General features: G+C 55.4%; 3 protein-coding genes across 5 annotated transcripts; 2 read left to right on the top strand and 1 right to left on the bottom strand.

Annotated features, from left to right (window-relative positions):
* Positions 1-18,600: 18,600 nt before the first annotated feature.
* Positions 18,601-38,579, bottom strand: TACC3 (transforming acidic coiled-coil containing protein 3). 3 transcript variants are annotated; one of them, XM_049886578.1, is made up of 16 exons: positions 38,411-38,579; positions 33,233-33,395; positions 32,934-33,076; positions 28,937-29,989; positions 27,934-28,012; positions 27,599-27,728; positions 26,761-26,813; positions 25,308-25,411; positions 24,038-24,170; positions 23,606-23,710; positions 23,197-23,273; positions 23,065-23,108; positions 21,917-22,077; positions 19,441-19,547; positions 19,118-19,238; positions 18,601-18,838 (listed from the first exon to the last, which is right to left on the bottom strand). In XM_049886578.1, the coding sequence occupies exons 2-16, from the start codon at positions 33,392-33,394 to the stop codon at positions 18,773-18,775; spliced, it is 2,538 nt and encodes an 845-aa protein (XP_049742535.1). In that variant the 5' UTR covers position 33,395; positions 38,411-38,579; the 3' UTR covers positions 18,601-18,772. The 3 variants fall into 3 exon arrangements, with proteins under 3 accessions (XP_049742535.1, XP_049742534.1, XP_049742536.1); XM_049886577.1 differs by lacking the exon at positions 38,411-38,579 and adding an exon at positions 36,986-37,695; XM_049886579.1 differs by lacking the exons at positions 26,761-26,813; positions 27,599-27,728; positions 38,411-38,579 and adding an exon at positions 36,986-37,695.
* On the top strand, positions 37,942-45,152 carry TMEM129 (transmembrane protein 129, E3 ubiquitin ligase). The gene is made up of 4 exons (XM_049886590.1): positions 37,942-38,206; positions 41,908-42,382; positions 43,074-43,233; positions 43,312-45,152. The coding sequence occupies exons 1-4, from the start codon at positions 38,002-38,004 to the stop codon at positions 43,558-43,560; spliced, it is 1,089 nt and encodes a 362-aa protein (XP_049742547.1). The 5' UTR covers positions 37,942-38,001; the 3' UTR covers positions 43,561-45,152.
* A 7,767-nt stretch (positions 45,153-52,919) lies between these two features.
* SLBP (stem-loop binding protein) lies at positions 52,920-67,525 on the top strand. The gene is made up of 8 exons (XM_049886591.1): positions 52,920-53,094; positions 53,256-53,390; positions 56,335-56,439; positions 59,220-59,279; positions 59,570-59,707; positions 60,578-60,727; positions 62,281-62,362; positions 64,857-67,525. The coding sequence occupies exons 1-8, from the start codon at positions 53,051-53,053 to the stop codon at positions 64,965-64,967; spliced, it is 825 nt and encodes a 274-aa protein (XP_049742548.1). The 5' UTR covers positions 52,920-53,050; the 3' UTR covers positions 64,968-67,525.
* Positions 67,526-68,323: the final 798 nt, after the last annotated feature.

The raw sequence follows: 68,323 nt of genomic DNA, 5'->3' as shown, positions 1-68,323 counted from the left end.
GGTGGGAGTGGAGATCCAAGGCTCTGGAAGCCTGGGAGCCACCACTGATGATGCATGTGGTTATCTGAGCGGCCGGGGAAGGTGGTGGACATTCTGGGGAGGCTGGCTTGGCCTGTAGGATACTGTGTGTTAGAGTGTGACCTGTTGGGCCCACCGTGTGAAGCAGGCCTGAGGTGAGAGGCAGCTACAGGCATGAGTTGTGGGGCCCGGGGAAGCTCCAGGGCCAGAGTTGGACCAGGGCCGGGGGAAGCGCTGGCCAGGGGTCCTCACTGCCGAGACCAGTGTCTGCCCCACCGCAACCCAGAGCGGAGCTGGGGGGCTGGTGGTGGATGGGAGGGGTGAGTCATCAGCCTGGGGAGCCTGGTGTTAACAAGCACCCACGCTGCTTCGGTGGGCCCAGCTAGCACCCCCTCCTGCTCTCAGCAGGCGGGATGACGTTACGTCTGCTTCAGGTGCCCCAGGCCTATCAGCCAGGCACGGAGCCCAGGGTCAGCGCAGCCTGGTGCCCTGCCGAGGCTGGGCCATGGTCCCCACCTCACAGCTCACTCAGGATCAGCTTGGAGTTGCTGGGTCATGAGGAGGAAGGAGGAGGACATAACGGTGCCCAGTGGCCATTGCCGCCCTGGCAGGCTCTGGGCCCCACCCTCTTGGATAGGCTTGGGAGTGGGCTTCTGCTCTCTGACCCCAGGGAAGCAGCGGCTGGTGCGACTCTTGAGCCCTGGGGTCCTATCCTGACCCCTGTGACTCCTGAGGATAAGCACACGGTCTCCCCACGGGGTCTCCCTCCCCCAGGGCCCCAACAACTGCTACCCCTTGCCCCTTGCTGACCCCTGGCTGGAGCAGCTGGCTGGCCTCTGTCTCCCCCTCCCTGCAGACACCTTCTGAGAGGCAGGGAGGGGACAATGAAGCATGGCCAGGCACACCCCGGGCCCTGCCAGCTCTTTCTCATCTGCTCTGAGTGTCGGGGTATAGGTACAGGAGGTGTTTTGGGGGGATGCACCCAGGCTGAGCTAGAGAAGCTGTTACTTCCTTCCCATGGCTGGTCAGACAGGGGCCCTCATTAGGCCACCCCCACACCAAAGGAAGGATCTCTCTTCCATGAGCCCAGAGCCTCCTGTGGCCTCTTAAGTGGTCCAGGAGGGCAGACAAAGGGGGGCCTGGGCCAAGACAGCTCCAGACCTGAGGTCCCACCATCTCCCTGCAGCCTGCCCTCCTCACCCTGCCTGGGTAACATCAGGGGGCTTCATGCCCCCCACCACACTCCTGCCTGCGTGTGCTGTGCCGGACCTGACCCGGGAGGCCTTCTCCATTTGCACATTGGCCAATCTGACAAGTGACCTTTAGGCCCGGGTCAGATGCCCCTCCTTGGGGCAGCCTCCCTAAGCCTTCGGGTGGCCCTGGGTGGCCTGCACCTGGGCTATCGCAGCCGGCACTGGTGCCATGTTGTTGTTGTTAGGTGCCATGAAGTCGATTCTGATTCACAGGGACCCCATGTGACAGAGTAGACCTGCCCCACAGATTTCCTAGGCTGTCACCTTTACGGAGGAGTCTTGGCTGCTAGCCGGAAGATTGGCAGTTCGAACCGACCAGCTGCTCTTCGGTAGAAAGACGTGGCAATCTGCTTCTGTAAAGATGACAGCCTTGAACATCCTGTGGGGCAGCTCTACTCTGTCTTATAAAGTCGCTACATGTCAGGATCGCCTTGGCAGCCACGGAGTCCTAATCTTCACCGGTGCACATCCCCAGGTCCTTCTTCCGAGGAGCTGCTGGGCTGGTTCAAACTGCCAACCGTTCAGTTAGTAGCCAAGTGCCACCAGGGCTCCTTAGTGGCATAGTAGGTTGAATAGTGTCCTCCCAAAATTCATGTTCACCCGGAACCTCAGAATGTGATTTATTTGGAAATAGGGACTTGCAGATATAATTAGTTAAATTAAGATGAGCTCACCCTGGATTAAGAGGACCAAAGAAGAGGAGAAGGCTCAGAGACACAGACACACGGGAGAAGGCCTTGAGACGACCGAGGCAGACTGGAGTGATGTGGCCACGAGCCTAGGAACGCTTGAGGCCACCAGGAGCTGGGAGAGGCAAGGGAGGATCCTACCCGAGCCTCAGGAGGGAGCACAGCCCTGCCGACACTTTGATTTTAGACTCCTGGCCTCTGGAACTGCGAGAGAGTGCATTCTGCTGTTTTAAGCCAGTCTGTGGCACCTTGTTGTGGCAGCCCAGGACACACACTGATGCCAAGGGTGTCTCTCTCCTCCAGTCCTCTAGCAGGGGCTCACAAAGACTCAGGCCAGGACTGGGCCATTTCTGAGGTCACTGGCTGCTGTAGAAGGTGGGGGCTGCATCGGAGCCTCTGCCAAGGTGGAGTCAGGAAGAGGCAGCCTGGGTAGGAACTGACTGAGTAACTCTGGGTACGTCATTCGGCTCGCCCGCGTTGTCCTCGATGCTCTGGGAGGTAGTCTGTTCTGTGTCCACTTTACAGATGGGGCACCAAGGCCAGGCAGCAGTGGGACTGGGGCTGCCCAACTCCAGAGCCCGATGTGATGTGCCGGGGCCCTCCATCCTGGGTCAGCGACAGCAGGGGACAGTGCCGGGCTCCTGGAGGAGAGGACCGTTCCCCTTCCACACCTTCCCAGCTGCCATTCCACCACGCTCTTCTCTGCCACCTGTGTCCCTCCGAGCCAGCCTACCCTGACCAAGTGCAAATGGCCTGGGGGGCAGGGTGGGGGGTCCCAGGCTGGTGCAGAGACAGAAATGGACTGTCAACTGCTGGTGGCCTGTCCCACCCTGCCCATCACCCATCGTTGTGCTGGGACCTGGGTCCTGTGGCCATCCCGCCTCCCCGGGGGTCTGTCTGTGTACCAGCCAGACCCCCCTGCTCACTCAGGCCGGCCAAGCTGGGGCCAGGCAGGAGGAAGGGAGGGGTCCCGGCAGACGCCAGGCTGCCATTGCCACAGGAAGAGCCAGGAGGAGAGAGCGGACAAATCTGATTAGCTAGTAGACTTCCGAGTACCCATCACTGACCGCTCAGCGACCTTCCTCCACTGCCCAGCTGGGTGGGAGCCAGAGGCCGCACACCCAGAGTGTGCGCTCCGCCCCCGGACCCCGCCTCACTCCCTGGAGCAGGTAGTGCTAGGGCCTTTTGTCCCCATCAGTGCCCTGGGGGCCAGGGTGAGAGCCGCCCTGGTCCTCGCTGGCCCACTGCCTGAGAAGATTCCTGGGCCTCTGGGTACTTTCCTTGCTGGGAGGGGGCCAAAGTAGGATGGGAGAGGCTGGTCCCTGCTCCACAGTCCCATTCAGCAGCCTGAGTGAGACCCCGGGGGCCTGGTTCTGCTCACCTAGAGCCAAGATGGAGTCACTGACCAACAGCCAGTTGCTCTCTGTGGCCGGTTCTGTTTTGGGGCACGGCAGGCTGGCAAACTGGGCCCCTGTTTGTGAACATGCAGTTTCCTGAGCAGTGTGGTCCACGGAAGGAGCTACAGGCACAGGCCCCCTGGACATGGGTCCCTGACCACTGGGCTCCTTCTGGTCCCGGCTCCAGGGTCAAGGCCCAGCCCACCCTGGGGAGCTCCCAACCTGGAAGGGTCAGGGCAGTGCTGTGCATTTTGTGACCAAACCCCTCCGGACAGGGCTTAGCTCTTCCAAGCCTCTCTCTCTGAGCCTCCGTTTCCAAACCAAAAACCAAAACCCACTGCCGTCGAGTCAATTCTGACTCATAGCGACCCCATAGGGCAGAGCAGAACTGCCCTGACCCATAGCGACCCTATAGGGCAGAGCAGAACTGCCCCATAGAGTTTCCAAGGAGCACCTGGTGGATTTGAACTGCTGACCTTTTGTTTGGCAGCCATAGCACTTAACTACTATGTCGCCAGGGTTTCCTCAGTTTACCCGTCTGTAAAATGGGAAGCATGACCTGTAACAGCCTCTCCTGTCCAGCCTGACTCCAAGGTCCCGGGTATCAGCACCAAAGCACGGCCCTGTGCTATGGGGCCTCATCACCCAGAGTGGGCCTGTGGCCACCCTCCCTCCCCCTGCCCAAGCCCAGCGGGCAGAGAGGCCTCAGCGGGTCCCCATCTGGAAACGATTGTGCTCGTGGCCCTCAGAGATATAATTAAAATATATTGGGTTTTTATGCTCCTTCCTCAGCTGGGGTGGAATCCAGGCTGGTTATGAAACCGAATCGCGCTGACGTTGAACACTGGGCGGGGGGGGGGGGGGTGAGGGGGCACGTGGGTACGGGGGGCCACGCATCTGACGCCAGCGCAGACTCTGCCTTCGTGGCCATCATAAAAGCATGCAGTGAGGGAAACCTCTGAGGCTGGCTGGGTGGGAGGGGGCAGGGGGCTAAACGCCCAGGGCTTCACTGTGCCCACTCCCTCCTTGTCCCTGGGCGACGTTGTCATGGCTGGGGTATGGGGAGGAGAGTGGCAACTTCTGGTCCAGCTGCTCCCAGGCCACAGGCAATGATTCCTGCCGATCCTGGACACAGCTCACCTTCCTTCCGACCTAGAGGACCCCTGGGTTGGGTCGCTGGGCTGAGTGGCTGAGCAACCTGCAGGCAGACCACATTCTCCATCCTGCCCCTACCTTTTGCTGGCTTGTTCTCCCTGGAGCGCCCTTCTTCTCCCGGTTCTTGGTGTTGCAGGCCTGCCTCCCCCGGGGAGCCTTCCTGGCTGATGACCCCAGGGCTAGATCAAGGGCCCCTTCTCCTTACTGCCCCGTCTGGGAGATCTGAGGATCCCCCTGACCCCCAAAGTGTGTGCAGGCCCAGGGCTTGTTTGTGGCCAGCCCCTTCCCCCAGCCCAGGTGTCTGCACCAAACCACGGGCTCCAGGGCTGATGGGAATCTCCCTCAGAAGCCTTGAGAACTGGCAAATCTGGACAGGGAGCCCCAGAGGCAGGTATGGGGAGGGAGCAGGAAAGGTGATGGGGGCAGGGAGGGTGAAGAAGGGATGAGGAGGGTGGGGGGGGCAGGGAGGGTGGAGGGGCTCAGTCAGGCTTGGCCCCACAGTTAACACGGGGGCAGGGAATACTCTTCCTCCAGGGAGCCTCCCCCGAAAAGCCGCACCTTGTATCGCCCCGCCCCTCATCCCATCCTAAGTTCTGATTTCACTGAGGGGAGGACCCAGTGGGGGCTCCCTAGTGCCCAAGGTAGCCACAGACCATCACCTTCATTAACCTCAAGGAGCGGTGCCCATCCTGCCACTCCCACCACCCCCCCGCCTCCGCCCCACGTTGTCTGGTGGCCTCTATCTGGCCTAGGGCCGGCATCAGTGGCTCCCAGGTGTGGGTGGCCCTGACCCCTGTGCAAAGCAGCTCACTGTACACTGTCACTGTGCCCAAGGTGTTACCAAACAGCGCCTTCTTCCTCCCTCCCCTCAGGGAGGGCACAATCAGCCACTCCCTGAGGGCTTTGAGCAGCCCCTGCCACTGGCACAGGAGACGCTGCCCAGGTCCCTGAAAGACCCCAAGGAAGCCGCGGGGGCTCCTGCTGAGCGCCTGCTGTGTGCTGAGGTGCCTGCTATGTGCCTAGTTGATTGCCTGCTGTGTGCCAGGTGCCTACTGGGTGTCCAGGTGCCTGCCGTGTGCCCAGGCACCTGCTATGTATCCAGGTGTCTGCTGGGTGCCCAGGTGCCTGCTCTGTAAAGGGCTGGGAAGACCTCCATAGTCATCTGTCATTGCCCTCCTTCCCACACCTAGCGCCCCTCCCCCAGTGACTGACTCCTCAGAGGGGACAGCCAAGCCAAGGTGTCCCCATGGAGCAGGGCTAGTGATTTCTCTGCCCTTGCCTCGTCGCCCCCCAGGGTGCCAAGGACACCTCTGACCCTGCTGGGCCTCATGGGCCCCTTATGACCGTCCCCCTCAGCTGTCTGTTCCTCCCCTAGCCCTCCTCCCCAGCAACCTGGCCTGGAAAGCCCTTAGCACAGGCCCCGGAATGGGCAGCTCACTCCTTCCCAGCCGCACATCCAACCTCAGAATCAGGGACAGACTGTTGCCTGGCCTTGTGCCCCCACAGCAGCAGACCTGAGTTCAGGAGGACTCCTGGTGTCAGGCTCTCCCTGGGCGAGGGGGTGGAGTGTTGGCTGGTTGTCACCCAGGGAGGGGCAAGCTGGATACGGCTGAGACTTGAACAAGCCACCTCCCCGTGGGTGTCAGGCTGGGAGCAGCATGCCCAGCCTCCATGTGGCTCAGGTGCCAGCTCAGTGCAGCCAGGGCTGAGCTCAGCACTCTGGCCACATCACCCTCCCGCACCCCTCTTCCCAGTGCTTGGTGATGGCTCAGGGACAGCTACCGCCACCCCCAGGACCCAAAATGCTACTGCCCCTCAGATCCCCAGCATGTCTCCTCCTATACCTTAGCCTTCCTCCCAGCATCTCCCACAGCCCCGGGGCCCAGAGGTCACTGTTGACAGGCCATCCCCAGAAAGTCCCCAGTCCTCTGCCCTCTGAGGAGCCACGTGGGCCCCAGGCTTATCCTTGCCCCTGGCCCAGGCCCTCCCTGAGAACTGCCCCTTTTCTGGACTTGGCTCCCAGGCCTCAGAGCCGAAGGTCTGAGCTGTAGGGCCGTCTTCAAGCTTCAGTCTCTTGGTCTGTAAAATGGGGCCCCAGGGGCCTGTGAGGTTATGTGAGCTTTCCTGGGGAGGGGGTCCCAACACAGCCACACCAGGTGAAGACCCTGGTCAAGCCACTCCTCACAGGGCTTGACCCTGGCGGGGGTGGGGGGTCCTTTTACCCTTTCTGATCTCCCTGGTCACAGTCACTGTGGAGGTGGTGTGATGGCTATCCTTCCCAGGGGCACCTCCCACCCCGGATTCATGTCTAGAGGGGCTGACTGCCTCCTCCCTGTCCTGGTTTTGGGGTTTGGGGCTTCGTTGGGAAGAGGGGGATGGGTTCCAGAGTCTGGGCCAGTGGGAGGGGACAGCCAGAGAGAGAGAACAAGGGGCTGCCCTGGCCCAGGGCCCCAGAGCCCCCACCTAATCCCTGTCCCCTCTGCCTTCCCACCCTGCCTGAGGTGTGTCCCTGCCCTCCCTGGTTCTGGGGTCCTCCTCCAGGAAGCCCTCCCAAGGTCTGGGTCCCTGTCCCAACTGTCTGAGACAGCTCAGGCCTTATCTAACTGACCCTGGGAAGGGGAAGGGGAGTGCCAGGCTGGGCCCGTGGGGCACCCGGGGCCAGGCAAGCCTGGGCTCGGGGCGAAGGTACATGCCTGCTTCTGGGCGTGTGGGGAGGGGGATTCCCAGAACCGCCGTGGAGACCTGGCTGGCATCCCGCGGGGACAGCCCCCGGCACTTCCTGCTTGGCAAGAAGACGCCAGTAGCCCGCCCAGAGTTCAAGAGAAACATATCAACAACAGTAACTGCCCACCTTCATGAAGCCCTCCTGTTGCCCTGGGCCCATGGTGGCCACGCTAGTAGCCAGGAAAGTTGATTGGGTGAGGTCCCGCCCTTGCTGTGGTCTTCAAGGCCCTCCACCCCCGGCACACCCCTGCCCTGTGTACAGCAGGCATCTGGTCTCTGCGTCCATTCACGCTTCTACAGCTTGTGCCCGCCCCGCCGCCCTGCAGGACCCTGGGGCTGTCCTCCAGCTCGGCTCCCATCACAGCCCGCTCTAGGTTGTCACGTCTCTCTGTGCGGGGGCATGCTGGGGCTCAGAACCGCTGCCGTGCTCCGGGAAGCAGAGGGGTGGCGGATGACCCAGGGCAGGGCAGGGAGCCGCAGAGGGGGGCTGTGTGACCTCAGGGAGTCACGTCGCAGTGGGGTGGGGAGCCGCTATGCCCCGCCCTGCCCGTGGGGCCAGTCAAATGAGCTCATGCTCCTGGCAGGCCAACCGGCACCTGGCAGAGCGGGCTCCTGGGGGAGCAAGCAGCACACGGGCAGGTCGGGGCGCGTGGAGCCGCCTGCACCCGCCCTGGCTGCACAGCTCCACAGGTGTGCCCACCACCCCGTGATGCTGCGGTGTCTCAGCAGCCAGGGGTCCAGCACAAGGGCACCAGCAAGCAGAGGCCCAGGCCTGGCCCCACCCAGCTCGGCACCCCCTCCTTTGGAAGTCCCCCAGGCTGCTGGCTGGCCCAGTCTGGCCCACTAGGTCTGTGCTTCAACTGCAAGGAGAATGGGGGTTGGGAGGTGTGAGGAGAAGCTCCAAGCCCTGGAGTCCTGGCACAAATGGCACAAATGACCCTTCGGAGGTGACTCCTGGATGCTGAGCCCACCCTCCTGGGGGAAGCTGGGGGGCTTGTGCTGTTTGCCACTTGCAGCTGGGTGTCTCTGGGCCCGTCTGCACCCTCCTCGCTGGGTGTCTGTGGGCCAGTCTTCCTCACTCCCCCAAAGAGAAGACAAATCCCAGGGCCTAGCTCCTGGGTGCCCGTGTTGAAGTCAAGGGGCATTGTAGAGCTCCAGGAGGTGCTGGGGCATAGGAGCTGGGGTAGGGGCCTTCCTTGATGCCTCGGAGATGAAGGTTCTTCTTCAGACCCTAGCATTACTACCCTCACAGGGCCCCCAACCTTTCAGCTAGAAGGCAAATGTGTGAGCCTCCAGGCTGTGGGGGCAAGCAAGCTGAGCTGGGGGGTGGAAGGGCTGGGATGGGTTGGCTTGGCCCGGCCTGATCCCCACCATCTGGGCCCGCCCTGGCATGGCTCTGAGGATGAGCCGCCTGGGGGCTGGACGCTGGGCTGGCCTGGCCATGTGTTTCTGATTCCTCGAGGCCTCCGCAGCGTGGAGCTTATGCAAGAGGCGCCCCCCACCTCGGGCCCGCCCAGTGCCCAGCTTCTCAGCTGCCTGGCCTGGTACAGGGCGACCCACCGAGGGGCCCCAGCCTGTGAGGGCCATGGGGGTGGTCCTGGCAGGGAGGCAGCCTTCCAGGCCCAGAGGAGCTCAGGCCCAGGACCTCCGTGCAGAACAGAGAGGCAAGGGATGTGGTGTCCCAGAGCAGGGGGAGAGCAACCCCCCTACCTGGCCACCAGACAGGGCCATCTGGGGATGGGGCTGCCTGTATCCTATGGAAACTGAGGCCATGTCAGGGTACAGGGCTGGCCCCTCCCAAGGCAGGGTAGGGGGTTCTGCTAACATAGGTCCCTCTCCCACGTTGGGTTCCCTGGAGCCTCCCAGGCTGGCATGGTTGTAGGGTGAATGTCCCAGCTGAGGAAGCAGGACAGAGGGGAACGGGGGAGTAGGGGATGTCGTGAAGGAAGCAATGGGACCTTACTGTCCACAGCAGGGGCATCTGGGTCCCACCCAAGATGCACCTACACCCCTTCCTCCCATCGTCTGTCCCCCCTCAAGGCACTGTCACTCCGGATATATTCCACATTTGCTTGTTTATCGGTTCACTCCGTTCTCCCGGCCCCCACCCTCAGCGGGAAGGTTTGCTCCAGCGCCCCCAGTGCCTGGAACAGAGCCTGGAACAGAGAAGGAGCTCAGTACATGTCTGTCACTCAGACGAATGACCAAGTATGCAAAGCCCTTCATTGGCTGATGGGACACTTGGCTGCAAGGCAGGTGGGGGGTTCCTGTGAGGGTCTACCCAGATATGACTTTTCAGCCCCATCCTGCCCTAAGGAGTAGCAAGCACTGCCCCTCCTGGAGCCAGCCTCGTCAGCCTCAGGGAGGCCGACTGTCAGGAGCCCCAGCCCTGGGCCCTGGGAAGGGGGCAGGCATAGCCTGGGCAGCTGGGCATGGGCCAGGGCGTGGGTTGTGGGGGGTGGACAAGAGAGATGCACAGGGTCTGGGCAGGGGCTGGCTCTGTCCAGCTCCCTTGGGCCTCTCTACTAGTGTGTCCCCACAGGCCATGGGGCTCAGGCCTCAACCCTCCGGAGGGACACGGAGGGTTCTACCCGAGGCCCTGTCCAACATCGTCCCCTCCACCCCAGGTACTGCCCCGGAATCATTGGCTAGGTTGAGCACCCCCCTAGAGAGAGGTTCAGGAGACAGTCTCCTCCAACAGGACTCCCTTGGACTCACTGCCGCCTGGCACTCGGCCTGGTGCCTCTGCTGCCCGGAAAGGGCTCTGTAACCCCAGGTGTGGAAGAGGGGTTCTGTTAACATAGGGGCTCCTGCCAGAAAGACCCCCAGGCAGGCCTGGGCCCCCTGCCTCTACTCCCTGAGCCACGGCCTGCTGACTGAGAAACTCCCTGTCCCCAGGCCCCAAAGTACAATTCCCCTGCAGAGAGCAGACAGCAGGTCCAGGGTGGTGTGCGTGCCCCCACTCCATCAGCACACAAAGCGGCCACGCTTCACCCACACAGAAGCCCTTTCTTCCAGGGCCGGAGGCCCTTCAGGGCTGAGTGTCTCCCCACTCGGCAAACACAGCCCTTCTCATTCGATCCTCTATCAAAAACAAACACCCAGTGCCCCTTGGAGCCCCTCCCAGAGCCCCCACACAGACCTCGCCCTCTCCCTCTGTACAATGGGCTCCTGAGGCCCCTCGAAGTTCAGTTGGGCGAGGAGTGGGAGCGGAGGAGGGATGGACGGACAGGCGAGGAGTTGACTGAAGGGGGACAGGACAGAGGGACAGAGGCGCCCCTGGTGGTGTGGGGAGATGGGGAGGACACCAGACCATTGCCACAGCCACACTGCCCACTCATTCATTCACTCTACGTCATTCAATCTATGCCCTGTTATCCCCCCAGCCACTGCCCCTCTCTTATCCCCTGTGACCTCGGGTGGGTGGAAGGATGGCGGCCATGGAGGTGGCTGAGTTGAGGCAGGGGCATGGGATCTCCTGGTGCACAAGCACTCATTCATTCATTCAATGTCCTCTTGTCCCTCCACCCCCTGCCCTTGCCTTACCCCCTGCTCCCGGCAGGCTGGAGGGGGCTGAGTTGAGGCAGGGACGTGGGGGCTCCCACTGCACATTCGTTCATTCATTCATTCATTCCACTAACACTTATGCCCCATCTTGGTGTTGCTGCAGAGGCAAGTTAGGCAGGATGGGGTGGGGGTGGGACCGAGCTTTTTGGAGGAGTCCCGGGAACTCCCGAAGAACTCTAGAGGGGGAAGGGGGACATGAGAACCCAGCACACCAGGCAGGGAGAGGAGCGAGTGCCAGGGGTCTGGCTGGTGGTCCGAGGAGGCGAGGGTCCAGCATCCCCAGCACGGGCTTGTTCCCAGAACATGGGGGGTGGGACAGGATGGGCCAGAGGAGGGAGGGGGCGGGTCCGTCTGGGATTCTCTGCCCCACAGCCTCCACTCCACCAGGCTCCCCCAGCTGTTCATGGCCTTGCGCTGTCCCTGCTGGGCTCCCCCTGCCCCACAGTCCTAGTGTTCCCAGCCTCTACTACTGGGCTCAGCCCTCCACAAGCTCCAGAGGTCCTGGGTGAGTGGCGGAGGGTCCATGGAGAGCCAGGAGGCTGGGAGGCGAGGACGACAGTGACCCAGGACCTGGGTCCCAGCCAGCCCAGCGGGGCAGCACCTGGTGGCGAGCTGGATCCTCTGCCTCAGAGTGAGGGTCCTGCCTGGATGCCCTGAGGCCCGGATGCCAGGGAGGCAGGGGTGCTTGGGTATACCACCAGCCCCAATGAGCTTGGCGCAGAGCGGGCTGCTGGTCCGGCTGCTCAGCCTAGCCCAACAGCGCCCCCTGCAGACTGCACGGCCTAACAGGTCAGGAGCCTGGCTCAAGACCCACGTGCCGGGCCCCACATGTGTGGCCCCCCACGGGCACGGCCGCACACTCACCTCTGCGCCCAAGGATACGCACCTGTGCGCCTCTGCTCCCACATGACCATCCTGACCTGCGGCACCCCCTACCGCATGCCCTCAGCCCACAGGCCCCAGTGAGAGCCAGGCTCAGTCAGGACCCACCTCCTCTGGCTTCAACAGCCCCAGCAGCTGTGGGCTGAGCAGGGGATGGCAGCCCATTCACAACGCGCTCCTACATCCTGGGTGGCTGTGGGCACTGTCCCGCCCCTCCAAGGTCAACACCTCCTGGCGGAGAAAGAGACACAGGCCAGCCCACCCAGGGCAGCCCCCGAGGGAGGGTTCGGGAGCTTGGGGGCGGGACACTCAGAGCTGGGTTTAAGAGGAGTAGAGGGAGGGTCCTGGAAGAGCAGCACAGATGGGCACAAACAGCATGCCCTTCCCAGAGGGTGGGGGTGGCCTGGATGGGGCAGCCAAACCAAGGACGGGCCTTCTGGGCACCCACTGGGTTGCACAGCAACCCTCATGGGCTTGGACTGTGCAGGGGGCCTGGGGAGTTTGGGATTCATCTGGACTGGGGCAGCTGTGGGTGGAGGCAACACCTGACTGGCTAGAAAGAGCTGGGCGGGTGACTGGATCTCCTCCCAGGGCCCTGACGGGGAGGGGTGGGAGGTGGCTGAGCCCCATAGACCTGGGCTTCTAGGTGCAGGAGCTCAGTGCCCTGGGTCACCCTCACAGGACAAGGACGGCAACAGCTGTAGGGAGACGGGGAGTGGGGGAGACAGTGGGGGGAAGTGGGGGTGGGCTTCCGATACAACAGGCAGGAACTCCAGCTTGGTGTCACCACCGAAGGCCCTAGCCTATCACACCATGGGGAGGTTTGGTCACCCTCGCCTGCCATGATGGGAAGGTGGGGGCAGCCCTTCCGGAGCTCTGTCAGCAAGACCTGTGACTTCTGCTGCCTTGGTGATAATTCCCCTCTCCTGCTCAGCAAGGGGCAGCCCCGCCCCCCCTGCATCCCCCATCCTGGCAGGGACTCCATGTGTGCTGACTGCAGAGACCCTCAGGGGTTGCCGGCGTGCGGAACTCCAGTGCCACAGCGTGCCCAGCGTGGGTCATGTTTACTCTCGGAAGACCAGTGCCAGAGCCCCGCCCGGCGCTCGCAGCCCCAAGCTAACTCGGGCTCCAGGATAAACACCCATTCAGCTGCACAAGGCCCCTTTGTCCCGGGAGAGAGGCTCCAGCCCAGGACGCTGCCTGTGTCCTCAGTGTGGCCCCAGGCCAGGCCGGCCGCCCCAACACTTCCAGCTGCCCTGCTGTGGCCTTCTCCCGGCAGACTTGGGCTTGGCTCACGGAGGCCCCGTGGGGGACATGGCCCTGGGAGTGGCCGGGACAGGCAGCAGAGCAGGGTGCAAGGACTCCAGGAGGCCTGCATCCTGCCCTGCAGAGTGGTGACAGCCCTGTGGCCACATGGTCTGCCTGGCTTACCCCGAAGCACCCTTGGCCAGGTGAGGATGCCGAGGACAGCCCTATCCGCCTGCAGCAAGCTGAGCCTGAAGACAGCTGGTGAGCTCTAAAGGCATCTGGCTGAGAACTGTGGACCTGGCCTCTCCTGTACCCACGCCCCCCAGGACCCTGTGCTGACACATCCAGCTGGGACCTCTTTCCAGGTGCTGGCCACTGGTCCCTGTGGGCCTCGGGTCCCTTGTCTGGGTAATGGGCTTTGGCCAGATTCTCAAAAGTCTTTATCTCCAAGCTCCTCCTGGGTGGAGTGTGCCTGTTTCTGTCCCAGGTGGGATGGGTGTTCCTGTCCAGGGGTGGGGGTGGGATGGGGGGGTCCCTGTCCAGGATGGGAGTGGGATGGGGTTCCCTGACTAGGATGGGGGTGGGATGGGGGTTCCTGTCTAGGGTGGGGGTGGAATGGGGGGTCCTTGTCCAGGGGTGGGATTGGGATGGGGGTCCCTGTCCAGGGTGGGGTTGGGGTAGGGGGGCCATTTCAGGGGTGGTAGTGGGATGGGGGTTCCTCTGCAGGGTGGGGGTGGGATGGGGCATCCCTGTCCAGGATGGGGTAAGGTGAGGACTGCTGTCCATGGTGGGGGGTGGGATAGGGGTCCAGCAGATGGCAGCTCTGGCCAGTACATAATAGCTCACTCTCCCCAGTGTGACACCGAGGGCTAGTGAGGACCTCGATGGTTGGGACCTGGCCCTGGGTCCCTCGCGGGTGTGAGGGGCCCCTGGGTTCATGGCTGTTGTCACTCTTGTGCCTGCACTGGGCTGGCCTGAACTCACCCTTAGGGCCCAAACCTTGCTGCTCAGTGGGCATCTGGAGTCCTCAGTGGAGGACCCCCCGTCCCCGCCCTACTTCGCCCGCGCCCTGCACGGCCTGCCCCCGAGGCCAACACAGGTCCGCCCCAGGATGCAGCGCCTAGTGGGTTTTGCAGGTCCAGGCTGGGCCCGCGCAGCTTTCACCTGGAATTGCCCCTCCAGCTGTCTGATTCTGACGCCTGGGACACGTGTGGCAGAAGTGAATCACAGGCAGAAACCATTTCGGGGGAAGCAGGGAGAAGGGTGGGGCGGGATGGGAGGAAGGGGTGCGGGGAAGGGACGAGCCTGAGCCCCTTCCCATGCCCGGAGTCCTCCACCCCACCCCCATCCCTACCCCAGGGCCCCCCTGAAAGTGGGACAGGGACATGCCCACCATTTGCCTTTACAGGCGAGTGGCCTTGTGGGGGAGATGGGTCTGAGGAGGAATCGGGGATACTCATCTCCAGGTTGGTTCTGCAGAGCGCCCCAAGGCTGGACCTGGACCAGGGGGCCGGGAAGCCTTTCATGCCCAGTGTGGCTGCCTGAGGGGGTCAGGGCAAGGGGCTCCCTGGGATCCCATGCCACCTGGTCCCCTGTCACTGGCTGGTTTTTGGCCACACCACATCAGCCATTACCCCTTACAAGGGACAGAGAGGTAGGGGAGGCAGTGTGCCTGGCCGGTCCTTGCACTGCAGCTCACAGGCTACAGCGAACCCTGGTGGCAGCTCGGAGGCACAGCTCCACTGGTCACGTAGGGGCCTGTCCTTGCCAATTCCCCCACCCAGTCAGTGCCCCACCACCCCAGTCCCACAGTGATCAGTCCTTGGTGGGAGGACCTCAGGGCTTGGGGGCTGGGCCATCACCAGCCCTGTGCCACCCATGAGCAAAGAGGCCCACGGGCAGGTCCCGAGATGCTTGGAGGCCCCCAAACCCACCAATGAGTCTACGAGTCGGCTGCTTGCCTGACTGAGCCTTCTGACCTTGGACAGCAGCTCCCCCCCTCCGCCCCCGCCAGCTGATGAGATAAAACACTGTTTGTTGGAGGACCACTCCTTAGGCCTGAAAGGGAATATCTTGTAACTTGGTGGCCAGCTGTGTTTTTAGGTCCTGCGCCCTCTGCCTGCTGCTTGGCTCAGTGGTTCTCATGGTGGCAGCACCTCTTGAGAGTTAGAAATGCAGCTTCTTGGCTCCCCAGGCCTCCTGATGCGGACACTGTGGGGGGGGGGGGTGTCCTATCTGTGCCCTCCAGCAGGTTCAGAGCCCTGAGGGGTGAGAGCCCAGCTTGGGGCCTGGAGCCATGTCTCCAAGCCCAGCGGCCAGTGTCCAGGCCAGCCCTGTGTGCATGACCCGTCTGTGTCCAGGGGGTCCTGGCTGCCCCTACTGGCTGCCCTGCCTCCACTGGGCCTGTCCCAGTGTCCCCCCACTGCCCCCCACATTCCACCTCTTGGCCTCTACCCACTGTACCACGCTGTCAGAACGTACAGAACGCAGGACTGGTGTCAGACGCAAGCACAAGGAGTTCGACAGAGCTCAGTCCAAGTGCTCACTGAGCATGCAATGTGGAACCCTTCTTTGCAGCCAGGCTTGCTGCGTGCCAGGTCCTGGGGTTGGCACTGATGACACAGCCTGAACACCCAGCTGGGACGAGGGAGGTCTGTCAACTCAGAGACCCTCTTGTGACCACTATTTCATACTTATGAAGCTTTGTTTTAGGGACAGAGTTCTGTCATGAGTTACAGATGTCTGTTCTGGTTAGTTGCCTTACGTTATCAGACAGGGTTCTCCAGAGAAACAGAACCAGTTAGCTCGTTGCGTTGGCTTCTGACTCAGGAATTAGGAGTTGGCTTATGTGACTGTGGGGACTGGCAACCCTGCAATCTATAAGGCGGCCTGGCAGGCCCACTCCTCATATCCACTTCAACAAATGTTCCCTGGACTTGTCTGTATAAAGTAGAAAAATCATCCAGTTCTTTTGGACAGTAGCGTACCTCCTCGTGGCTCGATTTCGTACCTCATCTTTTGAGGCCTACTGAAACTTGCGTGTGGTTATAGGTCTAGAAGCCAAGAGGGGCGGTGGAGAATCAGCAGCGGTGTCTTGAAAGGCAACTACCTCTGGGGAGGGAAGCCATTCCAGATTCCTCAGGCGAAGCCAGGTTAATCTCCTCAGCCGGGTGGAGGGGCTGCTGTCACTGGCAAAGAAGATAGAAAAATGGCATAGTGGCCTCAGACCTCGTTGTCTGGCTTCAGGGGAGTGAGACAGGAGAATCCTTGTCAGCACCAGCCCAGAGCAGACGCCCACGAGGTGGAGGTCAGGCTAACTCTTCTCTTCAATCTTTTATGCTGACGCTGACACCAGCCACCCCTCCCATGGTGCTCTCTACTTCTCTGCTGGGTTTGATAAAGCTCTGCGATGGCCACACTGGTCTGTTTGGGAAGTAACAGGTTACAGCTGAGGATCAGGAAGGATTTGGAGTGCAGTTCTTTGGTCAGGACAGCTTCTCAGCCATGCCCTCAGGCAGGCCCTTCTCTCTGCAGTGCATGCCAGTGAGGACAGGCTCCTCTCAGCCCTGGCTTCTGCCCTGCTCAGGCAGGTGTTATCAAACTCTTTAGCTCCGTTGATAAGCGCCTAGAGGCACCCCACTCCACCGGCAAGCCCTCTGCCAGAAGGTACTCAGCTCTCTTGCTGCGTGGGCTGGGAAGCCCACTGTGCCGTCTTGCACCGGTCTCCTGGTTCTGCTGCTGCTGTTTCTCTGACAATAGACTGCTGTGCTTGCCACTCCTCGCCATCTCTGGTGTTACAGATGTCTCCTAGGTCTAAGAGGTTCTCGATGCAGGGACCTTGGGTCCAAAGGATGCACTCCACTCCTGGCTCTCCTTGACAGTAGTGATGTCTCCTTTCCTGTCTCTGGGGTTGGCTTCCTTTAAGCCTAGCAGGATGACAAAACTGACCAATCCCTTCATTAGGGTTCCATCCACCTTATTCGCATAGTCCTACCCCTGCAGGAGTTCAATGGACCTTATTTGTATTATTAGCACGCTGCCCAATCCCCTTGGTGGGCCATAAGCACCTTATGTGCATAGTCCCACCCAGTTCATGGGAATCACAAGACCATGCGTGGCTACAAGGGCCATATGAAGTAATTCACTACACCACAGGAGACTCAGCAGAGCCTAGGTGTTCAATGTCCCCAGCTTCTTCAGGATCTGCTCATATGTCCCCATTCTAATTTTCAGGATTTCATTCCTTCCTAATCAGTGCCCTCACTTTAATAACAGACACTGTGAGGTTAGGAATTCAACTTTCACTGCAATTCAGCCACTTACAGATGAGACTCTGGTTTTGGTTTCCAGCGATCTCAGCTCTGAGGCTACAGGATATAACGGTTTTTTTCACGTCATAGACACTTTCAGGTCATTTATGCAGCACTTGAGCTAAGAATTTGAAGCCCTGAGCTCATCTTTTTCTTTCCCCACTTTCTCCAACACAGGAGCAACCAGCTAGTCTCCTAAGTTTGACTATAACGACCTAAGTTATCAGATACATGATAACACAGAACCTTCCCTATTCCAAGTATTTTACTGTTGTTAGGTGCCCTCGAATCGATTCTGACTCACAGCGACCCTGTGTGACGACCTGCCCTACGGGGTTTTCTAGGCAATAAACCTTCACAGGAGCAGGTCATCAGGTCTTTCTTATACTGAGCCGCTGGATGCCTCCGAAGCCCTAACCTTTTGGTTAGCAGCCAATGCTTAACCACTGTGACACCAGGGTTCCTTATGTATTTGATTAGGAATGTCCAACGGTTATGTTTTTCTTATCTCTATTGCCACATCACACCATGGACTATCAGTGCCTTCTTTAGTACAGGAAATAGTCATTAGTGGCTTTCATTAGTGGCTTTCAATTTTACCAGATTAGAGAAGCAACTCCAGAAATCCCAGAACCAATTGGAAAACTGTTCTTAAGACTCTATTCCTCTAGAATCTCAAAACCAAAATTTTATGAGTTCTCCAGAAAAACAGAACCAGTAAGGCAATTACATACACAAACTTAAGACAGAATTTCTTCTTCCTCAGGAAATCCTCAGTTCTGCTCTTAGGGCCTCCAATGGATTGGATGAAGTCCACTCGGGTTGTCTAGGATAAATCTTCTTTACTTAAAGTCAGCTGATGGTAGACGTTAACCACTTTTACAAAATACTTCCATAGCAACACCAAGATTAGTGTTTGGTTAAATGACTGGGTACACTATGGCCTAGCCAAGTTGACACATAAAGCTGACCACTACAGCTCAGCAGTTGATAGTTTTGCTTACATTAGATTTTCACCTGTGGTTGTGAGGTGGAGACACACTTCCCCCGACCCCAGTGCCATGTGGATGGTCTTAGAAGCCAGGGCTGAGCGGGCAGGACACGGTCCATTCAGGGCTTGTCCCTCTTGTCCCTGCTCCTTCAGCTGGGCTGCATGCCCCACAGAACGTGCCTGCAGGTGGCACTAACCCTTGTGGGTTGAAGTGTGCCCATGAGGAGCTACAGGTGTGGAAAGCCCATGTGGGACAGAAGTGTGGGAAGGTTGGGGCAGGGTGGGTGGCAGCAGCTGTGGGCTGCTTCAGCCCGAAGCCAGGGCACCTTTACTGTAATCAAGACCGGAGATATGCAACTTCAGAGCTTAAACCTAAGGGAAATTTTATTTAGTCTCCATGTAAAAGCAATCTAGTTTAAAAAGTTTAAAGTGAGAGAAAAGGAAATACGCAAGACCTGTTTGGAGACACAAAAATGGATGGACAGACAAACACATGGACAGAAGGAAGGAGAGAGGGCCACTGACGGGTGATTTCACATCAGATCTTTTCCATCTTTGAAATCAGGTCATCACAGATTCTGGTCAGTTCTTCGTTTTCTTTAGTCTAAAGAAAAGAAAGGTGAATTGCAGAATGCTCAGAAGGGGTGGCAACAGGCCAGGGTGGTCACTGAACTCTGCACGGAGCAGGACGGGCTGGGAAGGAGTACAGAGCACTGTCAGCCTTCCAGGATGTGTGCCCAGCCCAGAGGCAGCCTGCAGGGGCCCTTCTAGAAGGTGGTCTTGGACAGCTCCTACAGGCTGCAGGTCTGAGGATCCAGGCAGAGTTGAGCAGAGAGCCAGAGCCTCAGGACCCTGTGCCGAGAAGCCCCAGGTGGAGCTGTACCTTCTGCTCGATGGTCTTCTCCAGTGAGTGGACACGCATCTGCTCCTTCCTCAGGCTTGCCTGGAAGGCCAGCGCCTCCGCCTGGGCCTTGCTACGGACCTGGGTGATCTCCTCATTCGCTCTGGAGACACAGACGAAGGAGGCTGAGCCCAGTGGAGGCCTGGGCCTGCCCCCTCCCCAGACCAGACTTGGTCTGCAGACCACCCCCACTCAATGTTCTGCCCGCTGCTTCGTGTCCTCTGAAGTGGTCACGGGTCTGCCACTAGGTTTGCCAGACCTTTCTCAGTTCCCGTCTGCCTGTGTCCCTCACTCCAAGTACTCACAGGGTGAGCTTCTCTTCAGCGTGGGCCTTCAGTGCTTGGTATCTTTGGCTTTCCTTCTCAATTCTCAGTATGTAATCCTCAACGCACTTCTTCAGTGACTCTTCATTCTTTAAAAAACAAGATGTCAACTGTAAACCATGAGTGACTTGGTCTAAGACCTCCCGGTCTTGGCTTTTTTGGAAACCCACAAGGTCAGTTGTGCTGACCCCGAGGCTCTCTGGGACATTAACAGGAAAACACATGAGGCCTTGGAGAACAGCATGTCCTGTGTTTCTTTCTGAAAACGGTCATGACCAAGCCCACCCTAATCCAGAACACAGCAGGGAGGACAGGGCAGCGGTGGGGCCAAGGGGGGCATGAGCAAGTGAGCGCTGCTAAGCCGTGGCTGAGCCCCACTGCCCACCAGAGACTCCCCTACCCACCCCGGTTCCCAGGTACAGCTGTCACCCTGGGACACCCACCACAGGCACATCCCCAAGTCTGAAATCAGGAGTCAGGATGCCTCCTCTTCCCACCAGTTCAGGATGGCTCCTGGGCCTCTTGCACTTTGGGATGGTCCCACATTCTCAGCAGTGGCTGTCTCCCTGATGTGCAGAACCCCAAAACCTATACCCGGGAGCTAAGTGCTGCTGGGGAAGGGCCATACACCCGGGTCCACCCAGCAGCTCTACCCTCGGAACTCCCTCCCCGAGGGTCCCACGTTCTTGGTCTGTTCTCTCTCTCTCCTCGCTCACTCTCTGTAGCACCCCCCAAGTCTCAGGACTCTGGCGTGCACCCCCGGCCTGGGCCATGGTTAAGCCAGCGGAGGGAACATGCCTCGGTGCAGACATGGGTGGACTTCTGAGCACCACAGGGGCTGTCAGTCATGCTCCCTGTGGTACGTGTGAGAGGCACATCTCACAGTCACCGCTGGCTGTGATGCCACCACCGTCTGGAACTTCAGTGGGCCTGTTTCTACTGATGTTCACTTGTTTCCCTGTCTTCTCACATACCTGGTAATTGTGTGCCAGACGTGACATGCAAAACCACAGAAATAACTAATGCTTTGAGACTAGATCTAGAGTATTGACGCTCGCTTCTGCCAGTAGCTGGGAACAAAGCCACTGAAGACCACCTGTCAGACATGAAGAACTAAGACGATCTAAAGCAAAGCCACAGTGCGCGCTGGCACCGGCTCAACACGATCTGGGTCTCTACCTGAATATCTATCTCCCAGCCCTCTCAGCAATGGGCTCCACCAGCCTCCAGTCACCTGTCAGCAATTGTCCTTCCTCCTCTGACATGTCCAGCAGCTCTCTCAGCTCTTCAGCAAGCTTGGGCTGCCCCGCCTGCTAGTGGAAGTCGTGGATTTTTCTCCCCCAACCCCTCTGCAACTGTGCCAGTTACTGCAGATTGCCTTCCAGCTCTAATTCATCCCTCAGCTGTGTCCTGGGGTGATGGACAGAGCTCCTGTAAGCGTCAGCGCTTCTCCTTGGTAGGGGGCACTGGAGGGACAGGCAGGAGAAAGTGGAAGGCGTGGATGGAGCTGTGCCAGCCTCATGCCCAGAACACACGTCCCTTGATGACCCCAGTCCTGGTGCAGCCTGGTCACCACCTTCCTGTGCCTCTTCAACACAGACACCACGCACTCCAGGGCTCCTGTCCCATCAGAGCCCAGCTCTTCCTGCTCACCTGCCCCCCTCTTAGTCTGCTGTCTCTGTGGCCCCCAGCGCTGCTGCATGCCACCTTCAGCTTGGCTCGCCCACTACCACAGACCAGCTCCAGCCCAGGACACGAGCCAGCTCCTCTGCTGTCCAGAGGGCCCCACAAGGTCTGAACCACGCCTTGGAGATGGTCCTTCCCTTCCGCAGGTGATTTCCTCAGACCTGGGGCCTTGCAGAGTTCTTTAACACCTTGTAGTAGTTCTTTTATCACTGTGAGTCTTTCTTCACGTTAAACCACCCCTGTTTAAGTTGCTGCTTGCACCTGATGTGAAGGCAGCCAGGCCCATTTCCAGGATGTGGGTCTTCAGAGGTTCTTTGCTGCCTGGACGCAGTACTGCCTCCACATGTGACAGACATGGCTGTACCTTCTGCCTGTTCCCTCCAGATTCTTCTTGCCACCTGAAGCATGTGCCCCACTGTGACACTCCAGCCTGCACTAGCTGCCTTGGTTCTGTTCCAGGCCATGCTTACATGGGACCTCCCTATGCAGATGGCTCCCCTGGGCCCCAGGACACCAGTTCGCCTCTCAGTCTGGGTTGGGTCACAGACTGCCACCTCCCGTCCATACCAACTGAATGCACGCCAGTGCAAAGAGAAGGTGTGGCCGTATGCTGAATGAGGTTATTTTCAGAAAGGAGCCTGATGGGCTTCTGGACCGCCAAAGGTGACACCATAAGAGGTCAGCACAGTCTGGTCTCTCCTGCCCACTGTCTACTCGGGAACACTTGGACAGGACTGGGAAAGATACTGCCCCGTGTCCCCACATGACATACCTTGTGGTAGCCTTCAATCACCTCCTTCTGCTTCTCAAGCCGCTTGAAGAGGTCAGAGAAAGACTTTTCCATGGAGTTCAGGTCTGTGGTAAGCTGATCTCGTTCTTTCAGAACCTTCTGGATCTTGGCTTCGGCAAGCTCCTTCTCTTTCTTAGCCTCCTCTTGAGAAAAGATAAGCACGGGTGCATAAGCTGCGTGTCACAAACGACCCAAAACGTGTGCTGAGGAACGAGGGTGTGGCAGGGAGAGGAAGGCAGCAGCCCAGGAGTGCAAGTGCCACCACAGGCCTTTGGCTCCTGGCACCCTGAGGTGGTCAAAAGGGGCCAGGATACAGCTGTCTTGGTTCTCCACACCAGGACCCGGGCAACTGGGCAGGGGTGATACTGAGATGCCAGCAGCCTAAGACTGACAGCAGAGACCCCTGAATAGGAAGCGTGGCGCCGAGGTACCCGCAAGGAAGAAGCAGCTTCTCCAAGAGGCTCAGGTTTGAGCTCTGGCCTACAGTCCTGGAGACGGCTATAGACAGAGGACCTGGACCGCCCGCCCCAACCAATGCTCAGCCCCAGGGAGGCCTGTTACACGGCCTCCGAGATGCTCCCCATCACTGTAGCAGCTGCCAGGAGCCCGTCCCTGACCAGGTTGTCCCCAGTGTGCCTGGTGCACACGCCTCAGCCATAGCTGTGGACACAGTGGCCATGTGAAGGTGGCTAACAGCTCGGGCACCACCTGGACCGGCCTGGACATGCTGTCAGCTGATGGGGGCCGGGTACAGCTGGGCCAGGCCTCCGAGTGGGGCCGCATTTCTTCTGCACCCCCCACCCTCCATTGCCCGGCTACCAGCTCAGGGTCTGGCTGATCGGGCCTGATGCACCATCTGGTGAGTGGACACCCTCCTGCTCTGGTGGAGAACTGACCAATCCTCCCACGTTCACCTCAGACACTCCCCTCGCTGTGGCGGGGAGGACTCGGGGCACACTGAGGGCTGGAAGGCAGGACGTGGTCAGGAGACGAGGGGCTGCAGGAAGAAGGACACCCACCGCAGGACCCTGGTGCTGACCCAGCTGTGCCCCAGTGTTGCACAGAACCTGGCTTCTGGAGCCGGGGCAGACACCACGGGGAGGCCAGGCTGGGGTGCACTGGGCACTCACCTGTCACCTGGCGTGCAATCCCTTCAAACTCATCCATGATCTTCCTGTGGGGAGAAGAGCAGACAGGAGCTCCAGGACCCACTGGGAGGTGGAGGGTCAGCCCCAGTCAACCCCAAGGGATGGCAGGCTTACCCCATCTCCTGGTTCTTGGCATAGAGCTCCTCACACCTGCTCTTCAGCTCCAGATTCTCCATCTGCAGGGTCTTCACCTGCACACAACACCCGCCGAGTCAGAGGGTCAGGGTCAGGTGGTGGCGGCACCTTCCTCAGCTCATGCTGGGTGTGGGCTGAGGCCGCCTCCGCCCACCCTGGGGACGTGGGAGCCCCGACCATGTGGGTGCAGATGTGTCACCGCCCCCCTGCAGGGATGTGACCAGGTCTCGCCCTCAGTGTCTCCAGTGACACCCTGAGTTACAGGAACTGCAGTGGCGCTCCTGAGGACAAAGTGAGCTCCTCGATGAGCCCAGTGCCTTGTCGCCACTACAGCCCAGGGGCACGATGCCTCCCCTCCCCCAAGGCACCGTCACCAAGCAGCCCTCACCGCAGCATCCAGGTCCTGCTGGCTGTACCGCAGCACGTCCACGATGGGGCCCACTTGTAGGGGTGGGCCCCCGGGCCCCAGGACACATGCGGGAGGGCTCGGTACCTGGAGGACAGCAGAGACAGCTATGGGACAACATGGCCCTGACCCCGCCAAGCCTTGCCTCCCACTAAGCTCTAGTTCAACAGGACAGGCCCGCCCAGCTCAGCCTGTAGCCCCCGGGGGACTCCTGGGAAGGCCCCAGATAAAGACGCGTGACGAGCCCCTGTGAGGCAGGGCCAGCCATGAGGGACACACGCCCGCCCTCGTCAAGGACTGGCTGGGGCACCGCACAGCCGGACAAGAAAAAAGTCAGGTTCTGAGGAACATGCATCTGTAGACTTCCAAAACTTAATACACACAAGAATGGCTCGAACAGGACACGGGACTCACAGGAACATCCAGAGACCCCAAGAAGTCAAACTCCACCAGCCTCGCTTCTGACAGACTTCCGGAGGAAGGGGCGCCTGCAGCCTGAGTGCTTAGAGACAGAGGAGCGGGGCCTGCAGCTGCCTGGGCTGCTTCTCTGTACCAAACAGGACAAAAGAACAAATGACCCAGTTTCAGTCACGCCTTCCCTTTGCTTAAACTCAGGACCAATAAAATAACGCTCTGAGTATCCAGTGAGCCTGAGCCCCTACGTTCTCTTTCTGCGTCCCTTGGCCCTCTCTCGCCTTTTCTGTCCACAAATAGGCCAGGCCGTCTTGCATGGGACCACTGGTCTGTCCGGTTACTCTACAAATTCTGGGCTGTGGCCCGATGCTTTATCACCTGCGACGGACCTGGCCTAGCTGCCACATACCTTAATCTGTTTCTGGGTCTCCCGCAGTTCAGAAGTCCAACTTTTACAGTCAAGTCAGCAAAACTCTTTCTTCCCCATGGCTCATGGGGCCCATGCCACACTTAAAGTCATTCCCCTCAGGCTCATGCAAATAAGCCCTTGTTTCTCTCTACAGCAGGGGTGGGTAAGCTTTTCCTGTCAAGGGCCAGGCAGTAAATGTTTTCTGCTTCGTGGGCCACACGACCCATCACCGCTCACATCTGCCACTGTAGCAAGAAAGGCGCCAACAACCCATAAATAAAGGGGCATGGCTCCATCCCAATAAAACTTTATTTACAAAACCGGTGGCCAGCAGATTTGGCTCATGGGCCATGGTTTGCAAGCCTCTTCTCTAGAACATCTACTTTGTTTTTTTAACGTTTAGATCTTCAATCTGTCTACAGTGGCACACGTGATAAACTTGCTTCCCCACCCTGAGGGACACAGGCTGCACCAGGGGACTATCAAGGAGCAGGAGCGTCACCTTGGCCACAAGGGGCTGGCTCACTAGCATCTGTTCTGTTCACCCTCCTACCTCCCTGCTCCTCGTCAGCGTGACAATCTATAGTTCAGTCTCCTCTGATTGTTCCCTTCCAAAGTTCTGGGCTCTCCATTTCTAAATAAGACCCGTGAGGCGCCAGTATTGCCACCTCCGCCCTGAGGGCCTCCAGGTCCTTCTGCCCGAGTCTGCTGCTCAGAACTTGAGTCATGAGCGTCTCGTGAAATCTAAAAGCCCTTTAGGCAAACAGCCCACCTAGTAATAGTCACCCAGCACTAAAAGCTTCACAAAGAGGGTGACAGAGTGCAAGCTAGCGAGAGAGTGAGACGGTAGGGGGGGCTCACCTGCTGGTCTGCGTGGCCACAGGAACTAGTCTGTTGGGGCTGTCTTTCAGGAGAGGGTCAAATTTGAGGTATAAGGACTGTTTCCTCAAGGCGGACTCCTTAAACTGAAGGGAAGATAGGGCCTGAGGAGTTAGGTCCCCCGGGTCTCCCCTAACTGACCCCAGCCCCCAGAGACGTGGTCGACCTCATCCTTGGATAGACAGGGCCCTGGGGCAAGGTGCCTGCCCCTCTGCCTGCCAGCTACCCAGTGAGTGCCGGCCAGCAGTGTCAGGAAGCTCCATCTTGGGGGTGAGCATGTGGTTCAGGGGTCAGTTCCCAGGGAACCATAGGATGCAGCTTCAGGCAAGAAACTGCAAGAGAAAAAGGAGTCCTGAAGAGACGAAGTTTCTGGGTGCTGCAAATGGGTAACATACTCCACAGCTAACCAAAAGGTCAAGTCCACTCTTGGAAGAAAGCCAGGCAATCTACTTCTGAAAAATTGGCCGTTGAAAACCTCAGGGAGCACAGTTCTCCTCTGACACACATGGGGTTGCCATGAGTCGGAATTGACTCCATGGCCACTGGTCAGAGACTAATATAGAACCAGTCACAACACCTGAGCCTTAGCTGAATCCTAACTTAAACCAAAAACCCTGATACGAGTTAATGGAAGATCTGAACACTGAGTGAATACTGAACGTTACAAAAAAAAAAGTAACAGTTCTTTAAGTCTAACAGGGGAATGGGGGCTGTTTTAGAAAAGTCCTTTCCCGAGATATATACAGGCGGTTCTTGGGTCACGAAGGTCCCACTTATGGACAACTCACACTGGTCCTTAAGTGTTATGTAAATTTGTCCTCACAGAGAAACTGAACCAATCCCTAAACCACCCCACCAAACCCAGCGCTGTCGATTCGATTCCGACTCGTAGTGACTCTATAGGACAGAGTAGAGCTGCCCGATAAGAGCTTCCAAGGAGCATACGGCAGATTCGAAGTGCTGACCGCTGGGTTAGCAGCCGCGGCACTCGGCCACGCCACCACCAGGGTTTGTGAGCCAACCCCTACGGGACACAAATTCTCCATCACCATCCCCTTCACTTGCCGCACCTGCAGCTTTTACCTCACTGAGGTGGCTTCCAGCCTCTCCTGGTGTTACACCAACCAGACCAAAAACCTGTTGCTGTCGAGTCGATCCCGACTCCTAGAGACCCTATAGGTCAGAGCAGAACTGCCCCACAGGGTTTCCAAGGAGCGGCTGGGGGATGTGAACTGTCAACCTTTTGGTCAGCAGCCGAGCTCTCCATCGCGGCCGCCAGAGCTCCTTTCTTACACCCGGCTGAGGCCCGGTAAGAATCATATGCACCTGTTCTCACTTAGGAAACCGCTGCAAAGGCACGGTCAGGAGCGGAGCTCACTGGTAACCCGGGGACTGCCTGGGCTTACAGAAAGGCGGCTGTGAGGCCAGTACTCACCGAGGAAGCTCCAAACTGCTCCAGATAGTCCACCTCGGCCCCTGTGCCTAGAACTGACAGGGTGGGGAGCGGGGGCGTGGGGCGTCACCGCAACTGCCATGGCTCCCCCACCACAGTGGCCACCCACCACTCCCACACCACATCCAGGGAACACCACGATGGCACAGCCACCACTCTGTCCTCCTGGGGCCTTGCTGCCCCTGAGGCGCCTCCCCCCACCCCCAGCAACCCCACTGAGTGCACAGATGGTTGTACATCCCACCCACGTGGCAAGAACCCCACGATCACCCTGCCAGAAAACACACCATCCTGCTTCTGGTCTTCCCTGCCCATGGAGCTCCAGCCACAATGGAGACACACCACCAAGTCACACGTCGTGTCTTTCAAAGCAACAAAATCCCAAGTTTTCGCTAGGGACACTTGGGTTCAGAGACCATGCTGTGCTCCATCTTACAGACGCATCGTGCTCCCCCGAGCCTGGTGCTGAGCACTGTTCCAAGAGTCTAGCTTCGAACCACACCTTGGCTACGCCAAGCTCCCCACCTTTGGCTCACGTCCACCTGTGCTGGCTGCACTGCCTTAATCTCACGTTTGGCCCGTTTTCCTAGCACATCGGAAGTTTCTGTTTCTAGAAGTCTTTTACACCAAAGATAGTAGCCCTGTTCCGCTGGAAATGCCAATCTTTAGAGAAACCATTTAAAGTCCAGTAACACAGGTGCCTGTAGAACGGCCACCTGCAGTGACAGACCAAGGGAACCACCTACACGAGTGGAAAGGGCTAGGAGCTCAGGTCCCCGGCTGATGCAGGCACAGACCAGGAGCTTCTGGGCCCATGTACCTTCAGCTGGGTCTCTGAAGCTCTCTTTGGTGAGGTCCAGAGAGGGTGTTGGCTCGGCAGGTGTGGTTGTCGGCTCACTGCCCAGGCTGACTGTGGGGACCGAAGCATCTAAATAACAACTTTTTCCTTCCTGGAAGAAGGTCAGAAGTCAGTGAGCCCAGAGCCTCACAGGGGGCCAGTTTGGGCCTGGCCTTAGCCCACAGTCAAGGGAGGAGACTGTGATGGTCTCCCTCCTCCCAGGGGGCCCTGCTGGGTCCACCCTGCTCCTTTTCTACACACTATGAGACATGACGCTAATATCAAGGCTCAGCCCTCCCCCACAAGCCACACCATACCTTGTCCACCGCTGCTCCTGGAGCCTCCGCAGGGACCTGGACCTCAGGGCTGCCGTCAGGCAAGGCTGAACCCACCTGTCTGAAGACAAAGAGTTAGCAGGAGCCCGTGGGTGCCCCGGCCCCGCCTTCCTGCTGTCCCCATACATGGTGCTTTGGGGGCCCTCACTGGGAAGGACTGGACACCCGGGGCCAAACTGAGTGACCCGCAGCCCAGCTGTCCTCACGTACGCAACCCTTGCGAAGAGATAGGAGCAGAGATAAGAAGGCAAGAAACTCGTTAGCCAAGGGTGCCAGGCGGGCGGGAGGCTGAGGAAGGAGATGGTGCCAGGCAGTGGAGATGCTGTGGACAACCTTCCAGAAGGTAACTCAGCATGTCACCCTGGGGCTAGACGTAGTTCCAGCCTGGGAAGAAGCGGCCTGCGAGTGTGTGATGACGGCATCCCTGCTGTGGGTGCCCCAGTGTGAGTGGATGTGCGAGCTGAAGGCTTCCTGACTGACCATGAGGCCCAGCTGAGGCAAATCCTACATGGAGAAGCTACACCTACGTGGCAATAGTGAACGTGTGGCTGTTAGGCTCAGATGTTTTCCTCTTCACTAAAGATCATCCAAATTCGTTGCAAATAATAATTCTTTAAAAGGACATTGGTTACCACTTACAGATAGAGTAACAGCCAACGGAGCAGCTAACTGTGGGCAGTGGTGGGTGAGGAGGCAGCTGGGGCCTTGGTGGTGCTGGCCAGGTTCTACTCCTCAGACAAGCTGATGTGTGGGGCCGTTTCACTCTTCGTCACAATGTACATAGACTTGTCTATCCCTCTACGTCTCCTGCGCTGGCTTGGGACCCAGCACCCCCGCGGCCTGTGCCTCCTCAGCCCCGCCCCCACAGCCCCTTTGCCCTGAGGCCCTTTCCCAGTGGGGCATCTACACAGCCACAAAGACGTATAGCAAGTGACCTCTCTGGCACGGGGCCTGACTGTCGAGACTGCCGACGCTCCATACTTACTGACTCGGAGGTGAGGCCTCAGCGCTCAGTGGCTCAGCCACGGAACAGGTAGGCCTGGCCTCGGGTCTTTCTAGGGGCTGGGCCTCTCCACCACCACAACTGGAGCCATTTCCAAATGGATTGAAGTTTGGGTCATCAAGCTTGTCCCAGTCCAGGTTGTATGACCCCCGGGCTGCAGAGACAGAGCGCTTGCCTGTCTCCGTGGGAGCCTGTCGCGCCTCCCGGCTCTTGGAGGGGGGCTTGATGCCAGGCCTCTTTCCCAGCTTCCTTGGGGGAGGTGCCCTTTTGCTGGCAACATTGTCAGAGAAGTCAAACTCCAGCTTGATAGGCTCGCTCTTTGCAGAGTCAGCCATTTGCCTAGGGCCCTCTTCTTTCTGAGGACTCAGGGTCACAGCCCTTTCTGCTCTCGAAGGGCTGGCTGGTGCTGTGTCCACAAGACCTGAGGCATGTGCCGGGGCCAGGGCCTGGGCCTCGTCTAGGGGCACGGGAGCTCCAGAAGCCTCTGCATCACCCATGGTGCTGGCCAGCAGCTTCTGCTCATCCTCTTGGGGGGCGCATGTGTCCTTGGAGCAGGCTGGGGCCACGCCAGGCAGGTCTGCGAGGGGAACTTCTCCACATGGTCCCTCAGGGCTCCTAGTAGGCGGCGAGGCAGCCTCAGTCAGGGCAGCAGAGACTCCACTGTCCAAGAGTTCCTTGGTGGCTTCGTGAGTACCCTCCATCTTGTCCAAGGCTGCCGTCCCAGCAAAGTCTTCCAGGTTTTCAGGATCGAACGTAATGTTTTTATCTAATGAGTAAGAACTAGCATTTTCCTCCAAGGCTTCCTTGGGGCTCCCAGGCATCTGTCCTGGAGGCAGTGGTGGGCTCTTACAACTTCCTGGAGCCTGTGGAGAGCTTGAAGAGTCCACGTGGCCAAGAAGCACAAAGCCAGGGCCGTTGGTGCTGCTGTCTCCTGCTGGTCTCCCAGAACCTGGGGCTGGGGCTGCGTTGGCTGTGGCTGGCTTCTGGAGAGTTCCGTCTGCAGCCTTGGTATCCACTTCCCTGGTTAACTGTTGGCTTTTCAGAAACAGACTTAGTTAGGACCACAGAACTCGCTAACCTTTGCATTCGATTTGAGTCCTCATTAGCTAAACGTGTGGAAAAAGTACGTTCAATCGACCTTTTCCTCCAGATATAATCTCCTCAGGACATCCCAATAGATGAAAGCTGATGGACCATCTGGACACAGGGATATCTGAGAGAATTAGCAGAGAGGTGACAAGACAGGCAATCGGAGTCCAGGTTTTCAGCACTGGCCCATTTTCCCTTTAAACTGGGGACAACCAGACGTGTGGATCACAACAGAGTACAGATAACACTGAAGGATAGGAATTCCAGACACTTAACTGTGCTTACACGGAACCTATACATAAACCAACAAGCAATGGTTTGAACGGACAATGGGGATACTGGGTGGTTTAAAACCAGAAAAGGTGTGCATCAGGGTTTTATCTTTTCACCATACCTATTCAGTCTGTATGGTGAGCAATTAGTCCAAGAAGCTGGACTATATGAAGAAGAACAGGGCATCAGGATTGGAGGAGACTCATTAACAACCTGTGTTATGCAGATGACACAACTTTGTTTACTGAAAATGAAGAGAACTTGAAGCACTTACTGATGAAGATCAAAGTCCCCGGCCTTCAATACGGATTATACCTCAACATAAAAGAAACAAAAAGTTCTCACAACTGGACCAATGAGCAACATCATGATCAAAAGAAGACTGAAGTTGTCAAGGATTTCATTTTACTTGGATCCATAATCAACAACCATGGAAGCAGCAGTCAAGAAATCAAACACCATACTGCATTGAGCAAATCTGCTGCAAGGGACCTCTTTGAAGTGTTACAAAGCAAAGACGTCAATTTGAGGACTAAAGTGCACCTGACCCAAACCATGGTATTTTCAATCGTATCATATGCACGTGAAAGCTGGACAATGAATAAGGAAGACTAAAGAAAATCGATGCCTTTGAACTACAGTGTTGGCAAAGAATATTGAACGTAGCACGGATTATCAGAAGAACGAACAAATCTGTTTTGAAACAAGGACAGCCAAAATGCTCCTTACAAGCAAGAATGGTGAGACTTCATCTCACATACTTTGGACATGTTATCAAGAGGGACCAGTTCCTGGTAAAGGACATCATGCTTCGTAGAGGAGCAGCGAAAAAGAGGAAGACCCTCAATGAGATGGACTGACATAGTGGCTGCATCAGCGGGTTCAAGCGCAGCAACAATGCTGAGGACAGTGCAGGACCAGGCAGTGTTTCACTCTGCTGTCCACAGGGCCGCTAGGAGTCAGAACCGGCTTGATGGCACCTAACAGTAACAACAATCAGATGCACAGACAAAGCCAGAGTCACAAGTACACGAAGGCTGAGCTTTATTGCGGACGGACAGAGAGACTAATGTCAGGAACATTGCCTAAGTAAGGCCTAGCGGCTCCAGTTACCACTTTCTCCCACTGATGGAGGAGCATCTCAGAGACACCCTATCTGTCCTCGTCTTCCTTATCCCGGCAACACAGGCAGTGGGCAGGAGGTCAGACTTGGCAGCTGTGGGGTCCGCAACACAGAAGGGATGCAGTGAGTCACCTCACCCTCAGGCGATCCAGAAATGAGGCTGCACGAATGTGGCAAAATGCTAATCCCCTTGGTGAGCCCAGAGGAGGAGGAGATGAGGTTGGTCACCCCCCTCTACCAACTTCTCTGAGTTAGGAAACTAATATTATGGAGCTGAAGAATGAAAAGGAGAACAGTGCAGGATAGAATTTCATATTCTCACGGAATCCAGATTTTCTGGATCCTTGGAGGCTAGACGAACCCCGAAACTATTGCCCTGAGATAATCTTTAAATCTTACACCAAAAATATCTCCTTAAGTATTCTTTAAACCAAACAGTTCAGCTTAACTAGCAAAGAGCATCTGCCTTGCACATCATGCTCTTTTAAGATGTATATGAGATTAAATTGACAACAGCAACTTGAAAGATCAGGTAGGAACTTCAGAAACACAAGCTTATATTAACAGAAAACGGACAACTCAGAAAAGACAGGGTGAGAACGGCTGGACGACTTGAAGAACGTAATCGGTATCACCGAATTACAGAAACTGCTGAAGTGGCATATGTTGGCTGGTATATATCCTCAACAACAAAAAACAAGCAAAAATCTGGGGGGACAAGGGCTCTGCTTCGCTCAGCAGGCCTGCTGGGAACATGTTGTCTAATCCAACTGCCTACAGCTGCTCTCTTCTTGGAAATGGGGGGAGAAAGAAGCCCGGGCTCACCCCCCAGTTCTGACGCTTGGGGGCAGCCATCGCATGACATGCCTTGACCTCCCAGGCTGTCATACCAGCCACACGAGGACAGTGCAGCTGGCTCAGCCTGTAAGCCCCCAGCCAGTATCGTCTGGCGCCGAGGCTGCGTGCTCTGGTCTTGCTCCCCAAGGAGACTGCTGCAAGGTACCCCACTGTCCCCAGCTTCTCCTGATTCGAGGATTTAAGATCCAATCCCCTCCCGAGGTCACACCTATTCTAATCAACAAACTACCTCACATGTCATCTCTGCATTTAAAAACACACTTCTTGATGTTAAGAACTCGAGGGTTGATTAACCAGTAGAGGCAAAGAAGGCTGACAAGCCACACAAGAGAGAGATGGAAGCAGAGGCACCCTTCCCAGAAGAGCCCGTCAGGCCTCTCAGGAGGTGGGAGATAAACACGGAGCTCCAGGTGCTGGCCCAGGCACGTCGCAGGAGCGCAATACGAAACATCAATGGGTCCCAGATATTGGGTTATCAACATCCCTGTCGGCGTCCAACGCTGAGTGCTCTGGGCTGTGCTGCTGCGTAAGTCGGAGCAGAGGCCGGAGATGCACCCCAGAAAGAACTGAGCACTTCCCAGCAAGGTCCATCTAACAGATTAAGAGTGCCGCGTGTCAGGCAGCAGTGACACTTACCTGTCTTTCTGTGTCCAGATAGGATGGAAGTTTTCCAACCCGGCTGTGTCATCCACAGTAAAAGGAATCTCAGGCTTGCTGGTCACACTAGGACTTAAGATCCTGTGAGTCTGTGGATCCCGCAAAGGTGTCTGAAAAGTTACCTGTCAGGGGAGCAAGACGGAAAGAGGACCTGTTAAATAATTCAGTCCTCCCCAATCGTGCTGGCAGCAGTGTGCCCGCTCGGTGCATCACCAGCAAAGCAGGTCGGAGAAGGGGTGACACATATTCAGTGTTATGTGGGGATAAGACAGACTCACCTTCATCGCTTTGGCTATGCTTTTGGGTGGCACATTTTCTTTCTGTGACAGACGAAAGGCAGATGATCTTCCGGTTAGTTCTGGTGGTGAAAACAGGAAGTCGCGGTTCTCTGTAGTCTTGTCACCACTGATGTTTTCATCTTTTAACATCTGCAGACTCATTCTGGAAAAGCAGACCACATTTGTGTTGGCACAAGGGTGATAATGCTGGTGCCATGTCACCCAGAGACCCAGGTGTAACGGTAAGGCTGACCCTCCAGGGCATGACATTCCTTTCTGCAACAGCTTAGTTGCACACCCTGGACTCCAGTGTCCCACTGCATGTCCTTTGCTGAGCACGGCAGGAAGACCACCAGCAGAGCCACTACCTCTCAGACCCAGAGCCAAAAGGGCCTTCAGCGTAAGGATGAGAAAGAAAAAGTGAACACTTGTGTAACCTGTAAGGCCAGATTATAGGTTACTTTCTTGGGTACAAAGCTAGGAGAAAGTAAGTGCTGGCTTGTAAGAAAAATCAAAGAGACAAAGGGTGCCTCAGTCTCCCCCAGGCCCAGCCCCGGTGCGGTCACAACATGGGGAACAGCTGGGACACTGAGTCAAGTGAACAGAGAACAGCCAAGTGAAGCCACGGGCTGCAGATGGCAGTCCCCTGCACCAGGCCAGAAAGAGGGGATCAGATGAGGGCGTCAGGAGGAGCTGGGAAGGGGTGAGTGGTGTGATCCAGAATGACATGTGGTGTAGAGAAGCCTGCGCAACAGCCTTTAGAACACGTGCCAGGGGCCTCCAATGTGGCATACCTTTTGTCTTGCTTCTGATAGCATTCCTAAATCAGGTATTGGCAGAGAGAAATCAGGCATGGTACTAAACCATAGGAGAACCTCAGAAAGGTGGTAGCCTGCCCCAGTTGGCACTGTGGGTCCTGGGGCCGGGACTGCAGTTTGAAGATGAGCAAGAAGGCCAGCAAGGCTGGAACGGAGGGAGTAAAGGGCAGCCTGGATGGAACCAGGTCAGAGACGGCGGGCCAGGATGAGTGGGGCCTCGGGCAAGAGCTTCACGAGACAGGACACCTTTGGAACGTGTGGGGTTGGAGCAATGTCATCAACCTGGGTTTACAGACCACTCTGGCTCTTATGCAGAGGGTGGACAGCAAGGATCAGGAAGGGAGGTGGAAAGATCAGGTTACTACAGTTGTTGGGGCTGGCGGGGGGGGGGAGGGTTGGCATGGTCCCATGTGATGGCACAGCAGTGGGGAGCTGTCAGATCTAGGCGTGGCCAGTGGACCTATGTGGGTATATGGAAGCAGTAAGATACAAATCAAGGGTCACCCATAGGCTTTTGGCCTGAGCCACGAGGTAAACTGGGCAGGCGGGAAGGAGCTGAATGGCTTTCGATGTACAGATCAGGACCTTGGGGAGAAGAGGTCTGGCCTGGAGGGACCCATGCTGAGAATCTACATCTCTAACAAGCACCCTGCTGGAATTTTGCGCTTCCACCCCAGATATACTAAATCAGAATCTCCATTTTAACAAGATCCCCCAGGTGATTCTTATAACTTCCTGGGAACCTGGAAGCCCTGGACAGGGAAGCATTAGGTTCGGCAGCTCTCCGCTAGGATTGGGGAGATGGGGAGCCACGGGAGAAGGTCTTGAGCAGAGAGGGAGAGAGTGGCAGGTCAGGCTTATATTCTGAGGCCACTCTGCGGTGCCAAGAAGAGACTCTGGTGGCATGAGGAAGCCACTGAACGAATGGCTCCTCCAACAGTCCTGGTGAGAACTAGCTGCCTGGGCCAGGCTGGCTGAAGTATGGTTAAGAGCCTGGAGTTGTAGTTTTTGTGGTAGGTGGTACAGCTGGAATCCCTGGGTGATACAAATGATTAATGTGTGAGCAGATAGTGCTCGGCTACTAACCAAAAGGTTGGGTGTTCGAGTTCACCCAGAGGAACCTTGGAAGAAAGGCCTGGCAAACTATTTCTAAAAAACATCAGCCACTGAATACCCTATGACGCCCAGTTCTACTCTGACACACACAAGGTCAGCATAAATCGGAACTGACTTTAGGGCAAATGGTTTTGTTTTTTCTGGTGCAGGCAGTTTGTGCCGGCTGACATGTTGGGGATGGGAAGAAGCAGCACAAATGACGGCCTGAAAAGGAGGGTGAGCTGCTATGGCAGAGCTGGAGGGGACAGCAGGAAGCAGGGAGGGGGCTAGGGGTTAGGAATCCTGTTTCAGATACCTGGGGTGGGGGGCACTGAGTCAGCAGGCTGACTTTTGTACGGGAGACTGAATTTTCATGTCAGCAGCCTATGGATGCTGTTTGAGGCTGGATGAGGTCATCTATGGAACGGGCACACAAGGAGACGGTGCAGAAAGAGAACAAGAGGCCCGTGGACTGAGCCTTAATACGCAGACTTTCTGAAGGAGACTTTTCGAAGTGGTCATTAAAACAGGAGGCCCATTGAGAGCCGGGGCTCAGGAGGAAGGTGGAAGAAGGGTTTCAGAGGAAGCAGTCATCCAACTCCAAGGCAGCGACCAGGTCAGGCCAGACAAAATGAGGCCCGAGAGTTACAGGGATTTACCAACATGCAAGTGACCCCTGCAAGAGTGCGTTACTGGGCTAGCAGTGGCAAAAGCCTGACTAGAGTGGGCTCAAGGGAAAAGCGTGAAGCTGTGGAGACAGATGTAGACATATCCTGGTAAGTACCGCAAGGAAAAAGAACAAAAAAATGATGAGCAGCTGTGGTGGTATATTCCAGAAACAAATGTCACGTATTTTCTAATGGAAGAACCCAGCAGGGCTTGGCTAGCAGTGAGAAAGACTGAAGCGATAATAAATGCACAACAAAAGCCTTGAACGATAAAAAAGGTGGGGCGTGAGCTCCAGCATGCTAGCTCCTCCAGCCCACAGAAACAAAGGCAGAGAGCCTGGGCAGATACAGGGAGCGCGGGAGTTGCTGCACGTTCTCTTCCAACGCTTCCGTGGTCTTATCGACCCAAAAGGAAGATCATCGACTGAGAGGCAGATGTTAAAGGTTTGGGAAGCGATGAAGCAGTGGGGGAAGGCGGGTAACAGACCTGGGGGCAGAATAAGAGACCGGGGAAGCCGAGGGAGAGTAATAGGGCTGAAAAGAGAGGCTGCAGTACTGCCGGCTTTGGTAACAAGCAAGGGATAGGGCGGGAAAGGCTCCCCGCCCCCGCAGTCACTCCCCGGATCCTCGCTATCGCTTGCACCTGAGCCAAACACCCGCAGCACGCAGACTGCAGGACAAAACGCGAACCTTCGGCGCTGGGGTCAGAGCCCTCCCGAAGGGCCCCGGCTGGGGTCAGAGCCCGCCCGAACGGCCCCGGCTGGGGCAGGGCCGGATAGGGGGCCCCTGGCTGGGTCAGGGCCGGATAGGGGGCCCCTGGCTGGGTCAGGGCCGGATAGGGGGCCCCAACGACACGGTGCGGTGAGAGGCTCAGACGCGGCGAGCTCGGGCGGCCAAGACACGGGGGCGAGGGTCAGGGAAAGCTTCCGTGGGAAGTGCTGGCCAAGCAGAGGCCCGCTGGGCCCCCAAGTGCAGAGGCCAAAAGGGGAATCACGTCCGACGCCGCCCGCGCCGGCCCCAGCCGGGAGACGGTAGGGAACGGCGCCCGAGAGGCCTCCGCGGCCCTCCCCGGAGCAGGGACGCCTCCAGCCCGCCGGCCGCCTCCCCCTGCCAGGGGCCGGACTCCTCCCACCACGCTCGGGGCGGGGACCCCGACTCGGCTGCCTGCCTACCTGCCCGTCTGCCCGTCGCCGGGCTTCGGGCCCGCACCCCGCCGCTCGCAGCGAGAAAAGAGAGGAGAGCCGCCTGCTCCGCCGAGGTCGCCGAACCCGGGGCACCGCCGCGATCCCAGCCGGAGCTCAGCCGCCTGCCGCGCCCCGCGGATTCAAATACCGACGGTTGACCCGCGCGGCCAATCAGCGCGAGCGGGAGGCGGGCAGGTAGAGCACGGGGATGCGGAGCCAATGAGAGGCCGCATCTCGCCGGCCCCGCCCCCTGCGCTCAGGGCGTTTCCTTTTCCTGCGCGAGGGGCACGCTGGGGCCGTGGGCGGGGCACCCGGGCGCCCTCGGAGACGTCCCGGCTGAGAGGACCCGGGTCCCGCCAAACAGGCGGAAGTGAATGGATGCCCGCGGGTGGGCTTCTCGGAAGTGGGTAGGGGGAGCGTCCACGGCCGCAGAGGTCGGCTCCCCACTCACGTCCACGCATGGCCCTTTCCTGCCGCGGAGACCCGACGGGCGGTTATTGCGGGGCGCCAAAGCGCCGAGGATCTCGGACTCTGCCGGCACGCGACTGGGCTGCGCGGCACAGGGGTGCCGCGCCTTGGGAGCTACTTGCTCGGGCCTTAGTTTCCCTAGCTGTAAAATGAGCCTAGATGCAGCGCCACTTCCAGGACGGGCCGTGGGGACGGACCACACCCTCGATGGGACTGCCTAGGCGGCTCCGTCTCCCATAGTGCCCCACGGACGGCAGGAACTCAATCTCCCAGAACACCTCGCGACTGTTTGGGCAGTGGGCGGGCTCCCCAGGGTGCGCCACGGGAGGCCGGAACACACCTCCCAGAGTGCTCTGCGGGCGGCGGGGACTCCATTTCCCAGGTCTCCCCGCGGCCGGCCTGGCGGCAGTGGCCACAACTGACGGATACACGTCGGGGGCGGGTCGCTCAGGCCTCTTCCCGTGGCGGCGGCGGCGGCGGCGGCGGCGGCGGCGGCGGCGGCGGCCTCGCTCGGGCGGCTTCCCCTGGGCCTCGCGATGGACAGCCCCGAGGTCACGTTCACCCTGGCCTACCTGGTCTTCGCCGTGTGCTTCGTGTTCACGCCCAACGAGTTCCACTCGGCGGGGCTCACCGTGCAGAACCTGCTGTCTGGATGGCTGGGCAGCGAAGACGCCGCCTTCGTGCCCTACCACCTGCGCCGCACGGCCGCCACGCTGCTGTGCCACTCGCTGCTGCCGCTCGGTGAGGCGGGCCGGGCCGCTCCCGGAGACGGCCACCTCCCCACCCAGGCCCCTCCAGCCCCGCTGTGCGCTGGGTCCCGGCCCCCTGGCCCTGCCCCGCCTGGGGCCCGCTCCCCGCCGGCCTCTCGGCGGCGGGTGGCCCGGCCCGGCGCGGGTTGGGGCCCCGACCCCACGACTCCCAGTGTCTGCAGGCGCACACCCTCACCGAGGCTGACACGGCTTTCAGGGTCCCCACGTTTCTGCTTGGTTGTCGTCTGTCAGGTTCGGGGTCAGTTCTACTTCTTCCGAAGCGGTGTGTCCGGTCTGGGTCAGGACCTGAGGGCAGTGCCGAGTCTTCAGGCCCTTCCGGCCTCTCCCGGCCTGTTTCCTGGTGGGAGAGGTCAGGAGTCAGTCCAGCCTCTGTGACTTGTTAAGGGAAAAGGACTCCTGGGAGAGGTTCTCTGTGCTCTGAGCTCGTTGGTTGAGGATGGGGTTGGGTTCGTGCAACTAAGATCTCTCCTGCCCCCTAAATGTGGCTTAAGCACGGTGGACTCTCTCTCTGTTCCGTAACAGAGGTCAGCAGGAAGTCAGTGCAGGGCTGCTCTGGGGGCTTCACAGGTGCCAGTGACCCAGGCTCCCTACAGCTCTCTCCTCTGCCACGGGGACGGTGGCCTCAAAGCCTGTGTGGTGCTGCAACAGCAGCTCATCAGCTTGCTGGCGGGAGGGGACCTGAGAGTCCCCACCAACACCTGCTTTCTTGCATGCCTGGAGTGAGGGGGGCTCCAGGAAGCAGACGCTGAGATGGAATTCGTCGTGCATAGGGTTCCTGAGAAAGGAGCAGGGGGGAAGCGGGCTCAGGCAGGGGAGCAGCGTGGACTGCCCAGTGGGGCACCCTAGGCGCCTGAGATGGGGAAAAATGGCCAGGCTTCAGGACCACAGTCTTGCTCAGGTGTTGGCTGGGGCCACCTGAGAAGAGGGTGACCTCAGCGTTTAGATGGGCACTGTTCTGGGGAGTTCTGAGTGGAGCTTCTTGTGTCTGCCGCTTGGGGGTCTGCTTCTTACAGAGTTGGAAAAAGGGTGCCTGTCTAGTGGCTACAGTGGCCACACCGGAGATGCAGTGTGACAACTTTGTGCTGGCTTGCAAGTGACAGAAGCCGGGTCTGGAACCTTGGGGGAAGAGTGTCTTGGCCCAACTGGGATCAGGTAGGGGACCTCACAACCACCAAGAAGGAAGAGTCAGGAGTAGAGCACATCTTTTGGACTTGGGATCCCTGTGCTGAGAATCTCCTAGACTGAGGAGATGTAACACCGGAGAGAAGAGAAGCGGAGGCAGCAGAAGCAGGAGCCCAGCAGGAGAGAGCTGGGTGGGCTTCCGGGCCCATGGAACAAGAATGTTGAGTGTCGTTGAACGAGAAGGCTGAGTGCCTTTGTGCCGACGCTTGCTAGCCGAGTGGGGTGCTCCTGGGCACTTACTGGTGGAGCTGAAGAGCTTTGTAACAGTCGTCTGAGCAGGGCAGAGGCCAAGGGCTAGGCAGAGGCACGCCTGTGGGCATCGCTGAAAAGCTGTCATGACAAAAGAACTATTTCAAGCTGTTTCTGCTCCTGAATCGTAACCTGCTACTTCCCTAATAAATTCTATAATCGTGAGTATTGTCTGTGAGTACCGTGTGGCCATCACAACAAATTATGGAACTCAGCAGAGAGTGCGGTGGAAGTGACGGTTGGTGTCAGAATTGGTAAGAAGTTGGAGAGAGAAGGTGGAGGATTCAGCTTTGGACTATCTTGATTCTCTTCCCGTCTTGTAAAGTTAGGTCAGATGCTGTGCCGCCACCACACCCATGGGCCAACTTGCTGCTTTCAGTGAAGGGGGGTGGGGGAGCAATTTCCAGGACAATGGCACTGGTTCATGAACTGATTCCAACAGGAAGGGTTGGAGGGCTTCGTAGAGGAGGTAGCATTGCTCTGGGTGTAGGGAGAGCAGGCAGAGGTGGGGTGGGAAGCAAAGTCCCAGGTTGGGGGAACCACAGATGCAGAGGCCCAGGAAAGGCCACGGATGTGAGGCTAGGACACTTGGATGTTACCCAGGGGCCAGCGGGGCATCAGGAATCTGGAGGCGTAAACAGGTCTGGGAGCAGATGGCTGGTGGCAGGCATGTCTGCAGTACCACGGACACAGCAAGGGTATCTGTCTTGCTGGTAGGAGGACACAGTGGCCTGGTCTGGAAAGGTGAGGCAGGTGCGGGGTGGAAAGAGCAGAGACAGCCAGGCTGTGGGCATGTCAGCCTCCCTAGCGTGGTGTGCGGAGACGGGCTGGTGGGGCCTGTACTGCCGGAGGGCTCGAGGAGAGGGCTAGGTGGGTGGTGGATGGCCAGAAGGAGTAGAGGCCTGGGACTTGGAGCCCCCTCACCACCAGTCCAGTCCTGATGCCCGCCCCAGCCCCTGAGTCGTGGTGGGGATGGCGTGGTTCCTCCAACCAGAGAGGCTCAAGGCGGTGAGGCCAGGGCTGCCCTCAGGAAGGAGGGAGGCCCCAGAGATGGGGTGGCAAGCTGCGCCTGTGTTTCGTAGCCCAGTGACCATAGTTGCTCACTCAGCCGGAGCCCCTGACCAGCCAGGTCTCCAGGAGTGCAGCAGCCCCGAGGGAGGAATGCTGCGAGCCCGGTCTCCAGATGAGGAGGGCACGGCTAAGAGGGGCACCCCTGACAAGATCACTCCCATACAAGGGCTGTGGGTTGGGTTTCTGCTTCTGGGGACTAAAAACCCCAGCCCAGCTGCCCTCTAACTGCACCTTCAGCACAAGGGGCTATGTTGAGGAGCACGAGCGTCCCCAAGGCCACCCCAGGAGGACCCAGTGAAACCAAGACTCGGGCTGTTGGGGATCGTTCTGTCAGTTATCTACTATTATTATTATTCAAGTTTTTTGAAGCTTAGTGATTTCAGATGATACATTTACTGTTACCTTTTGGTGGCGTAGTGGTTAAGTGTTATGGCGGCTAAGCAAAGTGCTGGCAGTTCAAATCCACCAGGCACTCTTTGGAAACTCCACGGGGCAGTTCTATTCTGATCTATGCGATAGCTGTGAGTCAGAATCAACTTAACGACAACGGTTTTGGTTTTTTGGCTTTGGTTACTTTTTGCCAACTCAACCTGTTACCAGCGTCATCACTTACGTTAATTGGCTTCGTGGTTCCAGATGTCCCAGGTGCTGTGTGTGCCCCGTCCCTGCTCTGGAGCTCAGAATGGTCCTTTCTCCCGTTTGCATCCTTGGGAATGGGACTGAGAGACAATGGCCTGGGCCCAAAGCTGCTGCCTGAGCTGTGGCCAGCCATTGGTCACCTCTGGGTCCAGCGACACCAAGTCATTGTGTTTATTTTTGTTTTTCTCGGTTTACCTAATTTCTTTGGTATTCATGTATCACTCTTGTGAAACTGATACAGTAAATTAAAGCATCTTGCCCTTGGCTTAGCGCACTAACACTGTGGACGAGAACTGAGGCGGCCCGCCAAACTGAATGGGCACACCTGCTCTGGGTGCTGGCCTTGCCCTGGGAGCTGTCCAGGCTTCAAGTGACCAGGGCAGAGGGCCAGGCCCAGGGCGGGGGACAGGGGAGCATGTGCCCCCTCTTCAGAAATACAGGGAGGGCACTGTGGCCCTTGGTCGACACTCTGGGAGGTGGACAGTGGCCTGGCCTGTCCTTGATCTCCGCTGAAGCTCACTTGTCTTGCAGGCTACTATGTGGGCATGTGCTTCGCAGCCTCGGAAAAGCGGCTCTACATGCCCAGCGAAGCCCCAGAGGCCTGGGGGCTCTTCCTCCTGCTGGCAGTGACCCTCCCTGCCACAGCGTGCATCCTCATTTACCACTGGTCGCGTGAACAGTGGGCCCACCACCCGCTGGCCCGCACACTGGCACGGTATGCCCTCCCACAGTCAGGCTGGCGGGCCGTTGCCTCCTCTGTCAACATGGAGTTCCGGCGGATTGATAAGTTTGCCACCGGGGCACCGGGTGCCCGCGTGATAGTGACGGACACCTGGGTGATGAAGGTGACCACGTACCATGTCCACGTGGCTCAGCAACAGGACGTCCACCTGACCGTGACAGAGTCACGGCAGCACGAACTCTCGCCAGACTCGAACCTGCCTGTGCAGTTCCTCACCATCCGTGTGGCCAGCGCCAACCCCTACGTGAAGGCCTTTGACATTCGGTAAGCGTGGCTTAAGTGCCGCCACCAGCAGATCGCATGCCTGGGTGGGGGTGAGCCCAGGGGCCTGTCTGAGGGTGCGCAGGCAGGTTCCTGCATACCTGGGTATCATGTGTGACAGCAACCAGTGCAGCCCCCGACACCTGCACACACACGCAGGTCAGACTGAACAGAAACCAGCGATGGATGTGGGTCTCGGGCCTTGGAGTCACCTGCCTTGGTGCCCTTGGCTCCCCCTTTCCTCCTCCTCTATCCCCCACCTGCCCCGGGCCCCCGCCCGCACCTGCATAGGCACTCAAGGTTTCCAGGTGCGCCGCCCCTTCCCCTGTCCTCCCTGAGCCCCTTCTCAGCTTCTCGAAGCACGCTGGGGACATTCAGGGACATGCAAGGACAAGAGACCTGTTGGCTGCCTTGGCTCTGAGGCCCTTGTCCCTGTGTCTGCCTTCTCTGCCTGCCCTGGCCTCCCTTGGGGACACACCTTGAGCCTGTGAACCTGCTGAGTCCAGGTGCTTTCTGTGTCCCGCATTCTGTGATCTTCGCCCTTCCTGTCCCTCCTGATGTCCACCACAGGGTCAGGTGTGGTGGAGCCGGGCCGTGGGTGCTGTTTGCAGCAGGCCTTCAGGGTGGTCGGGCTGTGCTGGGCTGTCCCACCCTGAGCGCACAGAGGCCCTGGCAGGCTCTCATTTCTGTGCAGGCTGAACTCGGCGGAGTACGGCGAGCTGTGCGAGAAGCTCCGAGCGCCCATCCGCAGCGCGGCCCATGTTGTCATCCACCAGAGCCTGGGGGACCTGTTTCTGGAGACCTTTACTTCCCTGGTGGAAGTCAACCCGGCCTACTCTGTGCCCAGCAGCCAGGTGGGGAGCGGACGGGCAGGCGGGGGACAGTGGGGCGGCTGGGTCCCCATGTGCGACGCCGACTGGCTCTCTGCGCAGGAGTTGGAGGCGTGCATTGGCTGCATGCAGGCGCGTGCTGCCGTGAAGCTGGTGAAGACCTGTCAGGAGGCGGACGCCGGGCAGTGCCAGCAGTGCTACTGCCGCCCCATGTGGTGCCTGACCTGCATGGGCAAGTGGTTTGCCAGCCGCCAGGACCCACAGCACCCTGAGACCTGGCTGGCCAGCCGCGTGCCCTGCCCCACCTGCCGTGCCCGCTTCTGCATCCTGGACGTGTGCACCATCCGCTGATGGCCACACTGGCCTGACCACGGGGGATGGGTCAGCCCTTGTTCACTCCAGATTGCGCCCCCTACCCCTTCAGTGCCGCTGGGCAGAGCCAGTGGGAGCAGGAGCCCCATCCTGCCCTGGGCCCTGCCCTCTTGGCAAAGGGCTCTCAAAGCACACCAAGTGTCCAGCAGCCTTCACCCCGGCCCCTGGAGCTGCGAGGAGCTGGAGCAGCTTTGTACAGGAAAGGAAGGCCTACTAAAGTTCTGGGCCCATGGCCACCAGCAGTCCCCCGGGTGGCGGGCACAGGACCCCTCAGCACCTTCTCTTAACGTCTCTCCTCTTGCCTTCTCCAGAGAGGGCAGGTGCTCAGCACACACAGCTCCATGGCCCCCTGGGGTCCTTGGGGAGACTGGGAGTCTCGTCCTAGAAGGCCTTCACCTGGGCCACCTGCCTTAATTTTAAGAAACACAACTGATCCTTAGTTACAAGTGAGACCCCGGTCTGTCCAAGCTGTGGCCATCCTCCCCAGCTTGTCCCTGAGCTGGCCATGGGCCCAGGGGTGCCTCGGCTCTGCATGGGAATAGGCCGGGTGCCTCCTGGTATGACCGCAGGTGAGGTGCCTGGCCTGTGCTCCACCCACTGAAGGGAAGTAGCCGGCCCCAGAATCCATCTGGTCTTGTGCAATGGCGCCCCCTGCCCCCAGGCCATGGGGCTGTTCGGAGGACCTGGGCAGTCTGACAGTGGAGTCCGAGCACATAGGGCATGACCTGGAGTCAGTGCCACTGGCCGCCACAGACAGGTGTGAGCCTGGTCCAGGGAAGGACAGCCTGGGGCTGGCCTCATAGGCTGCCTGTCCTTGAGTTCCTCCTCACCCGGGGCCAGGGAAGGGTTGGCTGCTTTCTGCCACCCACTCTCTCAACTTTGCGTTCCTGGGAGGTTGTTCTCCTTACCCCTCCCCCGGCCAGGGGCACTTGCTCTGTCTTAGGTGCCTTCTGCTGCCCCCATGAGTCCAGGGAAGGTTGAGGCATGGGTCCTGGGCCCAGGAGCATTGATGTGGCGCCCTTAGCTCTGCACCTGGAAACGAGTCCAGTGGGGAGGTCTGCCAGCATGTAGAGCAGGCCAGCCACAACCCCCAGGGCCAGCCGGTTCAGAGAGGCCCACGTCCGAGGGTCAAGATGCCCAATTCCTGCTTGGGCAGGTGGGGAGAGGGCAACAGAGCCAGCCGCAGAGGCAGCGCAGGGGGTAGGCGCGGCTGCGGGAAGAGGGGGTGCTTGCTAGCTGCGGGCAAGGCCCTCACTTTGGAGTCCTGTTGCCCTAGACTTCTGAACGTTGGCCCTTCCAGCAAGCGTAAGCGTGACGGCCCTGCCAGGGCTCAGCCGCCTGACCCAGGGCCTGGGAGCAGAGATGCATTCCTGTGTCCCCAGGCAGAACCCTCAGACAAGGCAGTGAGAGGCTGCAGATGGAGCCAGATCCACCTGTCGGAGAGTTTCAGGTGTATCTGGGCAGTGTGGGTATTTTTACACAAAAGAAAGTGACTTACTTTTACAAAGATGGGTTTATTGATACCATATTTAATAAAATAGTAGTCTGAAGTTATGGTGTTTTTTAAATGGAATGTTTTGTTTTACCTGATTCTAAACTCAAGCTTTGATAATAATTGAGGAAGAGTGACCAGGGGACATTTGAGAAGTAATCATAGAAATGGGAGCATGTGGCCACTGCAACGTGGTGTCTGTTCTGTTCAGAATAAGGAATAGAGAACACATTTGTTGAGAGGCAGGCGCATCTAGAACTTTCTCCTCCGACAATCTAGTTGGAAGCCCTGATCTCAGGCCCACGGTGGGGGCAGACTTGGAGGAGCAGAGTGGGAGGCAGCCATGCACTCTTAGGGCTGAGGGTTTTTGGTGATGGTGCGGTGGCCAATCCTTGTGACCTGCCTGGTGGGTGCTGGGCCATGGAGGTCTCCTGCTGTACTCAGGAGGAGACGGTGGTGTCTCCTCCCTCTCGTGTGTGATCCCTTCCAGACCCAGGGCCCAAAGTGGGGGCTCACTCATGACCCCTGTGGGCCGAGGCCTCTACCCCTGAGCTCATAGCTGAGTGTAGAGTGCCCTATCTCTTGTGGGACAGTGGGCTCCTTTGCTGACCTGGCTGTGGACCAGTGAGGCCCAGGCATTGAGGGCTGAGCACTGAGGCGGCCATGCAGTACTTCCCAGCCCTCACACTGCTTGCACTCTGAGGAGCAACCCAGGAAGCCCTCGCACCCCAGTGCTGCCAGATTTCTGTGGTGCTTGGCCTGCACCCCTGGAGCAGCAGCCAGTGCCACCTGGGTCTGCTGGGAACCCCACAGCCAGATAGTCCCCCAAATGTTTGCTGCTGCTTCCCCCACACTGTTCCCTGACCCCAGGAATTTTGAGGAAACAGCACATCCAACCTAGATAAAAGGGACAATGCGTGGACTTGAGTCTCCCACATTCTCGATTTCCCTTCCAGTGTGGGGCTTTCTCTTGACTTCACTCTTTGGCACTCACAAGTCAGTTTGCTTTACCTAACAGCCACATAGTGACTATGGTTGTAATGTGTAAGGGTCCGTCTGCACCCACGAGGAGGGATGAGAATCAAGATCAGCACAAAGCTGATGCTTATGAGGTGGACGTCAGACTTACCTCTGCTCTCCAACTTCTTCACCATTTCTGACGTACCCCCTCCCCACCCCGATGCTCTTTATACTCTCCTGGGCTCCGTAATTCATTGCAACGGCCACACAGAACGCAGACGATACTTCTAGTTCGGTAGCTTATTAGGGAAGTGTCAGGCTACACAGGTTTAGAATCAACTTGGAAGTAACAGGAGACAGGACTGACTTCACCAATCAGGGCAACTTCAAAGTAGAACAGCTCTCACCTTCCCAGCTGTGTCCATAGGCAGGACCTTCTCTCAACCGTTGGGCCTCACTGGACCTTGCCTCTGCCCTGCTTGGTCAAGTGTTACAGCTCTTTTGGCTCTGCTACAAGGGCCTGGAGGAACCCCACCGTGCCATTAAGCCTCCTGCCCGAAGGTGCTCAGCTCTCTCTCTGTGGGCCAGCAAGCACAGCTGCAGCTGGCTGCCAGCCCTGTGGTTCCCACCATTCGTACTGCCACCACCGTCTCACACCCTCTCATGCTATCTGCAGTGTTAGAGCTTTTGACCTGTATTACAGCTCTGTTAGGAGGTTCCCTCTCTCTTCCATTACTTCTCTTAAAACCTGTTGGCTTGGCTGCTTACAGAAGCAAGTTCCTTATCAGGGCTCGTGTCCCTTGGAGTTCTGTGCTAAGGGTCATGATGGGGACACCCAGGGTCTAGGAGGCAGGGGGTAGGATGTGCCTACCCCAGGTGGGAATGACCATCCTGGGTTCAAAAGAGGGCGGGGATGGGGAGCGACACCCAAACCTCTCCCCGGGCTCAGCCTCCTTGGCCTCTACCGCCCACCCCTTTGGCTGGTCCCACGTGTAGCCCTGCACCCCTCATCTTGGACCAGTCAGGAACTCTGGGAACTTGGCCCGCAGGTGCAGTTCATGCCTGCCTGGAGGCGTGTTTGGCCAGGGACTGCACGGCCACCTGCTGGAGCCCTGCTGGTCTGGGTAGCAGGATAGGACTGGGGTAGAGTGGGAGGCTCTCCAGGCTTCTCACCTCTGAGTGGGGCCTTGGTGGTCTGTAGGGCCTCCCCACTGAGCCAGGGGTCCTGCAAGAAACTTCAGGCCTATTCAGCCCTAGGAAGAGGGGCAATGAAAACCTCATGGGTCAGAACAGAACATTGTCTGATACAATGCTGAAAGATGAGGCCCCTAGGTTAGAAGGCACTGAACATACGCAGTGACCGCAACAATGGACTCAAGCACAGTAATGATCACGAAGATGGTGCAGGACTGGACATTTTGTTCTGTTGTACGTGAGGTGGCCATGAGCCAGAGCTGACTTGACGGCAACAGCAATGTTGAGTCGGAGTCAGGAGTCCCTTATCTAATAACCTTTGAAGTCCCTCAAGTCCTTCTGATTTAATAGGGATCTCGTTGAGGGATCTTAGGAAGGAGTGTGGATAGGTCTATTTCCACTTGAAGAGGTTCTGCATTCCATATATGTCCAATATCAGTGGGGTTTTTGCCCTGCCCACAAGGAAGGAGGAATTCTAATAGATTGTTTCAGTCCTCAGGTGGGTGCCAGCTGGCGAGGACCAAGGAGACAGAGAAATTTCGGAAAATCAGAGCAAGCTGTTAAAGAGCACTTCTGAGACGGAGCTGAGTTGAGGGTTTGTAAAATGAGTCCTTTGGGAGCACAACTGATTTTGATACCCCAATTCATGAGACGGTCTCTGCTTAATAGACTGGGGTAGTAGGACTGAGAAAACCCGTCTGTCAGTTTGTCATACTGCGGTGGCTTATGTGTCTCTGTGATGCTGGAGGCTATGCCACCAGTATTGCAGGTACCAGTAGGGTCACCCATGGTGGACGGTTTTCAGCAGAGCTTCCAGACTCACAGACTAGGAAGAAAGGCCTGGTGATCTACTTCTGAAAATTAGTAAAAAACAACAAAAAAAAATCTAATGGCTCACAATAGGACATTGTCCAGTACGGTGCTGGGAGATGAGCACCCTAGGCTGGAGCGCACTCAAAACACACAGTGGCCCTAACAGTGGACTGGAGCGCACCAACAACTATGAAGACAGTGCAGGACCTGACAGTGTTTCATTCTGTTGGACGTGGAAGTGCTGTGAACGAGAGCCAATTCGACGGCAACAACAGGTGTATGAATAATTTCAAATACAAGAATCAGCACGAAGCCAATTCCTGTGAGGCGGAGGCCAAGTATATCCCAGATTTCCACATTCTCCAAGCCACTGTGCCACTCCTCTCACACTGGCCTCTGTCCCTCCCCTCAGCACTCTTCCCGCCCCCACCCCATTTGGATTTGGCAATTCGCAGCAATGTTCACAGGACTCACAACTATATTTACAGTTAAGTGGTTTGTTAAGGAACAGGGTACGTCTTGGGATCAGGCTCAACAGGCTGCAACTCAGGATCAGGACCAGGAAACTAGGCAGTCTCCCTTCTTCAGTGCAGGACAGCTCTCAGCCCCTCAGCCCTGAAGGGCTCCTCTCGGCCCTGCCATCTGTCACCACTGACTCTGCTGCTGGGTCCCTTCCGGGCCAGTCGCTGTCTTCAGTGTTACAGCCATGTTACAGCCAGGGCTCCGAACCGGTTTGTTTGGATTGAACCCCTGGTGAGGATCTGCATTTCTAACTAGTTTCCAGGTGATGCCAATGCTGTTGGTTTGGGACCAATTCTCAGAACCACTAGTAGAGCAGTGGTTCTCAAAATTTATTACACATATGAATCACCAGGGATCTTGTTAAAACGTAGATCCTAATTCAGCATATCTGGGGCGGAATGCAAATTCTCAGCAGGGGTTCGAACAGGAAAGAGCCGGTTTGAAGCTCTGGTTACAGCTCTTTTAGGTCTCTTGCCTCCTTTCTGCTTCTCTCTTGCCTTTTCTCCTGTCTGCTACTACTTTATTGTGCTTTAGGTGAAAGTTTACAGATCAAATTAATTTCTCATTCAAAAATTTATACACAAATTGTTTTGTGACATTTCTTGGAATCCTCACATGTCAGCACACTCCCCTGTCCCAACCCGGATTCCCCATTTCCATTCATCCAGTTTTCCTGTCCCCTCCTGCCTTCTCAGCTTTGCTTTTGGGCAACTGTTGCCCATTTGGTCTCATACTATTGATTGATCTAAGACGCACATTCCTCATGTGTTATCGTTTGTTTTATAGGTCTGTCTAATCTTTTTCTGAAACGTGAACTTCGGGAGTGGCTTCAGTCCTTTCTGCTTCTGTCTCTTGTCTTTATGATGCTTTCTGTCTGAAAAATCTCTGAGGGGCTGGCTCTCTTTTTTTCTACACACACACACACAACCCCTTGTCAATTTCAACCCATGGCCCCTCCCAGTGGGGGGAGGGCAAACCGACCAATTCTCTCAATAGGCCCCAGACACTTCATTTGCATAGTAGGCTATAGTTACCCAATTTGCATACTTCATAGTCACTTAATTTGTGTAGGTATATTAACCAATCTCTGCAAAGTGCATACCAATCACAGGGCAGGCTGCAGCCCAGGGCTCGAAAAAAAGTCAAGTTGTTTAGGATTACTCAGGAAATGTCAGTCAACCTGCACAAAAGTAATAAACCCTCTGGGGTAGAAAACTAGGGCAAAGGTAACTCCTCAGGGTTTAGGGGAAAAGTCTCTGGAGTTGTTTTTCCAAAGAACCAAGGCAAAAGGCCACGTAAAGAGACCCATTTCACCACACAGTTGAGAAGGAAGTTATGTCGGGCCTTCAGAAAACCCATGGAAATATCGAAATGGCTTGGACAGGGTAAATCATGGGGTAAATGATCAAAGCTCCCAGAAATAAGGTTGATGGCTCAGAGGAAGCAGGGAGGGAAGCAAGTGGTATTGGTTGGGATGAGTTGCCCCTGTGTCAATGAGAAATGTGGTGGGATGCCCTTCAACTTGTAATTTCTCCTTGGGAGTTGAGTGGTAACGGAGGGCATTCGATAATTACTTCCCTTGAGGGGAGTTGATAGCCCTCTTGAGAGTTTTGAGTCTTTCCTCTTTAATGGCTGCACAGTCTTGAGCTCAGTGGCCTTTTTCTTTGCAATAGCAATAAGTATCCCAATCAATAGGAGTCCGCCTCTTAGGAGCTTGTCTCGTCATAATTTTCAGGCTTTTTTAATTGTAAGCCCATGAGTTTGTGTTGTGTGTTTTCTGTTTTCTTGGAGATACTCTCTCATAATGTTGGGCTAGAGTTTGAAGTTCAGTTATCTCTGCATTTTGCCAGTTATTTTTGGGTAATGTGTCATGAAGCTCTGGTTTAAGGCTGTTGACAAAGCTTGTGGCCAGAGCAGAGGCTGTCTGGGTATTTAGTTCAAGCCCTGAGTAACTTCTAATTGGTGGTGACAATTTACCAGTTTCATCTTTTTGCTGTCTGCAATTTTGAGCACACAACGAATCAATTTTAATAAGAATAGCCTCCGGTATTGACTGAATTGTGTCCCCCCAAAATATGTGCTGAAGTCCTTACCTCTGTAACAGTAGATGTAATCCCATTTGAGAATAGGGTTTTCTTTTCTATATTAATCAGACCATATCAGGGTGTGTCCTAAGCCGAACCACTTCTGAGTGATATAGATAGCAGTATGTTAAAAGTTAGGCTGCTAACCAAAAGGTCAGCAGTTCAAATCCACCAGGTGCTCCTTGGAAACCCTATGGGGCAGTTCTACTCTGTCCTATAGGGTTGCTGAGTCAGACTCGCCAGCAACGGTGTATAGACACAGGAGATTTGGTGGCCTAGTGGTTAAGAACTCGGCTGTTAACCTAAAGGTTGATGGTTCGAACTTACCAGCTGCTCTGTGGGAGAAAGATGTGGCAGTCTGCTTCTGTAAAGATTTACAGCCTTGGAAACCCTACAGGGCGGTTCTCTGTCCTATAGGGTCGCTGAGTTGACTCAATGGCAACAGGCTTTTGGAGACATAGAGCCCTAGTGGTACAATTGTTAAGCATTTGGCTGCTAACCAAAAGATCAGTGGTTCAAAACCAACAGCCATTCTGTGGGACAAAGATATGGCACTCTGTTTTCAAAAAGATTACAGCCTTCAAAACCCTGTGGGGCAGTTCTACCTTGTCCCATAGGGTCACTCACCATGAGTCAGAATTGACTCGATGGGAGTGGGTTTAGTTTGCCCTTTTTTTTTTTTTTCTAACCTTTATGGGAGCAGACTGCCACATCTGTTTCCCTCAGAGCAGCTGGTGGGTTTGAACCCGACACCTTTAGGTTAGCGGCCAAGCGCTTAACCACTGTGCCACCAGGGCTCCTTAAGTCTACCTTTACTGTGCTACAAAGGACTAGTGTTCAGGGCACTGGATCGGTGGTGGTTCCAATCCAGACCCAGGTCACAGCCCAGTAAAGGGCCAAAGAAAAGCAGCGGACAGTAGTTAAAATGGCAGGATAGACTTTACTCAGGCTGCAGCAGGGGACAGAAACCAGCAGCTAGTCTCAGCTCTGATTAGTACGAAGGCAGCTAGAGCTTTTAAGGGGCACGAGAGGGAAGAGAACCTGAGAAACTACTGGGAGAAGAGGGAAGGTGCATGGAAAATTACAGCGAGGGGGTCTGGCAGTGGTTCAGGCTGAGCTGGGTAGTTGTGACAGTTCACACCATCTAGCACAGCACGCGGCCAGGGGGCTGCCCAGGAGCAGGGCCTAGCACTGGCCGACGTCTGCACTAAAGCTTGGGCAAGGTTCTGGGGTAAGTCTGTGGAAGCACGTGGGCGAAGCAGGCATCTCTTGCAGGGGTTCGCAGGGGGAAGGAGGCCCCACAGTACTGGGCGGGAGGTCGGAGGCTCCCTTGCCTAGAGAGGCCGTGGGGCGGGGGGGGGTTTGGCGCGGCGGGAGTCCCGCGCCCCAGCTTCATTCTCACACCCCACATCCTCCTCCGTGCACCCGACCATCCCTGGGGCCCTCCTCGCTCAGGGTCTCCGCTTCCCTCGGGGCTCGGCTGCACCCTCCCCCTCGGAGAGGCCTGGCCTGATCCCTTCCGACCCGACGGCCCAGGGCGGCTGCTGCCGGGGCGAAGGCAGGTGCAGGTCTCGGGCACATCCCAGCCCCTCTTGCCTCACCCGGAAGGAATTCGCAGTCTGGGAGACCCCCGTCCAAACGGGCGGGAACCACGCGCCTTGGGGCCCGACGGCGGCTACAGCCCCAGCAGCTCCCCGGGTTATCACGCCGCGGGGCCGGGAGGACCAAACGCCCCAGACGCGCCTTCCGGGTTCCAGGTTTCCCGCCAGCGAGAAGGCTCGCCCCCACCTGGGACAGGCCAATGGGAGACTAGCCTCGAGCAAGCGCGACCTATCGGAGGCGCGCCCCACCGGGCCGAGACCAATCGAAGACGCTCCCTCTGACCCCTGCGCCGCGCGCGTCTGAATCTCCCGCCAATACCCCCCTCCTCCCGCGAAGGCGCAGCCAATCAGCTTCCGAGGGGCCAGCGGCGGCCCGGCTGCCTCAATACTCGAGGGGAGCAACTTTTCCCTCGGATCTCATGCAGACGAGGGCGTCGACCCGCCTCCTCAGACGGCGGCGACCGGAGTTAATGGTTTTGGTCGTCCGGGGTCCTGGACACTCAGCCCAAGCCTAGGCAGCCTCCGAGGCGCGCGCCGCTGACCTGGGCTCCCCCCGTCGCCGTGGACCCGATGGTTGCGCCCCGCCCGGCGCGCGCGGGAGCTCCGAGGGGCGGGGCCGGGGCCGCATAAAGGCGGTTGGGGGCGGGGCGCGCGCTCAGTCTGTCAGCGCCGGCGCGGGAACGGGTGTCGCTCTCCGGCCGCTGCTTCGCCGCCTTCGCCGCCACAGCTCGCGTTCCTGCGTCGCGGCCCCGCGGCCCCGCGCGCCTCCCCGCCCTCCGCGGCCCTCCGCCGCTGCGCTCGCCATGGCCTGCCGGCCGCGAAGCCCTCCCCGGTACGGCGACGCCAGGTGAGGCCGGGCGGAACGCCTGCGAGTCCCCGGGGCGGGCCGGGCCGGAAGCGGGCGGGCGGGCGGGCGGGCGGGCGCCCTCGGGCGGCCGGGCCCGGGGTGGGGGAGGCCGGGAGAGGCCCGCGCCGGCCGCTGACCGACTGCGGTCTCTTTGTGCGCAGCCCGCACTCGGCAGCCAGATGGTCCTTGGGGCGGAAGCGCAGAGCCGACGGGAAGCGCAGGAAGCCCGAGGACTGCGACCCCTCCGCGTCCCCCGACGCCCACGAGCGCAGGCGCGCGGACCACAGACTGGACAGGTGCGGGCCCGCCGGGACGCCCTCGGGCCCCGGGGTTCTCTCGGGGGGCTTCTTTCAGACGGGCGGCCGCGGAGTGAGTTCCGACTCCCGGCGGCCCCGGGGGTGCCCGTGGCCCCGCTCGTGCCCGTGGCCCCGCTCCGTGGGGTTTTCCTGCCTGGCCTCCCTGGAGAGATAAATCACCAGGCTTTTTTTCCACTGCACCGTGGGGTGGGCTGGTCGTCGGACGCAAACCGTTGGAGCCACCCACGGATCCAGTGGGATTTTCTCCTTGGTGGAGGCGGCGCTAGATGGACTTTGGTGGGACTACGGAAGGGGCTTGTGGTCTTTGGAAGTGGTGTCTCAGGCACATAGACGCCTTTGCTTCTGCTCCGCTTGTTAAAAGATGGAAAGATAACACCTCGTAGATGCAGTTTGTGGGTGACTTTCTGCCTGAGGAGGTCTTGTGTGAATGGAATGACCCACAGAGGGAGGTGGAGTTTGCTGGCTGCCTTCTTGACTAGTTAAGGCACTTAAAACACAACGTGACTTTGGAGTATTAGGCTGTTTGAGGCATTTCTCGGTGACAAATGTAAACAAAGCTTGGCTCACTCTAAGTCAGTTATTGAGCTCTTTGGGGTTCTAGGTAAAGTCCCTGGTGACACAAACAGCTTGCACTTGGCAACTGACATAGAGATCGGTGGCTTGAATCCACCCAGTGGCACCGCAGAAGGAAGGATCGGCAATCTGCTTACATAAAGATCACAGCTGAGAAAACACTGGAGCTCAGTTCTAGTCTTTTAATGTGTGGGGTTGCCACGAGTCAGAATCGACTGAACGGCAGTGGGTTCGGGTGGTTGTTTTTGGTGCTGAGTGACTCCCACCTTTGCATCGCTCTGGCAGTGAGCCCATCCCACAGTTCCCCACTGCTCTTTGTTAATCACCGCCGAGGTTTTACAGCAGCTCATTCCTTTAGCGCCCCGCTCACTGAAGTTCACGCTCCTGAGGGCAGGCTGTGCTCCCTTCAGTCTTCCCAGCTCCTGGCCCAGGAAGTGCTGGTGGATGAAATGATGAGGGGGGAGTGTTGCCAGTCAAGTGTGACACCTTGATCCCTGAAGGGGGATAACCAGGAGGTAACATGCTGCAACCAGAAGAGTTGTGGGCTGATAGATGGCATTAGCTTGAAAAGAGGAAGAATGACCTGGAAGTGGGAATGAGGGTAGCGACCCTCAGACTAGGCCCTGCTGTGGTGGTGGGTGTGGAAGAGAACCACTGCTCCTCGCCGAGTGGCGTGCTGGGGGTTCCCTGGTGGTGCTAGCACACAGCTGTCTCGTGGTACAGCAAGACCCTGAGTACTGCTGCTGACTCAAGTTGGGAAGCAGCAGCAGCCCTGATCAGGTGAGGCAAGGTGGAGCAGCCGTTTGTAGTGAGATGAGCTCCACGTGTAAGATAGGCTTTGGTTGACCCGTTGAGTACTCTCCCCAGAAGTAGCCTTGTCAGATAAAGCAGATCAGTGAGCTGTGAATAGCGCTGTCTGTCATACTCCCAAAGGATGTTCTGAGCAGTTAGTAAGTTCCTGTGTTGAAACGTTCCAGTTCAGGAACCTCACTTGGGAGCCCCAGATTGAACCTGTTGGTGGACTGAGTGGGATGTTTATGTCCAGCCCAGGACAAGCCTTCATTTGGTTCCAGGCTCTTACTTCCTGTCTAATTATTGAGTTACTGCAACTTTGTTAATAAGTTCATTTTGGTTTCAGATCTTTCAAACCCTTTTTTTGATCTGGAAACTGACTTTTGGGGATCCAGTTTGAGTTTCTCTGGGGGTGTGATTATAAGGGAAGAAGTAACGATTACATAGAAGCAGTGTCTAGTTTTACACCAGTGGTGGCCAGGGGAAATGGGACAGAAAAGTACAAATCTAACTATAAATTAAGTTTATAAACAACCATGCCGGATTTCTTGGCATTGAAGCATTTAAGTTTTCACATTGCCTGATCTTGACTAAAGATTTCTTTGAGCACAAGGTAGAACTGGGTCCTGGATTAGGTTTAACCCTACTCTAAAACCAAACCGAACCCATTGCCATTGAGTTGATTCTGACTCATAGCAACTCTATAGGACAGAACTGCCCCAGAGGATTTCCAGGGCTATGATCTTTATAGAAGGAGACTGCCACATCTTTTTCCTGTGGAGTGACTGGTGGGTTCCAACTGCTGACCTTTCAATTAGCAACTGAGTGCTTAACCACTGCCATTGGGACTCCTTAACCCAACCCTAGGTGGTACCTTTAAGAAGCCCTGGTGGCGCAGTGGCTGAGCACTCGGCTGCTAACTGAAAGGTCAGTTGTTCCAGCCTACCTGCTGGCTCCACAGAAAAAAAGACCTGGCAGTCTGCCGTGAAGATTACAGCCTGGGAAACCCTGTGGGACAGGTCTTCTCTGCTCTGTAGGGTTGCTGTGAGTTGAAATTGACTGGATGGCACCTACCAACAACAAACAACAGGCAGTACTGTAACAGTCGACTAAGTCCTAATGTGTCAAAGGCTCCGGCATCTGTACTTATCTCCTGTGCTCTCATTGCAGTGTAGTACGTTCTGCATGTCAGCACTGTACACTAAATGTTTATCATTTTACTAGGCTTCTTTTTACCACTTGGGGAAAAAATCCTCATTTTCCATATCAAAACTGTATTAGGTGCTCCTCTTGGTGCTGATGATGACTTGTAGCTTTGCCTGCCTGTCTCCCCACCCACTGTGTCCCCATATTTAGTGAATGCTGGCACACTTGGGCATAAAGCAGAAGTTTGACGACTAGGGCCCAGCGAGGCTTCAGAGGTTCTCTGTCATATCTAATTGATTGCAAACCTCCTGGCGTTAGGCCAAACAGCCTCAGTATTTCCCAACCTATAGTTTTAAAGGAGACCGAGGCTGCGTGTCACGGTTCATACATGCGTCCTCATTTTCTTTTGCAGCTTCACCACACCTGAAGGCCCGAAGCCACGTTCTAGATGTTCAGACTGGGGAAGTGCAGTTGAAGAAGATGAAATGAGAACCAGAGTTAATAAGGAAATTGCAAGGTATACTTTCAGACTACCTGGAATGTTATCTGTGGTGATTTTAATTAAATACTGAACTTGAGGTGTGTCTTAGGCAATGGAGCTCAGCAGTGTGGTCCCCAGACCAGGAGCCTCAGCATCCTGTAGGAACTAATTAGAAATGGAAATTATTGGCCCTACCCCAGACCTCCTGAATGGGAAACCTTAGGGACAGGGCCCAGTCTGCACCCTAAGGTTTGAAGACCGTTGTCTTAGAAGTAGTCCTTCCAAGAGCGGAAGTAGGTTTTGAAGAGGATGCTAGTTGATTCCAGAAGGCTATTGGGAGCCTCTGACCGTCTGTAACCGACACTTTGTTGGGCACTAGAGTGTTTCCTCACAACCCGGCCAAGTACAATGCAGATGCCAGCGTCAGCTGAAGGAGCTAGCTCTCGAGGTGACACAGCTCAGACATGCTAGAGTGCAGAGAGGGGCCTGCCTGGCAGGTGGGGTCTCTGAACCCCTTGCCGTTGAACACTGAAGTGTTTGGTGGATCCGAGTCCTTTTCCTTGACTTATCGCGCACGGTGCAGGTGAAGCGTTCGTATCCTTCTCCTAGATGGGATAGAACTTACTGGTTCACTGAGTTTGGGCAGATGGCTTACAGCCTCTCTGGGTTTCATCAAACCCTTGTTACACCCACGTGTGCCACTGTTTGGGAATTTAGGACATGGTCTGTGGGGAGACAGGCAGGTAGTCTATGAGGCATCGTCAGGAACAAGCGTATCTTCTTCGAATTGTATCCTGAAGATTTTAGTCCTTTGTCCCCTCTGATAAATGCTGTCAAACAAAGCTGAATGAACTGAAACAGCGAGCTTCCTAGTGAGGTGACACGTATTGAACCAAGAGGAGCTTAGCTCCCGAGTGGCTGATAAATCAGAGTCCTCGTTAGTCCTTAATTCTGACGAGAAAATGTGTTCCTTAGTGTCGGCAGGGGAGACAGGCTCAGACCACTTGGTCCACCTCAACGTGCTTTCTAGCTGACTCTTTTGGAGAGACAGGCACACGTGGGAATTGGTTATTGAACATTCAAGCAGGTCGTCTCTTAATTTCTTTTCAGTATCAAAATGTCTGTGATTGGGTGGGTAAACTCTTTGAGTGGGAAACCTGAACTGAGTTGGCAGACGCGGGCTCCAGTGTGTTTTGAACGAGTTGTTTTATTTACACGGATCTCCATTTTCTCAGCTGTCCCGTTAGGATGTTTGACTTCACGCAGTTCCTGTGTTCCACTTAAACATCTTCTAGCAATCTCCCTCCCCTAGTCTGTCACATCCTCCTGTGGTCGGACTGGTCTGTGTTGCTCAGGTATCTCTCAGCTCTATCTTGGAAGATTCTTGCGTTGCAAAACAGTCTGCTCGTATCTGGAGCATGGACTTGGGGCACTTGTGAGCTGCAGGCTTGCCTGGTGGGAAGCTGCTGCTCTTTCATAGGACTCAGTGGTTTGACCTCACGGTCTCCACTGTGAGTCCTTTCTATGGCAGCCTATCGTGCTTTCACCAGGAGAGGGTGTGTGCGACTTCAGCTTACTCTACTTCAAGGAGAAACGTACAATTAGAAGCCAGTAGTTTGAGTATTTGGAAATGGGTTCAAGTCATACCTGGCAGCCAGTCTTTGTCAGCTCGGGTTCTGGGGGAAAAACCCTCCAGGGGATGATTTGAGGGACTGTTTTCTTGGCTCTCACAAGGATGTTATATAGCTACTTGTTGTGCTGGCTCCAATTCATGGCAACTAAACGTTTTCTGGTCCTGTGCCATCTTCGTGGTTGTTGGTATGTCTGAGTCCATTAATCTAGTGTTGTGTCAGTCCATCTCATTGCTGGTTTCTCTTGTTTTCACTGATCCTCTATTTCACCAACCGTCGTGTCTTTCTCTAGTGACTGGTCTTTCCTGATGATGTGTCCACGGTAAGGAGCATTCTAGTTGTACTAGTGAGCTAGTGCCATTCCGGGCATGTAGGAGATAAATTAATTCATTACCTCCCGGTGTCCAGACTACTCTCTGGGATGGCCCAGCGAACTCGAGGGCGCTGCAGGGATTTTAGACTTCTGAGGGGAACCCAGCGATACTTGGCATCTTCCGGGTGCTGCACAGACTTCTGGCTTGAAGTTGTTCCCAGTTTTGGCCTTAGATTGCACTGCCCTCCTTGCAGCGATGTAGCAGACCTTTGCAAAGCTGGATTTGGGTAGTTGCTGTGATACAAAACCAGTACTGTGTGGAATCGGCAAGGAACAAGAACTGAGGGTGGTCGTGTCCGGTCTGTTTCCATGGTGGGGGAAGTTGTGCAGCGCCCAGCAGGCACACACTTCCATTAATAAGGCATTGTGGTTGTTTAAGAAATAGGAACCTGGCTTCCAGTGTGTGCTCATTTTTTTTAAAAGGCTGTTAAGTTTTTGCAACAAAAATGTTGAATCTTACTATTTAAGAAACTGACACTTAGGGGATTTCTTCCGGCCAAGGAAGCCCCTGCGTTACATACGGCGGTGGCTGTGGGGATTAGGGCTTGCTTTGCCCTCAAAACTGGGCTGCTTCGAGCACTGACCCTATGATCTTGGCACATGATCTTTATCTTTTGTTTGTAAAATGATGGTGACTAAGGGAGGTGGAACGTAAAGAAACAGTGTGCCCCTATCTACCCCACTCACCCACACCACAGTGCTCAGGACCAGGCAGCTGTGTTCCCAGTGATAAATGCTTAGCTCGAAAAGCATCAAGTATTAGGTTAGTTTTTATACCTTTTTAAAAACAGCAACATCTATTTTGCTTTCAGATATAAAAGAAAACTTCTCATAAACGACTTTGGAAGAGAGAGGAAGTCATCCTCAGGAAGGTAAATGCCACACCAAGGCTGTGTTTCTGATCTGCTAGACCTGTCACTTGTTAGTGAAAATCCTCATGAATGTGAGAAATGTTAGTTGTCCCAGAAGCACTTACTGGTGTAGTCCACCTTTGTTCACTGAGCGGGTATATTGTTTCTGTTGTGCACTCGGATCCCACCTCTGCAGTGATTCCGTACAGTTCTGGGGTTGGTCTGGTTTGGGAGCCGTGAACTGTTTCAGCTTTCCTTTGGCTCAGCTTACACGGTGGTCTTAACGGCAAGGCCTGTCTTGTTTCCTCCAGTTCTGATTCAAAAGAGTCCATGTCTACGGTGCCGGCCGACCTAGAGACAGACGAGAGCGTGCTGATGAGAAGGCAGAAGCAGATCAACTATGGGAAGAACACCATCGCCTACGATCGCTACATTAAAGAAGTGCCAAGGTAGCTTTGTCTCTTTGGCACATTCTGAATAAGTCCTGCGGGATGGCGCTTCTAAAGAGCCGAGTAGGTAATAAGTCTGGTTGTGGGAGTGATTCATACCTGCTTAGGACCATTTAAGGAGCGCTGGTAAAGCACTCAGCTGCTAACCGAAAGGTTGGCGTTTCAAACCCACCAGCCTCTCCAAGGGAGAGAATACCTGGCGGTTTGCTCCCATGAAGATTGGAAACCCTATGGGACAGTTCTCCTCTCTCCTGCAGGGTGGCCATGAGTCGGAATCAACTACACTTCAACAGGTTTGTTTGGTTTAAGAACCGTTTATCGATGACTTACAGTAGCTTATTAGGTAAATAAAGATGAGCAATCAATTGACAGCTGAAAAACCAAGGACATGAAGGTTCAGAAAAATATTTTCATAGTTTTGACTGTTCCATAACTCAGAGAATTTTATAGACATAAAGTTATTAAAATACATGATGGAGAAGAAAAACTAAATTGAAGTTCAAGGTTGGAAAATCATAACTGGAGAAGAATGTTGGCATTGTTCTCTTTTGTGTGAGCAGCTTGCATATCTCACTGTGTCCCAAACACAGACACAAGAAGATAAAAGAAAACTTGAGGTTCTCATCAACGTCTTGGCAGGATCGGGATTAGATGTTTAGTTTTCTGGAATGTAAATTATAAAGGAATAGTAATATTCAAAGAGGTAGTGCTTTTTTAATATTTTGTTTTCTCACTTTGTAGAATCTCAGGTGATTTATTTTTTTTAGTAATGCTGTTCTCAGGGTTTGGTTCCTCTTCAAGCTTTCAAGCTAATGCCTCCACGTGCAGATGTGAATGGTATTGCTAGGGTAATCTTGCTTTCTTCTGTAGACACCTTCGACAGCCTGGCGTTCACCCTAAGACCCCCAACAAGTTTAAGAAGTACAGCCGGCGGTCGTGGGACCAGCAGATCAGACTCTGGAAGGTTGCGCTGCATTTCTGGGACCCTCCTGCCGAAGAGGGCTGTGACCTACAGGACATGTATGTCTCTAAAGCTTTCTTGTTCTGCTTCTCTTGATTCGTACCATGATTTAAGTAGCTTTGTGTGACGGGTTATAGTATTTAGTCCCCCGGAAGGTCGAAGGGAGCAAAGCAGCAAGTCGTCGTAGCTTCAGACCAGCTTTCTTGGTGCACAAGCTTGTGGAGCTGGCGGGGGGTGGACTCTGGGAGGGGCGAGGGGGGAGTCAGCTTCCCTGGGTTGAACTTTTTAGAACTGTCCCGTAGAGTTTCCAAGGAAGTGCCTGGTGGATTTGAACTGCCGACCTTTTGGTTAGCAGCCGTACCTCTTAATCACTACGCCACCAGGGCTTCCTAGAAAAGATCTCAGCAAATCTAGGAATGTGTGTTTTTTTTGCGGGTGAGATGCACATCTTAAAAAGTGTTTGGATCATTATATTACAGGAAAGTAAAAGGTGTTTTTTTGAAGTTGTGAAATTATACACAACAGAACATGCCAGTTCAACCATTTCTGAAGGTGTAATTCAGTGACATTGGTTACATTCTTCCAATTGTGCAACTATTAACGTAAACGCTTTTTACAAGGTTAACATAAACTTAATGCTCCCTAAGCAAAAAAAAAAAACCCAATGCTCCCTCCCACCTCTGGTAACCACTAATAATCTTTGGTCTGTCTTTATTTGTTTATTTCATATAACTGAGATCATACAGCATTTGTCTTTTGGTGAGTGACATACTTCATTTAGGATGGTAATGTTTTCAAGGTTGAAGGCTCTTTTTTGATTAAGGAAGGGTTTTATCTTTTCTCCATTGGTTTTTCAACTTTTGTCTAGTTGAGTGTCCCTGGCGTAAATGTTTATGGAATGGCTGGAATTCTCCATTGAACAGGGCAGTAGGGAGGATGTGTGCTTTCCTCGCTGGTGTGGTGTTTCTTCTTAGCCCCCCTCTCGTCCTGAGGGTCCCTGTCTGTCAGAGTGCATGCGCTCATTTAACAAATATCTGAGTTTCTGCTTTGAGGCTGGGATGTTTAAATGATTTCTAATAGGGCTTTACAGATTCGGCCTCACGGATGTCATACAGATTTTTCCCATAATGTGACACTATTGTCCCATTGTCTTAATGAGTAGGACATTGGAAAAATTAGTATTGGTGTGTGTGGTGTGGTTTGTCAGTGTTCCTCCCCCTAGAAAATTGAATGTCTTAATGACTGCTAATAGTGACGTCTGTGGGGGGTGAGTGATGCCGAGACTGTAGAGAACGGCAGATTCCCTGGGCTCCGAGCAGGCTGAGCTTTTGGCTGCCGGCTTTATGTCTGTCTGGTGAGCTGACTGGGCAGGGGCTGCTTGTCTGGCAGGTGGGGGGCCAGTGAAAACCTTCACCCGTCAGGGGGCTTGGGAAACATCCTTGTTCACCAGGGGCCACCTGATGTTAGGGTGGTGATTAGCGTACAGACTCACCAGAGGCCACCTGATGTTAGGGTCGTGGTTAGCATACAGACTTGGAGAACATCTCTCTGTTGCATTGCTCCCAACTTTGTTAAACGGGGTCCTGACATCCCCACTTGTTTCGTTTAACAGCCAACCAGTAGACCTGGGGGAGATGGAGACCGAATCAACAGAAAGCAGCTCAGAATCCCAGATGAGCTCGCAGGACAACTTGGTAAGTGTCTCGGCTGCTCTTAAACCTTCAGCTCGCCTGTGCCAGGTTTACTGTTGACAGTCTGTGCCACCGAATAAATTCCAGAGCAAGCTGAAGTTTGATTGGGATGCTTATGAAAAGGTGGTTTCTTACCGTATTTTCCATCGTTAAAATGTTAGACTAGATCATAAGATACTGAGTTCTTGGGTAGTGATCTTTGTTTTGGATTTCGATTAAATTGGACTGATGAATCCCACCATCTTCAATGAAAAGTAAAAGGCCATTTCCCCCTGATTCCAGCGCTGACACGGGCATTGTCACTGCACTTAATGGCAGGCTGTGTGGTTTGCGTTGGTGAGTTGTTAGCGAGGAGTCACTGGCTCCTTGTTATCAAATAAGGGAACACTGTGTGCCTAGGACACCTTCCTCCCTCCCCCACATTTGCCAGTTTAGAAAATTATATGTGAGAAAAAAAGTTCAAAGATCAAAAGCAATGTAGAAAAACGTTTCCCGTCTAATCTTGTAATTAGTGATTGGGTGCATGTTTTTCCAGACCTCTGCTTGTGTACAGTTAAATGTACGTCGGCAGTTTATGATAAAAGGATCCCTTTGTTATTTTCGTAGAGATCACCCTGGTATTTACAGATGGAGGTATCTATCACATTAAGTGGAAAGACAGGTTGCAAAACCAGAAAATACACATAGTGTTGTAGCCATGCACTTGTAGGAGTCTCTGCTGTATTCGAACAGTTCAGAAGTGTATAGAATAAAGGTGGAATGTCACCTTTACCTGCCTTCCCTCCATCTGGAGAACTTGGGGCGTGCCCTTCCAGGTTTGGTGACAATTGGCACATCACAGAGCCTTTATCTGACTAAGATTAGAGGTAACTTCAGTGCCCAACAGTGAAGGAATAGCAGAACTGTTTACCTCATCAGGAGTACATCTATTCCAGATGGTTTTTCAAGATTATTTAATTACGTGGAAAAACCGTAAAAATAAATAAAAACAAGATACTTATACGATGATCCCAGTTCTGCGGCTCATCAGTCTTGTGTGGTAGGAAAGGGGCGTGCAGACGGGCCTGGAAAAGAAACCTGTCGGGACCGCGGCAGGGGTCATCCTTAGTTTGGATTAAGAGCCACTTTAATAATTAAAAAATGTGACCCTGATCCCCGTTTGAGAACCAGATTGATCAGTGAATGAGCATCCCAAGGAGAAAAGTGAAGGGGAGAGGACGCTGCACAAGACGGGTGAGGCCAGACCAGGAGAGCTCGGGGTGCAGGAGGATATCAAATGATGAGTAGCAGCCTCAGAGCCTAACTTCAGGGGGGATAATGCTAATCAAGATCGGCCCAGGGCTAATCCCTGCGAGGTGGAGGTCAGACATGCCTCCTTTCTCCAACTTTACCAGTTCTAACATGAGCCGTCCCATGAGGGAGAGCACTGTCCTTCTCTGCCGGGCCCGATAATCTGTTGCCGTGGCCACACGGAACTCACAGGCCGTAGTCCAGTTCAGTGGTTTATTAAGGAAGCAGCCGGGTACAGCTCGGGGTCAGGATCAGCAGGCTGTAACTCAGGGTCAGGAAGCACACAGGCAGAGTCTCCCTTCAGTGCAGTTCAGCTCTCAGCTTCTCTGTGCCCTGCACGCAAGCAGGCCCTTCTGTCTACCATGCATGCCTCCTCTCAGGACGGGCCTCTCTGCCTTCAGCCTTCTCACTGTGGGCTCTGCGGCAGGGCCCTTTGCAGGTCTGTTGCTGTCCTCATTGTGATAGCCATTGACCCATGTTACAGGTCTTTTAGGAGTTCCTACCTCCTCGCTCTCTGCTGCTGCTTTTTCTCCTTTCTGCTGCTTCCTGTCTGAGAAACCCCCTGTCGGGTAGCTGCATATATACACAAACATCATGTCAATTTTGAGGTGTGGTCCTCCCACCAGGGCCATGAGTTGACCAAGCCACTCTCAGCCCCCTCCAGGCAGGCCACAGATACTTCATTTGCATAGCCCCTAGTCACTTCATTTGCTTGGGTGTATTGACCAGTCCCTCCAAGGTGTATACCAGTCACAGGGCAGGTTCAGCCCAGGACCAGACAAAAATATAAAACCATTAAGTTGTTTACAGCTTCCCCAGGAACTGTCAATCAGCTTGGACCAAAGTAATAAACCCTCTGGGGTGGGAAACTAGGGCAAAGGGAACTCCTCAGGGCTTAGAGGAAAAGTCTCTCAAGCTGTTCTTCCAAAGAACCAAGGCTAAAGGCCACATACGGGAACGTGTCCGCCGCAGATGGAGAGGCATGGACTGGGAGGTCCTGGTGAGAGACACTGGATACGCTGAAGGGAGGCGAGAAGGCTGGGCTGAAAGATACTTAGATTCTGCTCCAAACCTTCTGTGAAAACTGTCATATCTGCCGTACTCTGCCCATGTGCATAACCTCCCTTGCGAGCTGTGCGCTCCTTAACCACTGCTGAGAGACGGAGCTTCCCACTGAATACTGCCACTTTTATCTCCTCATATTCAGGATGTTCTGGACGAGGCCACGATACGATTATCACGCTCAGGGAATGGAGCGTTGGTCAAACACTGCCATCCAGTCAACAGCCCAGATTCCGGTTCCCGCTTGTCACAATAATGGCCTGTAGCAGCTCTTTTTCACTATTTTGATCCAGGGTCTGATCAGGGATCACGTGTTTAATGGCCATGTCTCTGTTTCCTTTAATCTAGAACAGTCTCTTGCCTTTTTTCCCCCAAGACATTTCTCTTTTAAAGTGTTCAGGCTAGTTTTTGTGCAGATTGTTCCTTAATATGGAGTTGTCAGACAGTTTTGGCAAGAAGACGACAATGGGCCAGTCGTTGGTGACATCCAGTTTGATGCATGTTCAGGCGGGAGCTACCGGATTTCTCCATTGTGAAGATGGGCCTTTTGTTTTTTTACATTTATGGTAAAGCCTTGGATTTTTTGTTTTTTTTTTTTAAATTGTGGAAACATGTACACCAGAACATTCACCAGTGCAGCTTCCACATTTATACTTCAGTGACGTTGATGGCATCTCTCACGTTGTGCCACCATTGTCACCATCCTTTTCCAAAACATTCCACCACCAGTAACATCAACTCAATGAAAACCTTGGTTTTAATTGGGAAAATGTATTGGGCTGGAAATTGCTTTAAACTCTCAAATTGGTGAACTGTCATATTTGAATGTATGGATTTTTAATATTAAAAAAGCAACTATGTTCATTAAAGCAATCCAGAAATGTATCCAGTCAGACACTGTCCCCTCCTGCCCTGAGGTAGCCGCCATTCGTGATTTTATCCAACCTTTGCTAATTCTTTCTGTGCTCAAAGCATTACGTGGGTGTACGTGCACAAATTTTATGTTGTATACAGCGCCTTATGAATATATACGAGACCCCTTTTTGCAGTGTGATTAATTAGTACTCATTCCATTTAATGAGTGAAGTGTCTAGGACCTTGACATACCTCACGTGATTCCTGGCAGTTTTCAGCGGGTGAAGCGGTCTCAGGAAAGGGCTGTCCTCCATCCCCAGGGTCTGCCGGCTGAGCCGAGGCAGCTCTCCTCGTCATCGGAGTACTCAGCGGTGTGACTGTTCCACAAGGCAGCAGAGTGTGGAATCTGAGCATTTGTCCATGCGCCACGCCGTTCAGAGTGGGAGCGACCGTGATCGGAGATGTCAAGCCTATTAGCTTCCGATTCTGGGGAGAAGTTCTGTGGGTAGAATTTGGCACTTCTAGCTTAAAATGAGATTTGATGTTACCCATGAGTTTTAATTAGCTAATACTTTGAATTCTCAGTGTGGCTGTTCCTGCATAGTTATGATTGTAGTCATGTAGTGTTTTGGGGTGTAATGTTATATATAATGAGTGTGTTTTGCATGTTTTAAACTGTAAAGGGAACCAAATCCAAGAAAGAGTGGACTTGAAGCAATCTTAAATCAACCTTAATTGCTTAAACCTCTATCAGCCTCTAAGTTCTAACCTCACAACTATACTTTAAGTGGTTTCCCACAGTGTTTTATGTATTAAGTTGCCACTTGTGAAACGGGTTGGTTTTGAATTTTACCATGTATCCATGGAACCAGCCTGGAGTTGGCTATTGTTGACTGGTATCTGACAGTATTTCCAGAATTGAAGATCTTTAACGTCTTCTTGTACCCTTCACTGTTGGCTTTTTGTCAAGATGTCAGGTTGGCGATATCCTCGTACAGAGCACTGACTCATCAAAGCTGTTAAGCAGAGCTATTAGAAATAGTGACTTTTATGTAAGTTATACAGTCTTAATTTGGTACTTGTAAATAGTGCTAGCCGGGTAGGCTGTTCTACCTATAATACTTCAAGAGTTAAGGCAATGGAAGGGATTTAGAAGCCTTTTTTTTTTTTTTTTTAAACGATCAGTTAATTTACCATGTAAAATTGCTGTAAATGATAATGTGTACAGATTTTCTGTTCATATATTCACTTGTAAACTTCTTGTTAAGACTGTTATGTTTCTATTGCTTTTGTATGGAACGATATTACAGAAATAAAAAGAAAAGAACCTTTAACTGAATTGTTAAATTGCCAGCCAGGCCACCTGTCATAATAACTGAGTGTGTAGAGGAGTGGAGTAGGCACCTGTCTCTTGAATCTGAAGCTCTCCCGTGTCACCAGGGGAGGGGCTGTGCGCCATGGCTGCCCTCGGCACAGTTCGCCCATGCCAGCCCCTGCTTTGTGCCCTCTGTAGGTTCCTTAAATCCCATACCACCACCTGGGTTGTCTTAGAGCTCTGAATACACTCAAGGTGGCAGGTCCTGATTCAGGCTGGTGCTAGGGTCCAGATCACAGCAGAGTGCGGGTCCAGCCCGATATTTAGTGTGTGGTTTCCATGCCTGGGGCCTCCTGCTCACTGGGGCTTGTACCCAGCAGGCTTACGTAGAAGGAGCCCCGGTGGCTCAGCTGCTAATTGAAAGGTCGGAGGTTCAAACCAAGCAGCTGCTCCAAGGTGGAAAGACCTGTCAATCTGCTTCCATAAAGACTACAGCCTAGGAAATCGTCTAGGGCAGTTCTGCTGTTATACAGCGTTGCTGTGAGTCAGTCAGCTCAGTGGAACACAACAACAGGCTTAGGAAGCCTGTCATTGGGTTTGTGCTTATTTACCACTCTCTTCCCTGTCCCCTGTGACAAACCAGGGCTGTGCAGTGGGACGTGGAGCAGAGCAAGCCTTTGGATCTTGGGCCTGGGGGGATGCCTTCCCTGCCCACAACTGTCCTTGGGCCCTGGCAGCTCTGCCTACAGATGTTCTGCCAGCCCACAGCCATGGGCAGATGCCCTAAGAACACTGCCTCTGGAATGGTGCTGGGCTCCAAGCAAAGGGCGGCCGTAGCATCTTCAGGATGTTTCAAAAGGTCAGAAGCCCTTGTTCACTTAACACATTTATTCAGCTCATAACATGTGCCAAGCACAGTCTAACAGACACAAGATACATCAGGAAGCAGAATGCCCCAAAGTCCCTGCACTCAAATGTCTGGGGGTGTTACAGAAGATCAGTAGACAAGCAAATACAGTGTCAGAGTAAGTGATAAGTGACAATAAAGGAGGGCAGGGGGCATGGAGAATGACTGGGCAGTGGGGAGCTGCCATTTTGTGGAGTGGTCAGATGTTTGCTAAGGTGACGTCTAAGCAGAGATGTGCCATCTGGGTAAAGAGCGTTCGTTCACCTCACAGGATAGCCAAGTGCGAGGCCCTTAGGTGGCTGTGTGACATGTTGACTGCCATAATGAAAGCCTAAGATGGAATGGTTTTGAAGCTGGGAGAACTTTGAGGAGTGTGTGTGAAAGTCATGAAAGAACTGTTAGTGGGAGCCTCAGGGACTTTGAGGAGATGAAGTGCAAACTTGCAGGAAGGTGTCAAATCTATTGGGAACTGCAGTAAAGTGGACTGTTACATAGCGACAAAGTTTAGCAACACTGTGGCCTGCAGTGTGATGGT

Source organism: Elephas maximus, chromosome 5 (assembly GCF_024166365.1).
Source record: "Elephas maximus indicus isolate mEleMax1 chromosome 5, mEleMax1 primary haplotype, whole genome shotgun sequence".
NCBI classification, from domain to species: Eukaryota; Metazoa; Chordata; class Mammalia; order Proboscidea; family Elephantidae; genus Elephas; species Elephas maximus.
The sequence above is the reverse complement of the archived record's forward strand: the minus strand, read 5'-3'. Positions and strand labels throughout refer to the sequence as shown.

Excerpts from the sequence above, each read along its gene's own strand:
- SLBP (XM_049886591.1), top strand. The coding sequence starts at position 53,051 with ATGGCCTGCCGGCCGCGAAGCCCTCCCCGGTACGGCGACGCCAG. Across the intron at positions 59,708-60,577 it reads TACATTAAAGAAGTGCCAAG|ACACCTTCGACAGCCTGGCG; the intron begins GTAGCTTTGTCT and ends TTTCTTCTGTAG. Across the intron at positions 62,363-64,856 it reads TGAGCTCGCAGGACAACTTG|GATGTTCTGGACGAGGCCAC; the intron begins GTAAGTGTCTCG and ends CCTCATATTCAG.
- TMEM129 (XM_049886590.1), top strand. The coding sequence starts at position 38,002 with ATGGACAGCCCCGAGGTCACGTTCACCCTGGCCTACCTGGTCTTCGCC. Across the intron at positions 38,207-41,907 it reads CCACTCGCTGCTGCCGCTCG|GCTACTATGTGGGCATGTGC; the intron begins GTGAGGCGGGCC and ends CTTGTCTTGCAG. Across the intron at positions 43,234-43,311 it reads ACTCTGTGCCCAGCAGCCAG|GAGTTGGAGGCGTGCATTGG; the intron begins GTGGGGAGCGGA and ends CTCTCTGCGCAG.
- TACC3 (XM_049886578.1), bottom strand. The coding sequence starts at position 33,394 with ATGAGTCTGCAGATGTTAAAAGATGAAAACATCAGTGGTGACAAGACT. Across the intron at positions 23,711-24,037 it reads TGGGGTCTCTGGATGTTCCT|GTACCGAGCCCTCCCGCATG; the intron begins GTGAGTCCCGTG and ends GCTGTCCTCCAG. Across the intron at positions 23,274-23,605 it reads AGCAGGACCTGGATGCTGCG|GTGAAGACCCTGCAGATGGA; the intron begins GTGAGGGCTGCT and ends TGTTGTGTGCAG.